At 37.1% G+C, this 72,089-nt stretch overlaps 1 protein-coding gene across 2 annotated transcripts; it reads right to left on the reverse strand.

Annotated features, from left to right (window-relative positions):
* Nucleotides 1–7,573: 7,573 nt before the first annotated feature.
* On the reverse strand, nucleotides 7,574–49,372 carry LOC149570111 (glycerophosphodiester phosphodiesterase GDPD4-like). Of its 2 annotated transcripts, none has more exons than XM_089822768.1 (9): nucleotides 48,957–49,372; nucleotides 47,755–47,841; nucleotides 21,921–22,018; nucleotides 21,680–21,740; nucleotides 20,041–20,121; nucleotides 19,871–19,963; nucleotides 19,632–19,721; nucleotides 18,074–18,201; nucleotides 7,574–8,128 (listed from the first exon to the last, which is right to left on the reverse strand). In XM_089822768.1, the coding sequence occupies exons 1-9, from the start codon at nucleotides 49,131–49,133 to the stop codon at nucleotides 7,963–7,965; spliced, it is 981 nt and encodes a 326-aa protein (XP_089678894.1). In that variant the 5' UTR covers nucleotides 49,134–49,372; the 3' UTR covers nucleotides 7,574–7,962. The 2 variants fall into 2 exon arrangements, with proteins under 2 accessions (XP_089678894.1, XP_089678895.1); XM_089822769.1 differs by having other exon boundaries at nucleotides 7,874–8,123; nucleotides 48,957–49,370.
* Between the last annotated feature and the right edge of the window lie 22,717 nt (nucleotides 49,373–72,089).

A 72,089-nucleotide genomic window follows, 5' to 3' on the forward strand; every position in this document is an offset into this window, starting at 1 on the left:
AGTGGTAGATTGATTGTGCAAGCTAGGATCCACAAGCTTGACACTTTTCTAGCACTAAAAATTATGACAAAGATTGAGGCAATAAAATATGTGACTTTATATTGGAGGGAGTAACACATGATTTGTGGTATCATGGGTTGATCATTCTTTAGCACAATTACGTGAATTCTGACCAAGACTTTGTGGACAAATTGGTTGAGAGGTTTACTTTAGAGACCTGGCAATGAGTTTCAATGGTTTTCAGTTATGGTGCCAGATATATCAGATAGGAGGTTGATAGTTTAATTCATTGAAGGCTTATCTGAACTACTAAGAGGTTGGGTAAATGCTTTTGATCCTATCACCTTGCAGGAGGCTATTAGGAAAGCTAGGAGCATGGAACATGCAGCTCCCATAAATAAATTTCAGCCCAAGGGTGCATCATCTAGCAAAGACAACAAACCATTCTTCAAGAAACCTGAGAGGAATGAAATAAAGGTTGAAAATAAAGATAAATCATCTGCTCCTTTGGATAGAGAGACATTGAATGATTTAAGGAAGAAAAAATATTGTGTTTATTGTAAAGGATTTTGATTTTGAAAATTTGGACTAACAATCTGAAAATGAGGAATCAATTGATGCAAAGGAAGGCATAGATGATGAAAAGTTGAACAAAACAGCTACAAGTGATGAGAATATTGAGGGTAGACTTAAGGAGGCTCGTCTCACTAGTGTACAACAAGAGGGATCATTCAGGATAAGAGGGACATTGGCTGGTGTACGAGTTATAATTGTACTTGATATAGGTGCTACTCATAATATTATTGATTCCAGGTTGATTGAGAGGCGTGGGATATAGATAGAGCACTATGATGGTTTGAGAGTGGGGGTAGTTGATGGCTACATCCTCAAATGTGATAGGAATATTATTGATTTGCCCCTAAACATCAACAACTTTGATTTCAAAGCATATTTTTATGTTGTTAACATGGGTGATACGGATTTAGTTCTTGGCATGACTTGGTTACATTATATTGAAGAGTTCACTCTCAATTTTAAAGATATGGAGATGAAGTTTCAATCAGATGGGAAGACCCATACACTTAAAGCCATTCGTGATAGTGAGTTTAGGATTATGTCTTCTAGATGCATGGAAAGTTGTTGAGACATGACCAAGTTCAGTGGGCAGCATGTTGCACTTTAATGTCATCACAGTGGCAGCAAAAATCAGAATATCACCCAGACATGCAGGAACAAAAAATCAAGTACTATAAGGTTTTGAGTGAAATACCACCATGAAGACCTCTAGATAGAGGTATTGAGCATTAGAGGAGGGTGCTAAACCCATCATGATCACACCCTACAGGCATCTGAAGTGATTGATGGATGAGATTGAGAAAACCATCAAGGAGCTACTTGCTATGGGGCACATTAGACCAAGTCAATATCCTTTCACATCTTTTGTGGTTTTGGTGATGAAGAAGGATGGTACTCTTAGGATGTGCATAGATGACAGGGTCCTGAATAAGAAGACTATCAAAATTAAGTATCCCATCCCACCGATTAATGAGTTATTAGATGAGCTACATGGAGCATGTTTCTTCTCCAAATTTGATTTGAGATTAGGCAATCATCAGATCTGAGTCAAAGAGCAAGATACAGAGAAGATGGCATTCAAGTGTCATTGTGGCCATTCTAAGTTTGTAGTTATGTCATTTGAGCTAACCAATGCTCCAACTACTTTTCAGTCCACAATGAATAGGATCTTTCAGCATCAGTCAAGGAAATTTTGTTTAGTCTTCTTTGATGAAATCTTGGTGTATAGTAGGACATGGGATGAGCATGTGTAGCACTTAGATATTATGTTGAGCATTTTGTGCAAGGGATCCTTGTATTGAAAGGAGTCCAAATGTGCTTTGAATTATTAGAGTTATTATATTTGGGTCATATTATCAATTCTCGGGGAGTACACATGGATCCTAAAAAGATTTCTCCTAATATTGAATGGTCTACTCTATTGAGCCTAACACAATTGAGAGAATTTTTGGGGTTGTGTGGGTTCTACAGGAGGTTTGTTAGTGGATATTCCAAGCATGTAGCACCCTTGAGGAACTTGATGAAAAAGGGGGGTTTCTTATGGACTCTTGAGGCACAGGAGTGTTTTGATAAATTCAAAGAGTTGGTGACTTCTTGTCCAGTGCTAGCATTACCATATTTTAGCAAACCTTTTGAGTTGCATTGTGATGCATCCAGTGAAGGTGTTGGAGCACTGCTTATGCAGGACAAGCACCCAATTGCTTATGAGAGTAGGATGCTTAGGGGGCCTGAGAGGAGCTTCATCATTTATGATAAGGAAATATTCGCCATAATGCATGCTTTGGCCAAATTCAGATAGTATTTAGTGGGTAGCGAATTCAGCATAAAAATGGACCACAATAGCCTAAAACATTTCGTGCAACAACAAGATCTTAATGACAAGTAGCAGAAATGGGTAAGTAAATTACAAGTTTATGACTTTGATATTACCTATTTCAAGGGGACACAAAATGTAGTAGCAAATTGCTTGTCAAGAAGACCCCACTTGAGCTTGATGATAGATATATCGAAGGATTGGAGACATTTGATCCTTGTAGAGTATGTAAAGGATACGTGGGCATCAGGATTCATACATGGATCGATCCAAAATAGTGATTTCACCCTTGTGAATGAGCTCATCATTTACAAAGGGCTCATTTTTTTGGTGCCAGTGTTAGAGGTGAGGAGGATTGTACTGAGAGTTTATCATGACTCACCTATGGCAGGACATCCAAGTTTTTACAAAATCTATTGGAAGATTCATGAGCACTTTTCTTGGAAAGGGCTCAAAGCTTAGGTGTTGCAATATGTTAGAGAGTGCCTTGCTAGCAAAATAAGTAGGAGCACTCTTACCCAATCGACTTACTTCAACCATTTCCAATTCCTTACATGAAGTGAGAGTGTTCTTCCATGGACTTCATCACAAGACTGTCGAGAGCCCAGGATAGAGACTATATATATGTTGTTGTTGATCAGCTTACAAAATTTTCCCATTTCTTCCTGATCACTACTACATACACTGCTATGCAGGTGGCATATTTTTTCTTCAGAGAGGTATTCAGTTTGCATGGCTTACCCCAGAGCATCATCAGCAATAGGGACAACAAGTTTATGAGTCACTTCTAGCAAGAGTTGTTTAGATTGTGTGGGACAGAGCTCACTCCAAGTACTAGCTACCACCCCCAAACAGATGATCAAACAGAGATAGTGAACAAATGGGTGGAGAGATACCTTGGGAATTACATAGCAGGGCAGTAAAAGGCTTTGGTTAAGTGGATATATCTTTGTGAGTATTATTATAATTCCACTTATCACATGTCTACCCAGATGTCACTATTCATGGCATTACATGGATATGAGGCACCTAGTTTCAAGGATTTATTGCTATCAAATAATAGAGTGCCCAGTGTTGGAGACGTATTACAAGAGAGTCAGGACATTGTAAAGGCTATTAAGGAGAATATCACTAAGGCACAGAATTAGCAGAAGTAGTATGTTGATCGAAAGAGGACTAAGTTGGGTTTTGATGTAGGTGACATGGTATATCTGATCTTGCGGCCTTATCGCCAATCCACTCTCAAAAAGAGTGGTATCGAGAAACTCAAGCCAAGTTATTATGGGACTTTTAGGGTGATCAGAGGAGTTGGAGAGGTGGCTTATGAGTTGGATTTTCCAGCAGATAGTAGAGTGCATAATGTCTTTCATGTATCATGTCTTAAGAATGTGTTAGGACATCAGATTGTTCCCTCCACAATGTTTCTTCCCTTGGATGATGAGGGAATGTTGGTGTTAGTACATGAGGCTATCATTGAGTTCAGGGAAAGGAATTTGAGGAGGCACACTATCAAAGAATATTTGGTCAAATGGAAGGGCATGCCAATTGAGGATACTCTTGGTAGAGTGAGGAGATTTTTTAAAGCATCCAGAGTTCAGATTGCTTGAGGACAAGCAATTTCAGGAGGAGGGGATTGTAATGTCCCCTTCTAGCTAGATACTTTAGTTTGGTTTTGGTTTAGCCTATTATTGCACCCTCGTAGGCTAATGAGGATGGTTAGAGGGTCTTCTAATGATTGGTTCATCTCCAACATTCAGGGATTTATGGATTTGGCCTTTGTTCGATATAATTTGGACTCCATTTGCCATACTTGCTATGTATAGCAAGTTAGGAGCAATAGAGATGGACCCTTTCTATTTTTAGAAAGTCTATTTGGTCACATAAGGAATTATAAGGAGAGATTCCTATTTCAAACAGCATGACAATCAGACAAGTATTTCAAGAGATATTAAAGTTCAAGTGACTTTAAGTGGTTTATTTAAATATTTTTATGTTATTATAAAGTTATAAAGTAACTTATAATAATAAAGTCACTTTAATATTATAAAATGTAAATATAAAAATATCTTTTGTCCCACATTGGGGAGAAAAGTAAGTGAGCCCCTACAAGGAAAGAATAAGTAAACTTGAGAGATTCTTTTCTATTTATCTAATTATTGTCAATTCTATTTGATATGAACTTGAGAGAAGAAACTAAGAATTTCTTCAGTTAGCCATTGGAGAGCGTCAATTCTTTAGTGTTTCAACCATTTGAGGCGGTGAAATATCCACTAAATTTGGCATTCAAGAGAGCTTCATTTTGGAGTTCTATTTGTGCTTAAAGTTAAGGAATAACAGAAGGGTTTTGAAGAATATTGAAGGACTATCGAGAGCAGAACTGAAGATTCATCTTTGGCAGCCATTAGTAATCATTTTTTTCTTGCTGCTATAGTACACATGAACAGTGTCCCGCTATAGTATTTGTGCTTGGTTCTGATTGCAACTTTCATCTCCATCCTTGGGCATCACTATTATCAGGTTCCTCTTGCAATTATTAGTAGTTAGCATTGTTATCTTAGGCATATAATTTTGTTGTTGTAAGCAATAACTCATAATCAAATTTGGCCTCCTTGTTGTCATTATTGTAAGCTCATTTGTCTTGGCAAATTCATAGCAACATTGTAAATGGGAATGAATTCAATAAATGGGATATATGTTGCATACCATTTGTTTGACGAAATGTCCATCTAATAGCATTTATTATCAGCATAATAGTTGTATGTCAATTGTTTGTCAAAATGTCAAGTGGGTTTAGGTATGCATTCCATATCTAGTTTTCATGTATATGCATTGAAAATACCAAAAAGAATTGCACTTACATATTAGTTCATTGTACTATCATTTGCGAACATTCTAAATTTCTTAGCATCATTCAAACAATATCAAACAATCAAAAACACAAAAAAATCAAAAAAGAGAAAGGCAAAATACAAGTGTTTGACAATATTCCTTGAGCCAAAATCTGTCAGTTGGGCAAGGGATATTACAACCCCCGACGATCTAGGATAGCCACAATGGCCGGTCTTTACATGCAAAATCTGGATATTGGGGTCACCGATGGGGTTTTCTCCATCAGACCCCTCAAACATCAAATTCCCTACCCGGACACCGCTAATGTGGGGTTGAGTGTGTGCACTTGCGCACACGCATAGGCAATCTGCTCTTCTGTAACTTTCTCATTGTTGGTCTTGCATTTGCAAACATGAAAAAAGATGGAAAAGTGTTCTATCATTTTGGGGCTTGCCAAACTCAAACCCCATGTTAGTGTTTTGTCTTCCACGATTGCAATCTTTACGATGACAAGATATTCAAATAATTAATTTAGCTTAATTTACAATATATTACCTTAAATATGAAACTCTCATGAAATCTCCAATAGGGCTTGATAGAAATTTGTGCAACATGTTATCATCTTCCTTCACCATGGAATGATATCATATACTTGAACTAATCATTGTAGCAATTTTAAGTTCGTGAATACTTGAAAATATGGAAGTAGATTTGTATATGAATGATTTGAATCAATTCCAAGTGTGTACTTGTTTGAACTTGCTAGATTTTGAAAAGGGTGAGGGAGTTGTATTCATATACAATATACACCTTTTTCAAATAACTTATCAAGGCAAGTCAACAAAGCTAGTTAAATTCCCTCAAATTGCAAGGTTGATTTTCGTCCTTCGAAAATTGAGCTTATTTTGCTTGGACAAGGGCACTAAGCATGTTAATTCTACAAAAGAGTGCTTGCAAAAAGACCAAAAATAGGGGAATAAACCATATCTACAAAAACTATGTCAAAACCAAGTACAATCATGCATAAATTATATACATAAACAAAAAAAAGGCTCCAAACATAGGGGAATAAACCATATCTACAAAAACTATGTCAAAACCAAGTACAATCATGCATAAATTATATACATAAACAAAAAAAAGGCTCCAAACCTAATATGTAGTTGTTGAGGTAACAATTTACAACAGTGAAAATATTATATTTGTTTATTATACTTTCACATCTTTTAATTATCACAAAGATTCATGAATATGCATTTTTTTCAAACATATACACATACAATTTTATAAAAATATTTACATTTGTACATACTAAAAACTACATTGTTTATAGATATATTTGAAGGACTTGCAAATATATTTATACAACTAAGCATGCTTGTGAACCTAATAAATATAAGTAGACAATTATACATGTTCATATACAATTTGCATTTACCTAATAAATAATCACATATATATTTACTTTTATTAAATTTTCCATAATTTAAAAGCACTTACTAACAATTCTCATTGTTTCTTTACCATTTACGAATCTCATAAGGTTCAACAAAATATTCAATTCTACCGCATTGCCTATCAAATTGAAGCTTGGCATTTAACACTGTCTTGGGCAATACTTAGCTGGCAAGACTTTAAGAACTGTAGCTGTATCTAATCATCCAAGACATATTACTTAAAATCAAAAAATCCTCTAGAAAGTATAATTCAAATCTTTTCTTAATTATTAAGTCCTTTTATTAGATAAGAGAAGCTTGAGTTATCCGTTATCAAGGCATCTAGATAGTATTAGATTGCTTCGTCCAAAAAATTACCAACCATGACTTATAAAAGATGAGGTAGTTAAGCCATATTAACCAAGCATTATTCGAAAGGATTTGAATCTATGACCACGCTCTAATACCTGGTTGCCGTTGTACGAAACAATTGACATGTTGACGTCCAATACACTCAAAACTAGAGAGAAGAGGAGGTGGTTAAGCCACGTCGTGTATCCCAAAGGAAAACGTTGGCAATCAGTCAAACATATTCAACATTAAAAGCTACATATCAAGAAAAATATGCTCATTAAGAAAGATGTCTTTTAAGTTGTTAGTTCCCATAAGGGCCATAGGCACAACAATATTAAATAAAAAATTAGTACAAAATCATTCAATTCTGATTTTCAATTTTCACAATTAGTGTATCTATATATCACACAATAAAACTACAATAAATAAATTAAGATCTCGAATAGGTAAATTGGCAATCCCAATGCTGATTGAATTTTAAAAATTAACAGGCTAAGATCCATAAAATTGACATTAAAAAAACTAGTGCATGCAATGTGCAATTATGGAACAGAGGACAAATAGATATTAAATCGATGATCTCCTGCCAAGAGAGTTGTATTTTTTATTTGTTCAGCAGCGATAATCAGTTGAAATCACAAACTCAAGAGGAAGACTGACCGACCAAACGGTTGGATATTTGGCATCATTCCAATAAGACTTGAAAATCAGATATTTACACGGGAAAGAAAAATCTTAAAAGAATGGGTTGCTTCTTCATAGTTGCAACAAAGAATCTTTACAAAAAAACTGTATCTCTAGGGCATCACAACCTTCACCTTGTGTCAGTAACAAGAACTTAGAAAAACTGGAAATTATCACTCAGTTTCAATAAAATACACCATTAACTGTTTATTGGATCATTGCCTACAAATACATATAGGGTACACAGCTTGAGATCAATTATTACATTATTCAGTTAAGAAGAAACCCATCATCTATACACTGATTTCTTATGTCTTCCATTACTTGTTGAAGCAGGCGAGGCTGACTTGTTATGATGCTGTCCACTCCTGCAGAGAGCATCTTTTGCATTGAATACATATCATCCACGGTCCAAGCATATACCTTCTTTCCTGCCCTAGAACATCAACAAAATGAATGCATGAGACTTTAGCTTTCATCAAACATCCAAATATCTCCCATTATACCAATAGAAATGTACTAATTAAAATAATAGAAATCCATCCTGATTTCTGATCATATTGAAAATATGCAAAGGGTATCAAGGCTCCGAATACAATGTCACATTCCACCATACCAGGACTTGGAACATAAAAAGTAATTAAAAAAACTAAAAATTGCTTTAGAAACAAGAAAAGGAGGACAAAAGAGACAAATTGCAGTTGAGGGAACAAGGCGAAGGAAGAAAATGGGGCTATGCCATTAATATAGGTATGGTGTCCCAACCTGCAAGCTACCAAAAAAGATCATATGCCAGTTGGAATATTAATCGTCTAAGCAACCTAAGAAAATCCCATGACCTTGTAAATTGCAGATTTAGACTTTGCTTAGAAAGAAAATGTGGGAGAAGACGGATCTTCATTTATCATGCATAGCATTCATACCCTGGGGCCGGCCCAAACTTGCAGGTTGAGGGTAATTTTGGCACCCTGGGACCACAATCTTTCACCCATGACCTCGTTACAGAGGTCACCGCTCCATCAAAAAATATGGGGGAGGGGGTTTGGTGGAGAGAAAAGCTTTGTCTAAGGAGAGAGGATGGTCTAGACAAGAGAGAGGAAGTGCATGGACAAAAAAAAGGGTGACTTCAGGAGCAACTTAAAAGGCAAGGAATGCAGAAAATCACATGGAGCACACAGAGAGTTGGGAAACATGGGCAGCAAATGGAAGAGAGAGAAAAGACAAACAAGAATGGGATGAAGATGGGAGGAGAATGTGCACAGATTGCAAAATATGAACAAAATGGGTTTGGTCAAAAAGGTTTTAAAAACTTTGAAGCGGAGTAAATTAGCAGATAAACAGAAAAAGGCCACAATCATTGCCAGCATCCTACCTGCATGTGCTACAAGGGGAGTCTTCAAACAGACCATGGACGCCAAGCATAAGCCATGGAGTTTTTAAGGAAAATGTGAGAGAAAGGGGCAAAAGGAAAAATATAAGAGGGTTTTTCTGTTACATTTATTATGCATTAACTTGGGCAGATAAGTACTTTTTTTTGTTACATTTTAATTTCAACTCTGAATTAAGTGTTTCATTCAAAATTGTGGCATTTGTATGCATTGCATAGTCTTGAAATAGTTAAACGGTATAAAAAGATAACTGGAGAATACAAGGACTGCTAATGAGTAAAACTAAGAGTTTCTAATAGTTATGATTAGGTCATTTAAACTAGTGATGATGAAATTCATACTTTCGTCTAAGATGAATTACGGAATACATGGCATCCTTATGCTTCCTAATATTAATATATAAATGGATATGTAAACCAAGTTCTATTACGTTAAACATTATAATTGTATAGGTCATTGTTCCTTGAAAATGATGCAGGTATATTAAAAAATTGGCTTCAATAAATCAGATGAAAAGTAGCCTCCTCTTTGTTGTCGCTAAACTAGGGATTAAGAGGGCTCATTCAGTAGAAAAACAGAGCTAAAGAAGACTTTTATTAGATTTTATAAATGAAAAGTGTCACTGCCTCTCACCACCACATTTACAAAGCTCGTGAGTAGGATTTAATGAAGAACCTGTATCTAAACTCCCCTGAATATGTATAAAAGGTTAACTTATTATTTTTCCTCCTGTTTTTGTAACATGAATTTTCAATTATCCAGTGTTGCAGCTGATAATGATTAAATAAGATTTGTGCTTGTGCATGACAGGATGGATAGTTATGAATTAAATATTACTTTCCTTTATCCTAAAATGACATTAGCATACTTTATAAGCAATTGGGAATCCTAATCTAGATGCAACTAATATCTAGAATGGTGCTCGAGTACTTGAAAAGTAAGGAATATGGGAAATCGATAAACCAAGAATTGCTGTAACAAAGGGTTAAATTGTTTGAAATTTTGATTGTCCAACTGATCAGAATGACGAGCAGATATTGAGTTTATAACACCGCTATGTTGAGACTTCAAGACAACGAGGTGGCAAGAAGTCTAGGTTAAATCTCCAGTGGAACGAACAACTTAGGATGTGATCCAAGAAAAAAATACACCTAATATAAGATTGAGATGCAATCACTAAATAATATAGGTATAAGGATTTTATTAATCGAATTAAAACTATAGTTGTACTAGGTTTTAGCCTTATTTTGTCTCGCTAAAGTAACAATATTTTTTGTTTTGTAAAATAATCACCCATGAAAATAATAAAGTTATCATAAGGCCATTGACCCCAATCAACATTTAGTGTAAACGATAGGTGAAATGGATTATACTTTCTTAAGAATGTTGTGAGTCTCATGGTGGTATTTTCAATTTTGTTGGTTTTTGGAGTAAAACAGTTGTCATTTGAATAACATATAAATTAGTATGAGATGTATACTTTCTATAATAATCTTACTATCTACCCTCTGATATTGATGCATCGCCTGTGAGTGAGTTGCAGCTGTAGATTGCCGTGGGTTAATGATAACTCAGAATACATAGGCTTAATTTAAAGCAATGAGGAACCCTATCTCTGTAACATTGTTTATATGGGGTGTTGTTTATTTTGTCGATCAAGCCAAGTACAACTTCAAATACATTTACATCAGAATATACCTTTGTATGTGGCAATTATGACTAGAATAATGTGATTGCATGTTTGTGTTAGCACTATGCCATAGCATGTCTTGGGCTTGCAATAAGTATGGTTTGTATGAACCAATAAAATTAGGAGGTCAACCTAACATGCACGATATTCATGTGAAATTGGTAATTATAATCGTGGTAAAGTTCTAATTGGAGATCTTGACATACATGGGTAGAAGTAACATTGTATAAGGTTACGAAATTGGGAACCTATGTGTAGGTCCTTTGAGAGACCTTGTGAGGAGATCTATGTGTGACCTATCCCATTTGTAGGTAGGTACATAAGCAGTCCTTTGGCAAAGGATGCCCCTGTTACCTCAAATTCGTAGGGGAGGTTTTATGGGGGAATAACTCTAGGGATTGAGGTTGTTCCTAACTTATTTGATCGTATACTTACAAAAGTATAAGTATTCTCCAAACAAGATTATGAGTTGTGATTAATTGTGAAAGTACATAAATGAATACTTATACTTTTATAATTATCCTTAATGTTTGGAGAATAACTTGTATTAATCCATAACAATATTCTTACATCTTTCTCTTCATCTCTATCACCTTAGTGCTAACCACAGTTACATTACGTGTTTATTCTATTCCCTTTCACCGCATAACTTATATTACTCACGGTGCCACCTTAGACCCAATTTGTGGTGATTTAGTTGACATAAATCAATGGTGAGGAAGCCACTTCATATTTAAAAAAATTCTCAAGAACCATGTAATGGGGAAGATATTCTTCCATGTTTTTTTTCCACGTAAGGTGGTGACGGAAAAATAGTGCTGTGTCATGTCATCGGATGGCACAACTAATTTCAAACTTCGGGTGGCATAGTGGGTGCTTGGCAGAAGGAAGATTTAATCAGGTCTGGGAATCAATCTTGGCATTATGTTGGAGATGGCTGTAAGCAAAGAGCTCTGCAGTGGTTTTAAGTTTTAAATTATAAAGAAGGAAGAAAAAATGGGGGGAATAGCTCACAGACATAGCTGAGAACCTGTAATTAGTCCTTTCACTGAATTGGAGTGCAAACTATTCCAGTTCTTCGAACTTGCTCTTTGAGTCTCAAGCAACAAAGGCACGTAGCCTTCTTCATTTTCTTGAAAACTTTATCCTTTCCTCTTTCTTTTGCCGCAAGTTCAAGGAAGCCTCAAGTATTAGAGTGTGGGTGAATCTTTCTTAACTCCCTGTATTTAATATTTTGTACATCTTTGTTAGCAAAACAAAAAAACAGAGTCAAGTAGACAATACAGTTGCAAAACATACGACAGTAAAACTTCCACCTTGAATACCTTGGAAACCTGTAGACCATTTACCTTTGTTCTCCTCATACTCTTAGCAACTTGCTATGAAAAAATAGCACAGAGAAGATTTTCTGGAACTTTTTCTTCCGGAGATATAGTTTAATCATTTCTACAGAATGTTGTTGAAGATTATTACCAGATATATTATCTTGTTGTGATGTTAATGGCTATGTCTATCTCAGGGAAACGTGTTAACTATTTTACACTTGAGTTAACCAGTTTTTTACTTCATCTAGGCTGAGACTTCTGATCATTATGACATAGTACATAGCCTACAATTGAGTGGGATGCATATATGCATTTGTCTTTACTAATTTCTTCACATCATGTAATTCAACCAGTCAGGCTTAAGCCGCTACCAGGTTACCATATATGAGTGTCTACAGCTGCATGTAAGCTAACACACAACAGGTTCACATCGTGAAAAGTTTTAGACAGATGATCTTCCTTTTAATAAAGCTAAGGAGACTATCAAATTATCCTCTGATCTGTGGTCAGACCCCTCGAGGCGGGAGACTCTATTTTTCTCTCATTTAGTCATAAATGTCATCATCTATAGGCCTTATCTTCTGTGATTAACCAGACCCATTTCAAAACAAGATTGGACATAATTTTGTTTCCAAACGAAAGATAAGAGGAATTTAGCTTCTTTAAACTGTTATTTTAAATTTAAAAGGGCTTGGCATCACAGTATCTGTGTGGCCTGAACATCTGGAATAGTATGCAAAAACAGGGATACATATTCTGAAGGTATCTATTAACTTAGTACAGTCTTTATAAACAATATGGTGGAACCTTCATAATACTGTCAAAAGGGCAGAATATGTAAATCTGCCAGCTTCAATCAAAAACAGATCACTCATAAACACAATTAAGGACAAACCTACAAGTTCAGATTGCATAGTCAGAACAATATCTTCACCAAAATAGGCTGGGAAATCTCCATATGGTCTAGACAGCGCAGGAGCTTGAGTTGTGGAAAAAGGTTTTAACCATGAAGTTCTTTTTTGTTGTAGCCACTGAAACCTAGGGGCAAGTAGGATAGGGCAGGAGGCTGATATCACAGAAACAAAAACCTTGGCCAGGGTACACTAGTTGGTGTTGGTCAGCTCTAAGGATTCCAGATGCACCTACAAACAGGCATCAATACCAAACAACAGGAGTTTGAGGGTATGACTGATTATGATGTAGAAATCCTTATGCCATTTCCTATAAAACTTGTTCCCAATAAACCTCATTCCTTGCGAAGGGGATGGCCCACTTTAGAAGGAAACGTGCAAGAGAGGGTCAGCAGTGATCTATGGTTGGGTGGATCCGATAAACGTCCCAATGATACTTTACCCCATCCAAGTTAAAGACAAGACATTCAAGGCAGCCCCCTTCTCTCTGCTTCTTAGTGCTCTGTAAGTTCTCTTTCTATGCATCATTTGTATCAATATATTTGTTTATGTAGTTATGTAAGTTTCCAAAATAACTAAATTGTCTTTCTAATTTAGATATCTTGTAAAGTTACTCTTTCTTTGTGTTTGTTTCCCTACGTTATTGTAAACATATACATATGCAAATACATTTGTGGCATATAGTTTAGTTTCTTTCTGAATCTAGTTTACTACAACTTATTCCTTGTTGATTAAAAAACCTAGCCGTTGTTTTCTTGAACAAACTATTAGACTATTACATCCAGTTCACAAAGATGAAAGATTGCTAATGGCTAACCATGTTTTGATATGGTAATAATTGCATAGGTAGTTACCTTACTATGTGGGTAATGGTAATTAGAGCTAAACCTTGTATCAAGAAGGTTCACTAATAACCAACGAAAGTCGATGTTGAATGCTACTCACAATTTTGAAGAAGATAGTTGACAATATCACTAAGGTCATTAGGTGGTATGTGTCAAAAGCTACTTCTTCCTATGTGGATGGACTTGTCGCTAGTGGCCTATAGCCAATTAAGTTGGAATCCATCGAGCTAGTTTGGTTCACTACATGTAGAAATCCTTGGAATTGAGAAGGGACCCACAATGTAGTATAGGATGCACTGAATCCTCTTCCTAATTGTCAAATGGTATAATTGACCTTTTTGGGTTGACGACGAACCCCTTGTGTAGTATAAAATGCATTGAATCCTCTTCCCAATTAACCGCTAGTGCAGAACACCAGGGACAGGGATAGGACCCATAGTGTAGTGCATAATGAATTGCTGCACTATGGACAATTAATAGTTAGCCATTGTGGTTGAGCTAATTACTATGTGTTTGTGATGCCTATATAACCTAGTTATTATGTCTTGTGATGCCTATATGACCCAATCAATATTGTCTCTGTGATCTATGTTGGAGCTACTTATTGTGCATGTGAACCAATATTGTATATGTTGGAGCTACTCATTATGTACGTGATGTGTGTTGTAGCTATTCATTGTGTATTTGACATATCTTGGAGCTAACCAACATGTATACCTTGTGTATGTGATGTGTATAAGTGGCATATGCTCGATATTGTCATTTCTTGTGGCCTGTGATATGATCCTTGGGTATATGTGCAAGTTTTTACACTAATGCTTGTTAATGTTGGGCATAAAACCCACCTCTAATGGCAATGGTTATCTTTTTATTGTTATGGGACTAAGTTAATAGATTCACTCAATAAATAGTCAGGGCTTAAAGAAAGATCAAAGATCTCATCAACAAGAGAGAGAACTCCCTTTGAGTGTGAACTACGAAACCTCTCATTTCCCACAAGAGGATAGGATCATCAAGAATTAACCCCAGAAGCTTATGTGTCATCAAGAATTTCCCACTTTCTGTAGTATTATCACAATATCACTTTTCCACCTTAAGTGGAACCCTCACCTTTGGTAGGCTTAACACTTCCATCATTTTTCCACCTTAGAGGGTGATCCACCTTCAGTGGCCGTATTGCACAATCACCTTTCCACTTTGAAGTGTGATCTGCTTTTAGAGGACATGTGATACTTTCACTTTTCCACCTTTGGAGGACATGTCACACTATCACTCTTCCACATTAGGCGGAAGATAAGTTATCTCTTTATATCTCATGTAATAAGATTACGACACCTGTCATAATCTTATGACTTCCTAAATCTTACATGGCCTATTTAACCATGGAGTCTCTATTTGTAATTCAATTCAGTAAATTCAATCTCTGATATTGCATTCTTGGTGAGAATATAGTTTATTCTTGTCATATTGATTCATTCTCTCTCTTTATTGTGATTTTCAGTAGGCCTCTAGATCTTGGGTGGTTATCTCCATAGCCAAATCTTGCAGATGTAAATAACAGTATCTGCACTACAGCCTGGTCCAAAGAGCATAAAGTTTATCCTACAGAGATAGATGATTGTTGAAGGTATGTAGAGCTGTATTTAGCAACTTAAGTATATGCTGCCAAGGCGAATAGTATCTCACTCAACTAAGGTATATGTTTTAAAGCAAATGAATGAAAATAATAGAATTGTTTAAGGCTGAATTAAACAGAATTTTAAATTTGTTTTGATGTTACTAATATCCAGTACAGGTATGGTATCTGATGCAGATGCCACGGATACAAAAGCCTCAAAGAAGATACGATGTGTGTGATAATAGTGAGAAGAGTCGAACTACTATTAAATAAAATTTTAAATATAACCAAACTTTGTGAACAAAAATATTTAAATAGAAATGGAGAAATTCTCTTTTCTTAGTCTATTTGGTGCTTAAAAAATTGTAGCCTATCCATGACTGACCGAGTATTGTCTCAGAATGCAGCCCCCTATATGCAGGTTCGAGTCTTGGAGAGTGTATACAGTATATTAGTTACAGCTTATTTGAATAATTGCATGACTGGGATTAACTAATCTATAATCTCCTCTAGTATATGACTTAAAAATTAATATTGGCCATATCTCTAATTTTCACTAATGCTGTGATGTTGATTTATGTATCTTATATAATGAAAGTCATTTTACTTGTGCACGCATGCATGTGGTTGGATGAATTGAGCCCCAGAAATAACAGGCTCCTAACCTAAAATGAATATGCTTTTAGAATCTTCCGTAAGGATTTCAGATGAAAAGTGTATGATACTTCATGATAAATATTAAAGACCATCTTGTTCCGACTCCACAGATTGAATAAGTAGATAGAATTGAACCTAATCAGTACTAAACAACCATTATGCAGATTGAAAACAATATATGACATTATGCAGCATGTTTTCACCGACAAGAGACAGAAGTGCAGTATATCCCCAAACATCAATGCAAGGAGGATATGGCCCAAAGGTGTAAAATGGTTAGTAATTCAAATTTCCACAATGAAAAGTCAAGTGAAACGTCACTGGCTACATGGTGACAAAGACATTGAATTCTCAACGGATTTGTGTATTCTGTATGGAAACAATACCTAAGTTCATAAAAGTGATGTCTCAAAGAACCAACCATGAGAAATATCTTTTCTACCAATATCCTTGGCCTCAGGAACAGTCATTCAACAATCTTAGATTTTGTGGTGTCATAAACCCTTAAAGTGCTCCCGAGGAATAGTGAGATTTAAAAATCTTTTAAGTGGTCTTCAAAGAATGATCTAATGACAATCATGAGAGTGGAAATCCCAGTGCATCCTGTACTAACCTTTAATGATTGGTGTGCAATACCTACATTTCATGATACATTTTGATTGGCTGATTTGATGGTGCATCCACAAAGGTTGAGAAATATCAAATAAGGCAACCCCATCAGAAGAGCCATCAGTTGTAATTAGTTCTTCCATTGAGTTTCATGGTTTAGAAGTGGAGTTATAATGGAGACCCTTTGAGATAATGTCTCCTGCACAAGAATTAAGAAATGAATGATAATCTCAAACTTTCTATTGCTCGAATAGTTAATTTGCATATACACTAGAAGTTTTCATGTGGTTTATGTCTTATGATTCCAAAACTCTAGAAGCAAACCTTCAACAAAGCCTGCATTTTCCATAATAAAAGTAACACAGGCATCTCTTGCTTGAGTGGCTCATTTACCCATTCAAAACACAGAATGTTCAGGTGGTTTGTGACTTTAGATTTGAGTGCATGAGCAAACCTTCAAGACAATGCACATTTGCTAAGAAGTAATAAAATTGTCTCCCGTATAAGAATTAGATAATTGATTGATAATCTGACATTTTAAATTGCTTGAGTACCTTATTTACCTACTTAAACTCTAAAAGTGTTAAGGGGATTTATGTCTTATAATTCCATGAGCGTAGAAGAAAACCTTCAACAAAACACACATTTCTAAAGAAAAAGGAAAAGAAATTATATATTTCTTAAAATTGATACAAAATATAGAATAGGGTAGAGGGTTGCCTCAAAGTTGACATATCATGTCTTATAAGTGTTTCTAAATCATTTTCCTTCTCAGTCTTCATGTCACTGGGTGATTATGTTTTGGTAAATAAAATTTGAAAGTTTATATGCAACTTCAAGGTTCACAAGGGCATGCCTAGGGTCCATTTTTAACTTCTCAACAGTCCTCTGATATTTTAAAGGCTAAAGTCAATTTAATGCAACATGCCAATGTTAATTCATAGATATTTTGAGCTAAGATAGTTTAATCAAAGATTCAAAATGCAAAAGATGCCAACTAGATTCAACTAGTTGCAACTAGATAAATGCCAGAGGCAAAAAGGAACGTGGGTTCAAGCAGCACATGACTTTAACACAAGCAAAATACAAATTATAAGAGGTTGCAAGGAAGGTTGGGTTCTCCAACAATTTAGAGAGCTTAAGAATCTGCAACTTTTCTTAAGAGACTTTCACTGGCTAAAGTATGAAAATCTAAAACACTTTCAAGGATCCTAAATCCAAAGGACAAAAGTGTGTTTCTATCAAAACAACAATGGCATTTGAAGAATAAAAAGATTCAAAGATGTTCAACAGATGCTACTAGCTCATGCAAAACTTTTTGGATGCGACCTCAACTACCTGTGTGCCTTTGCAACAAGATTCTCATTCACTAAAACATGATAAACTCCAATGACCTCTGCTCTTTCCATGCGAAGCAAATTGCTTTGAATTCCAGTTATAGGATCTTTCATTACAATATATCCCACCTGTGCAATACACAAAACAACAAAATTACTATCATATTAACATTACAGAATAGCAATAATGAATAAAGGAATCCAAAGACCTACACTTTTACAAAATCTCTCGACTCCCATAGATAGAAAATGCAAACCAGTGGATTTGAAATTTCCTTGCAAACTAGACACCACTTACTCAACATGTACATTATTAGTTTTTCATCAGGTCAATTCATCCTTTGTAAGAATTGTGACAAGAGGGTGAGTTGTAGACCATTGCAATATTTTACCATCTTTATTAAGGCTGGTTTTATCCCAATTTTTTCCAAAAAATCTTATATGTTTCACTTACCTATTTTTCCCACAAATGATTTTTGCTACATGGCCAAATACTATCTTCACAACAGAATTGGTACTACAAAAACATCCTTAATATTAAGAATATTTAAATAGCAACGATATCATAAAGTAGAGGTCATCTAGCCACTAAAGGAGAACAGTAGAGTGGATGTTATTAATAAAGACCCAAGCATTTTGAAATGTTACAGCCACTTTCTAACATAGTATGGCAACCAATAAATAGCTATTTTGCAATAATATGAACTGTACCTTCAAATGACTTAGTAAAGCAGCCAAATAAATCAATGAATATCACAGCAAGATGTATGGCAGCTCAATATCAATTAATACAACAGAAAACGGTATGGCTAGGCTAAGATAGCAATGACACAGCCTCTATAACAATGGTATGGAAGCCTAAAAACAATGATTTCAGAGATAAATGGTCTGCATAGAAAATATATGATATTAAATTTAAAATCCCATAAACCTTTATAATCTGGAATTTCCAAACAAAACTGAAACCAAAATCTTTCAGTAAACATGTGATCCCTAGTTGGAATCACCTAAGGTGGATAATAAGGTTTTCATCCTCCAATCCAAAATGAAAACCAAGATATTTTTCATCCTCTAGATTCCATACACCAAATGATTTTCCATTCTCAGGCATGGAGATGAATAAAAATGCTCAAGCTCTATAAAAAGGCTTTGAAAACATAAAAAAAAATGGGTAACCTCTTTTGTGTCAAACTCTTTCCTTCATAATTCATCTTTTTAATTTGAGTTTCCCTTTTACTGGCTAGCATTCCCTCCAAAGATGTTTAAAAGCACTTTTTAATAAAGTATTCCATTAGCCCACGTAAGTAAAATAGTAATAATACATAAGTCCTCCTTTTACAATATTATATAAGCTACTAGAAAACTTTAATCTATTTCCCTAACTTTATCCCTCAGCCTACGCAAAATAAAGTATCAGTCATGCATCTCCCAAATATTTCAACTCTGAAAAGTGGACATGACAAGCAACAGACAATTCTGAGCCCATACTTTAAAAAAAAAATACATGTGCTTTAAAATAATAGATTAAGCACATAAGGAAAAAACATTCTGAATCTAACCACAACATCACGTGACAGCTTTTTCAATTCTCTCACTAAACTGTCTGTCTTGGCCCAAATAATGCAGTTTTTGCATTGAATCTTGTTGACCTGGAAATATGGCAACAAATAGTATAAGCATCAGTCATTGAAAGAGAAAATAGGAAGCAAAGAAGAAAAAACAAGAGAAACATAAAACAGAACAAAATTAAACTGATAGTTAAATATTAAATGAGTCTGTTGCAATAAAAGGAACTTACCATTAAAAGTAAGTCTGCTGCTAGACCCTCTTCAAAACGAGGGGGACCAACTTTTGCATCTACAATGACTTGCTTGACTGCATCTGACACAAACTGCAATAAAAATATGTTATAGAATTCAAATTCATTATCTACATGCTAAGAGCGTAGAAACAAAGGCATTAGAATACCTTTAAGGCATCATCAAGAGTAGGCACTTCTTGATGCTGGTATTCTTTTGAAAATCCGAAGCCTGCATTCAATCGTTTAATCTGCAAGCACGTGTGCGCTCAGTTTTAGAAAATAACAACATTATTCATGCAGTGCAGATAGCAGATAACAATTAAAAAATAAATCATTTTATAAGCCAAACTCAGTTATTTGTATTTCACTTATTAATTTTCATATTTAAGTTATAAAAGTAGCCAAATTCCAAACTTACTCATTGCAATCAAATCTACCAAAAAACTACTAGAGTAAACAAAATCTTCTATTGTAAAGAAAAGGAAGAACAGCACGCATATACCCAAACAAAATTGTGAAGTTTGATTGAAATAAGTGATTGCTAGCTGCTACAACTCGAATTTTGAACTGCCACAGGTCAAATAATACGTTGATCTTTATATTCAGAACTGGAATATAATCCAAGGATTAGAACATCAAACATACTCATTTAGCAAAGCCAATTGGGGACAAAATTGCTTCTGAAGCTCTTAGCACAAATTTAGACATCTAAAGTTGTATCAGTATTGCAGATGACCCCATTTACCTCTCACATATAAGTACCCTAGTCACATTGCTCGAGATTGCAGATGAGCAGTCATATCTATTCTATTTAGCTTCAAGCAATATTCAAAAATCTTGTCATCCGGAATCAGCACATTGCAAATTATGTATATTGCAGCTGCAAAATAATACATACCTCTGCTACTACAACATTTGTTATGTGATCAAGCCTATATGGATTAGCTGTTTATTCAGGGTTCCAAAGGCATAATATTTTCTCTCACTTCCATCAATAACCAAATGCACTTCTTCTCTATGAGAATTTCTCAAAGAAGCATTTTAACGAACATGCTCATCTACTATGTAGATAGAAAAAAAGGGCACAACAATCTTTCAATGATTTTATTGTCATCTTAGACATAATCAGTAGGCACTCTCATGCAATATTGCACAAAAAATTGACATCATTTAACTCTTCAAACTAATAGCCAACCAGCTGACAATCTAGACATCAGGAAGAGCCCATGACAAGTTAGGCAACTCAAGATCTTACAAATTCACGACTCAAAGCATAATAAAAGCCACAGACTGGTTGGATCTTGAAAATCTAGAAAGCATCTGCACAGTAGTGGTAGATAAGCAGTCACCCATCCTCACAAAGTGATGCACTCTATTGCCTAAAGAGAATCATTCATAGCAAAAGCATACCCATGGGCCATCACCATTCTTGAAAACTAAAACGGACCTCTCAAGTGCATAACATAAATTAGCTCACAAAGTTGAAAATGTTATTAAGACTATCATCTATATTTGCTATATTTTCTTTAGCATACATAGCTTAATTTTAATAAGAGAAACCCAAATACTCAAAACCATTAGTAGGTTATTGTGGCCAGTTCACACTTGAGTTCTTGCAAACCATTAGTTCTATTTCTGCCATTATTCTCAGAAGTACCCTTATCTCTAAAATGTTCAACCAAAAGAAAGAAAGCAATGTGCTGGATGATGGCTTTCTTATTTTCAATATTAAGAACCTATAACATCTTGAGAATTAATGCACAAAAATGAATATCAACTAATATCTAAGGTAAAATCATTTCTCACCTGACTCAGATTTAGATTTCCCACCTTTGCAGTGCTGTCACCAGACATATTCTGCAAGTCCCTGCCCTGTAAAATGTGAGAATCAAATCACCAGGAAAGTATCAACTAAAGTTAACAATAATAGCACATGAAAGAAATTGTAGGCGCTGTCATGTAGCAAAGAGCATTTCGGCTATTTAAGGGGAGAAGTTAATGAATCTCACTGGAAAGAAATAAATCATTAATCAGCATATCAAACTACCTGTCATGTAGTGCCATCAACACACCATCGCGAGAACGAGATGCATCAATTTCCATACAGTTAACTTGAGACTGAACAGCTGAACGATATGCAGCCATCTGTTGTACAACAAAATACATTAAGATGACATTGGTTTACTTTTTAAAGTTACAAGAATAAGATGAAGAAAATGAGAAATTCTTCGACAAATCCCACACAATCAAAAGATAAGTCCGAGATTGCACCTGCTAAGAACACACTCAACAATTTCATCCTTTGTTTTCTATTGGAGAAACTAGGGGCAAAATATTTATTTTTTTCTAATTTAAAATCACGGATAACCAACTTTTTAAGAGGAGACAGCTCCCAAAGCAGCAAACTTTTTCAGTGTTTATTGTCATTCCCTTCATTTAGAAGTTTCAGAATTGGAATAATTCAAAGGACTTTGACATCTACCCAAGTAAACAAAAGATAATGAATCTGAATTTAAAGCATTAGATATGTACCAATTAATGTAATGACAAAAATTGAAAGAAAAAAATAAATGCAAAAATTATTTACACCCAAGTACTTTGATGCCTTAATTGATACAAGGAAAAAAGAAAAAACTCTTCAGCAGTACAAAATCAACATTACGAGAGGAAATCTCCATTACTGGTATCATACAGCGCCCATTGGTCATCCAAAATAGAATTATAGGTTTGACGTGTTAGACATATACATCATCAAAAATGTCCCATAAATTTATATTATTTCTGCACAGTAAAACAGATAGTTAAATATATATTTCACATTTGTTCTTTACTACAGTTAAGTTTACAGATTGAAGTATTTAGCAGCTATTGTCAATCAACATAGAATACGAAATTCCTTGCTCACCACTAATTTATTTGAACATATTACATTTGTTACGTTTGACCTATCTTATGAGAATTGGAAACAAGTTGAAAATGGCAATGCCAAATGAACGTTTCCCTTTTTTTAGCTGACCTGAAATTGCCCATGAATTCAATGATTTATTCTCATTTCTCAAGAAAACACTGAGTTACTTTCTCTCCAAGACTCATATATACATATGCATATGTGTGTGCATGTGTATGTATGTATGTATGTATGTGTTGGACTAACCACCAAGATTCTCCTTGAAGATTCGTGACATGGCTTAATCGCCTCTTGTATTCTATAAGTCTAGTGGTCGTTTTGGGCATTGACTGGTCGATCTTTTGGTACAATGACAACCCTAGCTTGTAACAGCTAGTATCAGAGCTAGGGCACAGGTTCAAATCTCCTCGAGTAACATTGAGGGGGGATTGCTAGACTAACCGCCAACAATCTTCTTCGAGATTCGTGACATGGCTTAACCGCTAATGTTCCTCTTCGAGATTCGTGACATGGCTTAACCGCCTCCTGTGTTCTGTAAGTCTAGTGGTTGTATCAAACATTGATAGGTCAATCTTATGGTGCAACAGCAACCCTAGCTTGTAACAGTATGTATGTATGTATGTATGTATATGTACACACACACGTGTGTGTGTTTGTTATCTAAGGGCTTCTTGAGAAATGAGAAGCCACCAAATTTGTCAGCAATATGAAGACGGCTAGAAAAGGAAAATATTCATTTGGTGCTGCTGTTTTCAACTTGTTTCCAATATACATATATAGAGACACGCACACACAAACATATGTATAATATTGCATCATTTTACAAAATTTAGTAAGACCTCTTTTGTTACTTGATTAAAATATGTTTTAAGCGCTACTTTTATTGGTTGTAGTTTTGAGTCCCATTCAACTGGTTTGATGAATATTGCACATTAATGTAATTTTTTTCATCTGTTAAAAAGTCTCATGTCCATCACAAAACATTTGTATGAGCTACCATGTTACTATTGGTCTTCTTATGACAATACATTGGGTGGCAGATTTATATGTTATGAATTCTGTTTTTAGGCAAAGTTTGTGCATTATTATTCAATTGATGAATACAAGGTTATGCTTAAACAGAAAGATTATGAGTAAGCATTTGCTTGCATTGCCAAGTTGCTAACAATCAGAATGACGTTGACCATTGCTTCACAGCTTAGTTAAGAAGTCTATTAAATGGTGAGATTTTAAACCAGGCAAAGGTGAGGATGAGACAGCTAGAAACTCCATTGCCAAAGGCAAAGAAAAATTGGTTGTATGTTGATCAAAGTTTTATATTGATTTAAGCAATCCCTCCAAGAATAGTATAAAAAGATTGAGAGCTAGCATAGGTCCATTTGACTTCAAAGGAGGCAAAATTTCATCCAAACCCATCAATTAAAACATAAAAAGGTGACAATGTCACAATAAGTTTTAATGTTGATTATTTCAGGTAGCCAGATACCATTGATATAAGAACGTAAAAAAGGGTGAAAACATTTGAAGGCTTACAACACTACTGCTTGGGTATCAGAATGTAACAGAAAAAAGTCTCACAAGTAATATATGCTTCAAAGATGGTGGAAAAAAACAGGGAACATCCTTGCAAAAGTCCTATGAAGAACAGGAGAACATCCCTGCAAAACTCCTATGAAGGTAGAACTTGAGCTATCTAAGGAAAACCACTAGTATGAAGTTGAACATCTAGTCCCATCATCAAGAATTCTGAATCATTTTGAGTTAGTATGTTAAAATATAGCTAAGAGAGCTCTTCAGTATGGTAGATTGAATTTTAAAATTTTGTTTGAAAAGAAGGAAAATGTTAACTTAGACTTCCACAGGGATCTGTCCCCATGGGTGCGCATGGCAATCTCAAAACTTGTGACATGGAGTGGACAGCCCTTTTTCAGGACTGGACAGCCTGCTTCATTTGGTGCATATTAATAGAAAAGGTAACTTTTAAAAGGAAACAAAAAACCTAAAAACTATTGTAAAAAATCATGATTCAGAAAAGCTAGCAGGCCTAAATTTGAATTGGATTTGGCAACTCAGCAAAACTTGAGAGCTCCAAATTTGAGTGTCAGTGACTCGGCAAAAAGATGCCAAAACTCAGAAAATATTGTATTAAATAACATATATATGTACCTAAGGTGCCAGTACAGGTACGGATACAGTTATAAGGACAGGTACATGGGTTGGCCCTTGGGCATGTGGATTTAGGTACGTGTGTGTGTGTGTGTTGACAAGAAATTTAAAGAAATATACAAATTTGTAAAACTAAATACAATTGAGAGTATGATATTTCATCATTGATCAATGTCCAATGCCAAAAGTGGTAGTAATATTAAATGCCAATTGATAGTTAAATACTTAATAATTATTTTTATCAATTGGCATTCCATAATAATTTTAGTTGTCTAAGTTCTTGATTCTGATGTCCGCTTCCAGAACCCTCGTTGTAATGAAATTTCTAAATAGACGAGATCCCACTAACTAGTAAGGGATTGGGAGTGGAGACCCTAATGGGTTTAGGGGCAATAATGATAAACGGCACAAGAAATGATCTTTATATTGGGTGAATATGTCTTCAAAGGTATTTAAGGGTTTTGGGATGCAAAATAAAAAGTCAAAAATATGTTTGTATTTGTTATTTTTTGGCACTCAACACCTTTGGGTACTCTTAGGTATGCCTGGGCGTGCATGGAAACATACCTAGGCATACCCAAGCACCTGGCTATGTACCCCAAGGTGTACATAGGTTTCAAACAAACCTACACCTATACATACCTAGTACAGGTGTGGGATGCCTCAAGGGCATACCCAATTACATAGATATTTAGTATTTACAAACTGAACTTAGAGACGTACATGAAAATGAATTTAGACAATGGATGATAAGTTCTTCATTCAAGAATAGAAAAAAAACTAACACATCATAATGTAATATAATCAAAATTTACAAATCCATATTAATATTTTATTAAAAAACATACTTAAACTTTTAAGCGACTCTGTAATGCCCATGAAATGAATGGAATTGACTCTGCTTGAAAAATATTTAATTTCTCTTCCTGGCATCTTACCATTCTTTGCCCTAGAATAATAATTCCAACTTAAGTCAAAGAATGCAAGTTGTTTACAAATTTAATATAATATTATCAAATGCAATATACAGTATATAAGATAATGCTGGTTTACGTCATACAATAATATGAACTAATAATCTAAGAAGTAAGAATATATTATAAGTTATAATCTCTAAATTTACAAGGTATTAACATTAAATATAAATAAATTGTGATAACATATAAATCCATACGGGCATCAATCCTATTTGAATCAAAGTACATTAATAGAATTGATAATAATTCCAAGGTGTGTTCCTACAATAACCATATTAAGAATTTGTTGGAAATGTTTCCAAACTGCAATTGCAAAAGCATGGGTGAATTCCCTGTCCAACCATCTTGGGGTGGCATACTTGAAAAGAAACTCAAGCCTAGAAGCTCTCATTCACCACCACACTCACAAACGTGGTGGGGTCATCATTCCACTTCATCCCTCAGTCTATCTTGGAGGTTGGTGGTCATCCTTGATCAAGCCCAAGAGCACTCACAGTCATGGCACTGATCAGATCATAATAAATATAATAACAGTATTCACTATAATAACATAAATAAATAAATGGATTTAGAAAATTAACAAAATTAATAAGAGTTCTCAAATTTCTAACATCTAGGCCACCAACCATAGGATGGGTTATCAGTAACATGTAGTTGCCTTGCCTCCACCATGGTTATGATCTCACCCAACTAAGAGAAATATAAATGAGTGAGTCAAATGGTATGTTGCTTGAAATGGCATCACAGTTTCCCTTGATCAAAACTCTCTTAATCAGCTAGTTTAGAGCCTTAACAATTCATTAAGCCCAACAATCTTCCAATAGACATGCTAGATTAAGAGGGATGTCATTAAGAGAATCGAAGGTAGTAATGGCAACGGTCACAAAATACAAGATGCCACTTTCAAAGGAGGATGTGGATATGGAGTGAGGCAACCCTCCAAGACCAATTAAGGAGTACATATCGCCGAGTGGTACTCAAAGGAGGGCAGGAGAGAAAGACAATTGAATCATCTAGGATATCAAGCACATAGATGGTCAATTCAGAAATTCCTATCTATTGCAGGAAACACATCTCTTGTTCAATGGTGGTATGCATACTAAGCATAATGAAGATATTATCTAACATATAATTTCTTGTATAGATTTAAATCAAGGGAAAATGCTAGGGTAAGTCCTGAAGGGGTCATTACAAATGGAGTCAGAGCAACGTTCTTGTAAATCTCCTTGTTTACAATGTTTCCATATTTAATGGTCACTTATCATAGATATTTTGTCTTTCTATTTTTTTGCATGTTTCTTTGTAGATAAATCTCTCATGTAATTTCTATAAGAACATTTTTTTCTCTGTTAATATTCATCCAATATTTTACCAAATTACTTCCATAATATTGCATCAGAGTTATATTAAAAAAATTCAAAAAATTTATTTCAGAAATATTAGTTTTTAAAATTTTCAGAATTTCTTCTTGGAGTCAATATTTTTAAATCTGCAAATCGTGATAATCCTTCCTTAGCGATTCAGGTTTGCTTGCAGATTTCTGTGACTCAATATTTGCAGATTTCTGTGACTCGTTTTTAGATCTAGAGGCCTGTTTTTAGATCTGGAGGCTTGTTGTTTGCAGATTTTTATGGGCCACTTAAAAATTTGTCTTGGCAGTGCCAGGTAATCTATTTTTCCATCTCTAAATCTATGCATGTTATCTGCATCAGTCTTAGTCAAAATGTGATTTACACGTGTTGCACACATTCTAACTCAATATTCGTGTTGCCATTTGGTAAACAACCTTTGAGCTCAGTCTTCTGCAATGGGATCTCTAATTGAATATTCTACTTGAGAGCAGTCAGAAATTCAATGGCAAAAACTAGAATGCTTGGAAGCAAAGCATGATGACAATCTTTGAATACAAATGTGCAGACCAAATTGTTTTAGGCAAGACTACTCATCATACAAGTGAAGGTAACGAGCAATTTAAATTTGATGAAAAATAATCAAGAAGTTGTCATGCTCATCAAACTCTCAGTCACAAATGATCAACTACCTCAGGTTCCTCTAGCAAAATCACCGCAAAAATTTGGAGCCATCTAAAAGCTTTGCATGAAACCTCGAATAAGAGTTGGGTATTGGTGCAGGAGCACCTTGGGGAAGGGCAAATACCCAAATCAATTTTGGCTTGTAAATGGTCTAGCCAACCATTTGATGAATAAGGACTAATGATGAAGTCCCTAAGGTATGTTTAGAAGGTGTGAATAATTAGGAACTAGGTTTGCATCATGATTTTGGTAATTGGGTCCTGATAAGCCAAGAAATGCAAAAATTGCTCCAAAAGGGCAAAATATGGCAAAATGCCTGAAGGGGAGCAAGAAGTGTTTAGGAAGGGTCCTTAGGTGTTCTAGAATCATTTTAGAAGGGTTGAAGCCAAACCGGACAAGTTTGGAGGGCTCAAATGCCAAATTGTCAAAAATTGTCAGAGTTGCTCATTGACAACTTTGCATTTTTGCAAAGTTGCAATGACAACTTTTTGCACTTTGGTGAAAAAGGCATGAGGTGAACCTAGCATTCAACCTAAGGGTCAGGGTAGTTAGAGAAGGTTATTTAAGCACAAGACAACTCCTTGGAAGGGGTTGGTTATGCCATTGTACGGACGGTTGGTGAAAGGAGTAGTTGCTGACAGAAAGCGTGGTTTTTGAAGGATTGATTGAAGATCTTGATTGATTTGCTTATTGTTTTTGATGGATTAGATGCTTGTGGTCATGTAATAACTCTGTACAATCTTGATTTGGTCATTAGGATTCACTTTATCAGGTTTTCAAAATTATTTAGTTTCATTGTTCCTGCTGGTTGGATTTGGGCAAGGTCACGCAAAAATGACTAGATCTTGAATTCCCACAGTTGAAACCCTGTGGCCTTTGGGAATCAAGTAACAGCCTGTGTATGTTATATAAATATGAATTTTGGAGGTAGGGGAAAACTGTTTGCTGTTTTTGCAAGCAAGCCCTAGGCAAGCTAGTAGAAGCTTGGCAAGGCATAGATATGCTTGCAGGAGAGAAATGAAAGGAGGAATGGATTGGTGTGTGCCAATCAAAGTTGGGTAATGATAGAGGAGAGTGTCTAGTGTCCTTGAACCGGAGGGGGAAGTCTAGAGTGAAGTTTTATTTGTCTTATTGGTGAAGAAGTTGTCATTGCCATAGAAACCCTCAAAAATAGTGTTTACTGGAATAACATTGTACGGACACTTCGAAGACCTAAGACCCAGAAAATCCTTAAGTCCTAGTCAATGTGAAACAATGTCTAATAGACATCCATAGGTCTTGTTGAGAGCTTTTACAAGTTATTGAAGAGTCCTTGTTTCTAGGAGGGTTAATAGGGGCTCATAGGGCTACAAGGACAAACAGAGCAAGAAAGTGTTTTGGGTGTGTGAAACCTAACAAGATGGTGCAGAATGACTTGAAATGTGTCAAGAACCTCAAGAGGAAGGCCTAAGCTTGGTTTTTCCCTACTGGTCACATTTGGTGGAGTTTTGGCTTGATAAGTCGAAAGGTGCATAGTTGGGGTTTTAGAGTTGGTGGAGTGAAATTTGAATTGATAGGAGAGTTTCTTGGTGGAAGGGGATTAGAAGAGAATCCTCTAGGTTAGGATTAGAGAAAAGACCCTAAGAAGACTAGGAAATAGCCTTGGTAGAGCAAAACGGCTCAAAGAATAAGAAGCTCCCCATCAAAGTGGTATCAAAGCTATAAGATTGAGGCTTGTGGTGGTATGTTGTATCCTACTAAATCAAGTGGGTCTACAAAGATGGTGATCAATGCAGAATTGGCTAAAGAGGTCATGTAATAACTCTGTACAATCTTGATTTGGTCATTAGCATTCATTTTATTAGGTTTTCAAAATTATTTAGTTTCATTGTTCCTGCTGGTTGGATTTGAAAAGGTCACACACAAATGGCTAGAGCTTGAGTTCCCACGACTGAAACCCTATGGCCTTCGGGAATCAAGTAACAGCCTATGTATATTATGTAAATATGAATTTTGGAGGTTGGGGAAGACTGTTTGCTGTTTTTGCAAGCAAGCCCTAGGCAAGCTAGTAGAAGCTTGGCAAGGCACAAATATGCTTGCAGGAGAGAAATGAATGGAGAAATGGATTGGTGTATGCCAATCAAGGTTGGGTAATGATAGAGGCGAGTGTCTAGTGTCATTGAACCAAAGGGGGAAGTCTAGAGTGAAGTTTTATTTGTCTTATTAGTGAAGTTTTTGTCATTGCCCTAGAAACCTTCAAAAATAGGGTTTTCTGAAATAACACTATATGGACACTTTGAAGACCTAAGACCTAGAAAATCCTTAAGTCCTAGTCAATGTGAAACAATGTCTAATAGACATCCATAGGTCTTGTTAAGAGCTTTTACAAGTTATTGAAGAGTCCTTGTTTCTAGGAGGGCTAATAGGGTCTCATATGGCTACAAGGACAAACAGAGCAAGAAAGGGTTTTGGGTGTGTGAAACCTAACAAGATGGTGCAAAATGACTTGAAATGTGTCAAGAACCTCAAGAGGAAGGCCTAAGCTTGGTTTTGCCCTACTGGTCACATTTGGTGGAGTTTTGGCTCGATAAGTCAAAAGGTGCATAGTTGGGGTTTTGGACTTAGTGGAGTGAAATTTGAATTGATAGGAGAGTTTCTTGGTGGAAGGGGATTAGAAGAGAATCCTCTAGGTTAGGGTTAGAGAAAAGACCCTAAGAAGGCTAGGAAATAGCCTTGGTAGAACAAAAAGGCTCAAAGAATAAGAAGCTCCCCATCAAAGTGGTATCAAAGCTATAAGATTGAGGCTTGTGGTGGTATGTTGTATCCTACTAAATCAAGTGGGTCTACAAAGATGGTGATCAATGCAGAATTGGCTAAAGAGGTCATGTAATAACTCTATACAATCTTGATTTGGTCATTAGCATTCATTTTATTAGGTTTTCAAAATTATTTAGTTCCATTGTTCCTTCTAATTGGATTTGGCAAGGTCACACAAAAATGGCTAGAACTTGAGTTCCCACGATTGAAACCCTATGGCCTTCGGGAATCAAGTAATAGCCTGTGTATATTATGTAAATATGAATTTGGAGGTTGGGGAAGCCTGTCTGCTGTTTTTGCAAGCAAGCCCTAGGCAAGCTAGTAGAAGCTTGGCAAGGCACAGATATGCTTGCAGGAGAGAAATGAAAGGAGAAAAGGATTGGAGTATGCCAATCAAGGTTGGGTAATGATAAAGGAGAGTGTCTAGTGTCATTGAACCAAAGGGGGAAGTCTGCAGTGAAGTTTTATTTGTCTTATTAGTGAAGTTTTTGTCATTGCCCTAGAAAACCTCAAAAATCGAGGTTTTTTGGAATAACACTGTACAGACACTTTGAAGACCTAAGATCTAGAAAATCCTTAAGTCCAAGTCAATGTGAAACAATGTCTAATAGACATCCATAGGTCTTGTTAAGAACTTTTACAAGTTATTGAAGTGTCCTTGTTTCTAGGAGGGCTAATAGGGGCTCATAGGGCTACAAGGACAAACAGAGCAAGAAAGGGTTTTGGGTGTGTGAAACCTAACAAGATGGTGTAGAATGACTTGAAATGTGTCAAGAACCTCAAGAGGAAGGCCTAAACTTGGTTTTGCCCTACTAATCACATTTGGTGGATTTTTGGCTTGATAAGTCAAAAGGTGCATAGTTGGGGTTTTGGAGTTAGTGGAGTGAAATTTGAATTGATAGGAGAGTTTCTTGGTGGAAGGGGATTAGAAGAGAATCCTCTAGGTTAGGGTTAGAGAAAAGACCCTAAGAAGGCTAGGAAATAAACTTGGTAGAGAAAAAAGGCTCAAAGAAGAAGAAGCTCCCCATCAAAGTGGTATCAAAGCTATAAGATTGAGGCTTGTGGTGGTATGTTGTATCCTACTAAATCAAGTGGGTCTACAAAGATGGTGATGAATGCAAAATTGGCTAAAGAGGTCATGTAATAACTCTGTACAATCTTGATTTGGTCATTAGCATTCATTTTATCGAGTTTTCAAAATTACTTAGTTTCATTGTTCCTTCTGATTGGATTTGACAAGGTCACACAAAAATGGCTAGAACTTGAGTTCCCACGATTGAAACCCTATGGCCTTCAGGAATCAAGTAACAGCCTGTGTATATTATGTAAATATGTATTTTGGAGGTTGGGGAAGACTGTTTGCTATTTTTGCAAGCAAGCCCTAGGCAAGCTAGTAGAAGCTTGGCAAGGCACAGATATGCTTGCAGGAGAGAAATGAAAGGAGAAATGGATTGGTGTATGCCAATCAAGGTTGGGTAATGATAGAGGAGAGTATCTAGTGTCCTTGAACCAAAGGGGGAAGTCTGGAGTGAAGTTTTATTTGTCTTATTAGTGAAGTTTTTGTCATTGCCCTAGAAACCCTCAAAAATAGGGTTTTCTAGAATAACACTGTACGGACACTTTGAAGACCTAAGACCTAGAAAATCCTTAAGTCCAGGTCAATGTGAAACAATGTCTAATAGACATCCATAGGTCTTGTTAAGAGCTTTTACAAGTTATTGAAGAGTCCTTGTTTCTAGGAGGGCTAATAGGGGCTCATAGGGCTACAAGGACAAACAGAGCAAGAATGGGTTTTGGGTGTGTGAAACCTAACAAAATGGTGCAGAATGACTCGAAATGTGTCAAGAACCTCAAGAGGAAGGCCTAAGCTTGGTTTTTCCCTACTGGTCACATTTGGTGGAGTTTTGGCTTGATAAGTCAAAAGGTGCATAGTTGGGGTTTTGGAGTATCCATGTCTCAGATAGGTTTGTCACCTATCTTCTGTGACAATCAAGGGGTGCTCAAACTTGCCAAATATCCAATCTTCCATGAGCAAACCAAACATATTGACATTCATTATCACTTCATCAGATTATTGGTTGAAGATGGATACGTGGATTTGCAATTTGTTCGTACAATGGACCAATTATTCTCACCAAGTCCTTACTTCCAGAGAAGTTTGACAAATTCAAGGGCCACCTTGGTGCCATTGATAAGTTGACCATTAAGAGAGAGTATCAGAATAGTATCTCCTTAGTTATATTATTTCTATATTGAAAGGTCACTTATCACAGATATTTTGTATAACAGATTCTTTCTATTTTTTGCATGTTTCTTTTTTAGAAACATCTCGTGTAATTTCTATAAGAACATTTTGTTCTTTGTTAATATTCATCCAATATTTTACCAAATTACTTTTGTAATACTGCCAGCCTAAGGGGCAAATGATAGTTGACACAACTAAAAAATATCTTTCATATTTATATAAGAATTTATACCAAATGTAAAAAGAGTTGTGAGTAAGTCCAAAAGGACTTCATAAGCAAATCTTAAGATCACAAGTCTACTTCAGGGTACTGCTTCTCTCTTGGTTTAAGTCAAATTTGCTAAATTAGTGACTCCTTTATGCATTTATGTGAATTATTAACATTAATTGTAACTGGTGTAATGAAAAACATTCCATCTGCTCCAATATGCTTTAAAATAAATTTAAAATGCTCTTCATATATCTTTATTCTAGGATTGTTCTAGATCTGCTCTAATATACTTCAAAGATATGCTTATTATCTTTTTGAGAATATACAAACGTAAATCTTTTTGTACAAAATGTGAAATCAAAAGTCATTGGAAGTTTCTCTGAAAATTTCTCTAGAGTTTTCCCTTTGCATAAGTCTCTCTCCATTGGTCATCATTGACGCCTTGATTATTTTCTAATACTAGGCACCCTTCTACTTCCATTAACATTATTCCAATTGTACTTCTAAAACAATGATTTGGACTTGAATAATACATTCCCATCGAACTTGACTAGCATGAGTTGATCTTTATTTTCTTTCTCTTGATAATGCATTTTACTTGTGTTACTGTAAGAAGCCAAAATAGCAACTTCGGTTTTTTTGCATGCATGCTCAAAAGAGCTCATGTAGTAAGGTACATTGATCAAAGATTAACATTCATGTAAAAGAAGGCATCACCGCTAAATTTTCATCTTCACATTTTGACAATTTTTGCATTGGAGTAAAAAACTATTTTACCTCTTCTTCGCCTTTTTTATTTCCTTCATCACAACACATTCCATTGAGTTTCATTTCCTCTTTAGTATGGGATATTTCATTTATGTAATTGCTTGATTCTTATGAATGATATAACATAAGGCATTCTCCTTGCACAACTTTAACTACCTTGGGAATGAATTACTCCTTGGATGTATGTATCTCCACTAAGGATGAGAAGAACAAGGTCACCGTTTGAGCAAGCTCCCACGTCTCTTCATTGCTACAGCTTCCAATCCACAACCCTTTTGAGAAGCTTATGGTGTGCCCGAGTGGTATGCTACCATGTAAGAGGATTTTAGTTCCTTAAAGAGGAACCATACATGGGATTTACTCCCTCCTCCTAAGGGAAGAAAACTTATTTGGTGTAAGTGGGATCTATCAAACAAAAATTGTTGCAAATAGGTTGATTGATAAGCATAAGGCCTGCTTGGTTGCTAAAGGAGTTTTCTAGGTTCCTAGATTGACTACTATGAGACTTTTTCCCTAATTACTAAGATGAATTCCATCTGACCTATTCTTGCTACTGCTGCAACCCATTGTTCGGAAGTTTATCACATGGATGTGAAGAGTGCATTTCTTCACAATGAGCTTCAAAAGGAGATATAAATGGAGCAGCCACAAGTGACTTGTTTGTGAAAGTCTCTCTATGGACTTAAAAAAACCCCTCGAGCCTAACATGCCAAGATGGACACCTTCCTTCTATTAATTGGGTTCACTCAATGTCATTCTAATGCGAATGTCTACAATTTGCAACAAGATGATACTCTCACTTCCCTTGTTCTCTATGTTGATAACTTGTTGATCGCGGAGAGTCACTCATCCCACATCATAACTGTCAAAATTACACTTCATGATGGGTTCTTGATGTCTGACTTAGGCCTTCTCCACTACGTCTTAGGGATTGAGATCACTGAGTTATCTTCTTGTATCACTATTGGACAAACTAAGTATGCTCTCGATATACTCTCTAGTTTTTACATGGCTGACTATAAGTCTGACACCTGACCTAACACCATTTTTGTCAAGAGTCAAACTTGAAGCTTCTTGTTCTTCACCCTTGGTCGATGCTACTTTGTATTGTCAATTAGTTGGTAGCCTGATATATTTGATTCACACGAGGCCTGATATTTCATATGTTGTGGGCATAGTCTCTAGGTTCATATGGGACCCACATGAGCTGCTTTGGAAAGCAACTAAGAGGATTCTTCGTTAGATCTAGGGTACTCAAAGTTATGGGATTCATTATGCAACATGTGTGAATATTGACTTGGTGAGATATAACGATTTAGATTGGGCATATGATTCTCAAGATCACAAGTCTACTTCAGGGTATTGCTTCTCTCTTGGTTCAAGTCCAGTTTCTTGGTCAAGCAAGAAGCAATCTGCTATTGCTTTTTCATCCACTAAGGTCAACTTTGAGGAGCAGTTAATGCTGCTACTGAGGCCATTTGGCTTCAAAACATCCTCACTAAGTTTGGAATTCCTTTTTGAAAGCTAGCAGACATATTTTTGTGACAAGCAAAGTGCCATTTAGATTTCTCACAATTTGTTCCATCGCCAGCAGACCAAGGCCATTGAAATTCAAATGCACTACATTCGGGAGTTGATTCATAAGCAAGTTCTTGACCTTTAGTACTGTCAGCATTAGATCAGATTGCAAACATCTTTCACCAAACCCTTCACTGCGAGCATGTTCATTAACTTGTGTGCTTTACTTGGGGTGCAAAAGGTGTTTCCTTCTACTGGAGCTGTTTAGTTCTTATTTTCTCTCTTTTACAAAGGAGTTTTCTCCCACTAGGTTTTATCCTTTTCTCCAGTTATGAAAGGTTGCATTATTGTTGGACATGGGTACCTAACACGACTTTGTTAGCAAGACCCATATGCTATGCACTACATCAATTTACACTTAAGGGGAGGTGTTAGAGTAAATGGTTCTTTTCCATCTCACTCTTGACTTAAATTTTACTTAGGTGAACTCATCTATTAGGAGGATATTATTAATTTGGATATTATTTTAGGAGGATATTGTTGAGTCCTACTTTGATTCTAACTCCTCCTATGATATAATTGAGTCCTACTTAACTCCTCCTATGATATGATTGTGTCCAATTTGGACTCTAACTCTTCTAGAGGATGATGTTCAGTTCTATCAGAACTCTATTTCCTCCAGGTTGAGACACTTGTCTCAACCTTCCCATCAAGCTCTTCTCTATATTAATAGGCTAGCTTTGCTTGTATTTGATATATTGGAAATATTGAGATATTGCATCTATTGGAAAATCCTTTTGATGCTATTATGTTTTTGAGCATTCACATCAAGCTTCTCTAAGTAATGTTATTCTGTCCATTTTATTTCTAATTGATATATCTAATGATTTCATTAGATTCTAGCTGAGATTTGTTTTCTCGGATTCTAACAAATACCGGAAGGACTACCAAACTAAAGCTGTTTCCTCTTCCGTCATAGAAAGCATGAACCAGCAGTAACTACAAATGTCATTACATGATCTTTCGAAGCCACAACGTCGTTAGTCACCATCATCAATGATGCAATCCAACGCATATATAAAAGATTCCATAATACAACAGTCACAATAAATCCCAAAAGCCAGATGCTGCAGAAAAACTCTTCATTGTAAAGACCACACAACAACAGTTACCAAAAATCATTTTCTCTTCAAATGATCAACAGTTATGCACTTGAAAGGCTTTTTGCTTACTGACGCTAAAAACTTTTCAAGTCTTCAAAAACATATGGCCTTTCATATGCCGCTGATGTGGTGACAAAGATGGCAGTGACTCTCTCAATGATAGCAACAAAGACTCTTCATAGTCTTTGAAGGCTGACATCAATACACTTCACAGTCTAAGTCACATCAATGTGTAAAGATGTTGCATATACAATCTGCATATTGATGAAACCATTGCAGGCAAGAGAGAAAAAATGTCTCCCTGCAGCTACAAACACTGAGGTAAATAAGAGACTATGTCAAAACCATTTAAGAAGGGATTCCAGGGAATACCATATCTACAAGGCAGAATTAAGCAAACCTTAGCACAGATCAAGAAACATTTATGAGCAGAAATTTGTGAATACTATGAATGGATTATTTCAGATTTCATGAGCACTTATGATCAGATAAATTTCAGATACCTTAAGGACAAATATTTGCAGACCTATGAGCAGAGGTTATTTAAGGTCATCGGCAGCAGATCAAAGAAGAAGCATTCCAATAAAGGATGCAAAGAAACTTAAGATTGAACTTATATACATCTATCAGCAACTACATCTAGTAATACCCACAATGATTAATATTCAGATCAGGGTGGAAAGCAGCAGTCTGATACTCTTTACAGATAAGTTCTTCTCAGCATTCTATAATCTTACAACTGTTTAGTGGTATATAGTGAGCTTATGCATTTTTGACAATACTTATCTCCTGTGTACGTGCATTCATATAATGACATGTAAAGTACATATGCCTGACAATGAAACTGTTTGAAATTCATCTTGTATGAGGGATTGCTGGGAAAAGGGGTGTAAAAGATAGTTATCTAAGTAGGCCACCCTAGGGATGACCATGTCAGAACCCCGATGGTTCTATCCCCATTTCACTGTCTCCAATAGATATTGTTTTTTTGCAATTTAATAGTTTTCTTGTCTTTTTCCATACTTAATCCTTTTTTGAGTTTTTTGACAATATTGAAATAACAATGATTGGAACTCAACTAATTCACAACCACGCATAGGAAAACTTTTATTTACTAATCACCGAATTGAAATGTTTACAATGATGAGCTACATGCATTAAGAAATTATTAATTGCTAAATGCAAAAACCTGAATTGATCGCAGATATTAATGATCTTCGAATAATGTGACACTGTTAATCTGAAACTTGTATTCCCTGCCGTCAAAGCTGAAACACCAATGTAGAAACATTGAACTGTCAAAAACGTGCCCCACTGAACTCTAACGTTACCTCTTCTTGGCCTATCGTGGCCCATTTGAACCCTGTGGCTGCCTTTTAGCTTCACACGCTGGTTTCAGTATGGGCTGCAATCTGCATTAATGAAACCCTTAGACTTCTGCAGACAATGCTAGTAAAACATGTAGCATCTAGAGACCAAATTCTGCAATCAATTAAGTCAATTTTGGCTTCTGAATGAGACCAACACCTGTGCACAATCTCACTGGGTTTTTCACCAACTCAAAGTGCTGAAAGCCTGCAGAACTCTCAATTGCCAAGCCAAGTCTGAAACCCTTGGAGCTTTCCAGAGACTTCACCAAATAACAAGCAAAATGCAATCTTAACAATACAGTTTCATTTCTTCTACTTTCCTTTATATTTCCTCATAAAAGTTTGAATCAAATAGCTTCTTTATCAAGACATATTAATGAATTAATATTTGTTTTTGTTGTCACCTTATTTTACATAGCCATTTCCTAGGTCCTGGGCGCCATAATTTAAATGAGCATTTAATAACACTTAATGATGTCTTGGCCACACTTTTTAAATTAGACTTTACATTAGCTCTTTTATTATTATTATTAATAAAGTATACTTTATTAATAAATAATGCCTTAATCTGGGCAAGAGCCTACAACACAACGGTAAATTGTGAGCCTCTTAATTGGGAGATCTTGGGTTTGAATCTACTCAAGCTTAACTACTAATTGGAATAATTAATCACAACAGATAATAATAATTAACCTTGGCTTTGGCCTCTTACCGATCAAAAAATGATAATTAATGCCTTAATCTTGAGCCAATAGATTTATTCCAATTGATCAATTAACAAACTCTGCTAACAACCAAGGCCAGGTGCGATGCCCAAAATAGCAACATGGCATAACTGACTTGCTATAAATAGTAAGCCTTTGAATGAAGGCTCTGCCAACGTTACCATAACTCCACACTGCTACCAGTCTGTTCAAGTGCCCTGATCTGACTTAGCTTACGAGGGTCACTGATAGGCTAATTCTCATTGCAACCCAAGGCGAGCTAAAATAGGGGCATTATAGACCATGTTACTTGCCCCTAGGGCCAAGAGCACTCTGATAGCAATCTGCTCTTGGGCTTAGATAGAACAATCAAGAAACCGTGATATCCCCTCTTGAAATGGAATTTAATAGTAAATAAAGACAATAAAATCAATGATGAAATAAATTATAATATAATTTATTATTAATTAATTAAATTATTCTAATATAATTATTATTACGGAAATACTAATTAACTCATTAATTATTGTCTTTAAAAGTAAGAACAAGTTTATGTTGAAATATTGACTGTATTAATGATACAAAGTTCAAACTCTATCAAGAAGATACCATCATTAATGATCTCATCAAAGTAACTTATAACAATGAAATATGGAACATATATATATGCCGTATACAGTGCTTATAAATTTGATAGAAATCATATGTATTAAGAAAGAAACTCTGATGGCCTATACTCCAGCCGGCAATCAATATATGTCAATGAGGATATCAAAGACTGCAGATTTATTAAACAAATAAATCTGACAGAAATCACTCCAATGTGGCAGGGCATGTGACATAGCTTCATAAATATAAAGGCTTTACTGATTAGTGATTTATTAAGCGAAAGTAAAGGAAGGAATAATCATTGAGTCGGGTCTTTAGCACAATAGGCTCAAACAGTAGCTACTACACACGATAATAATGTATTTTGTTTCTTTGGAGGGACTGAACCCAATGCGTCAAACTACTCCCTGAAACACACTAGGATCATTCCCTAATGTCTTATGTATTTAACTGCTATACGAAATAAGTTGAAATACTAGTGACGGGCATAATAAGTCGTTAAATGAGAGCAAATGCACCATCAACCTATTACAATAATAGATAAGACGTCTATTATTAGTTAATGGTTATCTATTGTAAATATTTAGTTAACTTTAGTTAGCTTTCGTTTTTTTAGTTTTATTTGTTAGAATAGAATATTTCTATTCTTTCCGCTTTATTCTTTTGTATAAATTGACCTCTCGGTCTCTGTTAATAATAAGCAAGTATTTACCAATTACCTTGTAATATGGTATCAAAGCTATTACTTAAATTTTTTCGAAAAAAATTATAATTTCTTCGTGAAATTATTTGTTTAAATTTTTTCAAAATTATTTCCGTTGAATTTCTCTAAAACCCGCTTAGGGTTTTCGGCCTAGAGAAATTCCCGAACTCGGGTCTGCAACTCACGTGGTATTACTAGTCTTTTTTTTGAGACGAACTTCTCTGCAAAACACGGCCTGAACTAAACTCCATTTTTTTCAGGGTTTGGCATCCATTTTTTCAGAGTTTGGCGTCCGGTCTGCTCAGTTCAAGAAGACTGCACGATTTTTCCTGCAAATCACAATTTTGGCTGCCGGATTTGTGACTGGTCTTGGCCCGCGTTTTTAACCCACATTTTTGGCGCTGATTGAAGCTTGACCGGAGTTCGATTTATCATACCTCCTCATTCTCTCCGCTGTCAAAGCCCTAACGCCTGAATCCTGATCAAAATTGGCCATTTTTTGCTGTTTTTGACCTCTTTGGCCGCCGACTAATATTTTGCTCGAAACCCTAATTTTTGGGGTCGAAAAAATATTTTGTTTGCAGATTCTTGGTGGGTTTTTCGAGAGCTCAATTGGGTTGTCGTCCGCTTTTTTTGGGTGCCTCGATTTTTGTGCCTCAATTTTCGAGCCAGCGGATCCAGAAAACGATAGCAGATTCCTTCTGAGTTTTTCGAGCTCTCTTCTGGGTCATTCTCTAATTCTTCTGGGTCTTCCGTATTTTTGCCTCGAAGAACGTGCCTTCACAATTTTTCATTGAAAAACATGCCATGGCATCTCTAACAAATATTCTGCTCGAGCATAATTCGAAATTCAATGGTCGCAATTATGGAACCTGGAAGCAGCGCATCATCGCAATCTTCGAATATCGAAACACCGATCAACTTGTTCTCGGTGTTGGGCAGCGTCCGACTTCTCCGGGTACTGATCAAGATACATGGGATCTGAATAATCGAGAGGCAGTAATGCTTCTCAAACTATCCGTAGTTGATGACCAGCTTTCTCAGATTCCATCCGGCAAGACAACTGCCGAAATCTGGACACATCTAAAAGGTCTTCATGAGACTTCCGACAAGAGTAGAGCCTTCTTTCTGAAAAACACTCTGTTTTCTATTGTCATGGATGAGCGCACCTTGCTCCAGGCACACCTGAATTGGATTCAAGAAATCCGTGATCAGTTACTTGCCATCGGTCACAAGATGGAGGAAGAGGATATTGTGGTAATCACTCTTCGGAGTTTACCAAAATCCTATGAGCATTTTATCGAGATTCTCAACATCACATCTACTGGTGTTGATCTAAAGTTCACTGATCTCTGCACCCTGCTGCTTCAGCAAGATCGGTGGAAACAACAGTTCGGTAGCAGCTCCAGTTCCACCTCCACTGAGCAAGCCTTTGCTGCGAAATCCTTTCAGAAGGATAAGGGCAAGTTTCAGCAACCATCCCAGCAGAAGTCTTCTGCTCCAGCATCCGATGGTACCAAAAAGGAAGAACATTCAATGCAACTACTGTCACAAGTTTGGTCATATGAAGGTTGAATGTCGGAAACGCTTAGCTGCCCAGTCTAAGCAAACAGGTTCGCAACCCAAAGCGAACAATGCAGAGCAACTAAGCAGGCGGAATCTGCCTTTTACGCCTTCATGGCTAAAAGAGCCGCAAATCATGTGAAGTCATCTGCCTGGCACATTGATTCAGGTGCCTCTCGCCATTTCACTCACCGCAGAGACTGGTTTACTGACTACCAGCCTTATTCAAATTCTGTTATTTTTGGTGGTGGAGAAGAGTACACGGTTGTTGGTAAAGGCAACATTCAAATTCAGTCTGTTGGGAGGAATCTCATATTCCTTGATGTGTACTACATTCCAGGGATGGAACTAAATCTACTCTCAGTCAGTCAGTTGTTGCGACATTCTCCACACTTGGCAGTCACCTTCAGTTCACATCAGTGCACCATCACTGATCGGGCGACTAAGTCTACTGTTGCAGTTGGTCTTGAGGATCATGGTTTTTTCAGACTTACTGATTCTAGTGATTCTCAGGACTTAGTTATGGCTGCTCGGCGATCTTCCATCAGCACACTTTGGCATCAGCGATATGGGCACTTAAATGTGCATTATCTCTCACAACTTGCTCCGGATGAGCTTGTTCTTGGTTTGCCAGAGATTCAAACTCAACACCTTGGAGTTTGTGACGCATGTCAGGCTGGGAAGCAACATCGCACACCTTTCCCCAGTGGCGATTCTTGGCGAGCTTCTCAAGTACTTCAGCTTGTTCATGCTGATATCTGCGGCCCTATGGCCACTCCTTCTGCTCTTGGGTACAGGTATTTTCTGTTGTTTGTAGATGATTTCAGTAGAAAAATGTGAGTGTATTTCCTTAAAAAGAAATCCGATGCATTTACTGTATATCAAAAGTTTAAACCCTTAGTTGAAAAAGAGTCTGGGAAATCTATTATTACTCTTAGATCAGACAATGGTGGGGAATTTTGTTCTAATGTTTTCTCCAGCTTCTTGGATACACATGGCATCCAATGCCAGTTCACCACACCCCACACGCCACAACAGAACAGTGTAGTTGAACGTCAGAACAGGACAATCACCGAGATGGCTCGTTCCATGCTCGAACACAGACATGTTCCGAAGCAGTTTTGGGCAGACGCAGTTAACACTGCAGTTTATCTGTTGAACCGGTCACCCACAGTGGCAGTCAAAGGTAAAACTCCGGAAGAGGCCTGGTCAGGTCGCAAGCCCAAAATCAGTCACTTGAAGGTTTTTGGCTCTCTTGTTTTTGTTTGGATCCCTGATGCTTCACGCACCAAGTTGGATGCCAAGAGTCAGAAACTGATGCTTGCTGGATATAGCAGTCTTCACAAAGCCTACCGCCTTATTGATGTTGAGACATCTCGTCTCATATACAGCCGCGATGTAGTCTTTGATGAGCAACGAGGACCATTCATGCCTGTTTCTCCTGTTCCTGATCTAGCAGACCAGCCTATGCAGGCTCATGATTTGGGAGTTCGGCTTCCATTAGGTCCGCCTGATGGGAGGGCTCCAATAGCTCCTGCAGCTCCAGTCATGCCAGTGATACCTGTACAGACACCTCCGGCTTCTCCTGCAGGATCACCTCGTTTTGAAGATGCTTCACCTAAGTTTGATCCAGATTCTTCTGATGAGGATCCTGCTGATCAAGCATCTCCTAGTAATACTGTTGGTCATTCTCCTCTCCGGCCTAAGTGGCGGGCTAAGACACTTGCTGATCTTCATGATGATGAGCTCATTGATGGGAGAACTGCTCGGAAAAAGAGCAAAACTACAGATTCTGTTAACTTTGCTCTTATGGCCAACATTCACAGTGTGTTTGAACCTCAAACATATTCCGAGGCTAAAGGAATTCCAAAGTGGGAACAGGCCATGACATCTGAACACCAAAGCCTGCTGAAGAACAACACTTGGGTCCTTTCTGATCTTCCCCCAGGGAAGAAACCCATTGGCTGCAAATGGGTCTACAAAATCAAATACAAATCAGATGGTACTTTGGATAAGTACAAAGCTCGTTTAGTGGCAAAGGGCTTTTCTCAGCGTCAGGGCATTGATTATGAGAAGACCTTTGCTCCTACTGCAAAGATGAGCACCATCAGATTAGTCCTAGCCATGGCAGCACAGTTTGGCTGGAAGGTCCATCAGATGGACGTAAAGAGTGCTTTCCTGAATAGTGATCTCCATGAAGAGGTCTACATGACGCAGCCTCCTGGTTTCAAGGTTGCTGGTAAAGACCATCAGGTTCTCAGATTGGTAAAAGCTCTATATGGTTTGAAGCAGGCCCCTCGGGCATGGTACATCAAGATTGATACATACCTCAGTGAGCAAGGCTTCAAGAGGAGTTCTTCAGACTCAAATCTGTACATCAAGACTACTGACAGTGACATCATCCTTCTGGTTATCTATGTGGATGATCTGATCATCACTGGCAGTTCGGCATCTTTGATTCGGGGAATCAAACAACACTTATGCCAGTCTTTTGATATGACTGACCTTGGGCTCATGCATTATTGCTTAGGTGTTGAAGTTTGGCAACAGTCTTCTGGTATATTCATCTCTCAGTCCAAATATGCCAGGGCCCTGTTAGACAAATTCCGAATGCAGGATTGCAAACCTGCATCTACACCTATGGAGAAAGGTCTCAGCCAAGTCTGATTCTCCTTCCATTGATGATACTACGTATAGGCAACTAGTAGGCAGCCTCATCTACCTATCTGCTACTAAGCCTGATATCAGCTTCGCAGTCAGCTATATTTCACGCTTTATGACAGCTCCTAAGGCTGATCATTGGATGGCAGCAAAGCGTGTGCTTCGTTATGTGAAGGGCACTTCTGATTATGGACTTCTGTATTCTCGGAGTTCTAATCCTCAACTCAGTGCGTTCACAGATTCAGATTGGGCAGGCTCTGTTGATGATAAAAAGTCAACATCTGGATATGTGTTCAGTTTGGGATCCGGTGCAGTCACATGGACCAGCAAGAAGCAGCAAGCAGTTTCTCTCTCTTCTACAGAGGCTGAATACAGAGGGACTTTTAAGGCAGGATGTGAAGCTGTCTGGCTTCGTCGGATGCTTGGGGATATGCAGATGTCACCAGCAAGACCGACTACTCTGTTTGTTGATAACGAAGGCGTTATCAAGTTAGCACGGAATCCAGTCTTCCATGAACGAACCAAGCATGTGGATGTTCATTGTCATTACATACGACAGCTGGTTGAAGACGGGACTATAGATTTGCAATATGTTCCTACCACCGATCAAACTGCAGACATTCTCACCAAGCCTCTTGGTCCTGATAAGTTTGTCAACTTCAGAGGACAGCTTGGTGTGTTAGATAGATTAACCATTAAGGGAGGGTATTACAATAATAGATAAGACATCCATTATTAGTTAATGGTTATCTATTGTAAATATTTAGTTAACTTTAGTTAGCTTTCGTTTTTTTAGTTTTATTTGTTAGAATAGAATATTTCTATTCTTTCCGCTTTAATCTTTTGTATAAATTGACCTCTCGGTCTCTGTTAATAATAAGCAAGTATTTACCAATTACCTTGTAATAATTGTTAAGAATCTTAAGATATTGAGCCTTACAGATTAAAGAATTAAATATATTACGCAGCCAACATAATAAAAAACTAAGTGGTCTGCTATGAAAGGACCACTTGAGAGAGTAATGTCCTCTCGTCCATGAAGAGGTGTGAAACTTTCTATTCCAAGGTATAAGATGAAGTTCAAATACATTTTATAAGTCAATGAAGGAAAATTATTATTTATATTGGGTATTCAAAAAGGAATACGAAGAAATACATATCAATTATGTGTATTCATGAGAATTCATTTTTATATTAAGTGGCTGGTATAATAGCATAGTGATATGTTATAGCCATAGTTCTGAGACTCTCTGCAAGTCGGGCAAGTATCCCGGGTCAGCGAGTGAGGTCAGCCCTGCTGGGTCCGGTACAGCAAGCCTGGTCAGCCCTGCTGGTTTCAATATATGATAGCCAAAGGTTGAATGCAAGGGTAAATCTTCATAAAATTTTCAAGGGTTTTGTCGCTTTGCCAAGTCACTGCCTAGTCATGGCCGAGTTCGAGTCAGTTCACAAGTCGAGTTACCCTTGCCGAGTCAAGTCCGGGTTCGAGTCTGGGAACTTTGGTTGTAACTTATCTATAAATCAATTGATGAATTGCAGAATATTATATCTGCATTCTTTTCGGATCAAAGATCCTTATTTATTCTAATATATATCTATTAGTAAGAATAATATGACAAGCAGATATATTATATTATACAGATGCATATATATTCCAGACCTATTACTATTTGAATCTGAGAAGGGAAGACCATTATGTTTCCAAGGAGAGGCCTTTCTAAATCTATGCAAATAGGTTATATTCCCAAAATAGAGTGTAGATTAGCGACCCCAAGCGCCTTACGGGCATCATCCCAAGAAAGACTTAAGGACTTGGATCTGTAAACTTTGAGGGGAGCCTATTGTGATTGGTATCTAAGCAACTTGGTTACATCCTAAGCTTCTTCTTCTTCTTGGACTAAAATGGTAACAAGGTAGTATGAACGATAATAAAGAATAAGATGAATGACTAATCCTATCAAGGGACATCACAACACAAAGCCCAGTTGAGAAATCTAGGATAAACTAAGTAAAGTCCCAACAGGGGCATAACAGAAACCCCCCTTTCACAATCTCCCCTCTGACTCTACAGATGGCTCTGTATTTAGGGAGATGGTGTGGATAGAAAAAGCAGATACACGCAACTCACTAAGTAGGTCACTCTGGTGGATGTCCGTGTTGACTGCCTACCAAGGCCAAGAGGACTCTAGTACCCATCTGATCTTGAGCATAGTGTGAATATTGCTTCAGGCAGATCTATGATGTTTCTTCCTCCAAACCTAATATGTTTGTAAAATATTATAGATATTATGTAAATGTTGTGTTCTTGTCTAACCTTAATAATTGGAAGTATGTATGTATGTATGTATGTATGTGATTGCAAGATTCAAACCAAGGACCACATTGTTTAAGGAATATTTTACTTGGCAACAATGTAGCCCTAACTCTAATTTGTTGCAATTGTGATTCCAGGACAAATTTGAAAGGAGATGTTACAGTATAATCCTCCTGCTATCCTTAAAATTTGCTGCCTCTGAAACCTTGTTCCTCTCTTTAGAAACTAGGACAAACACCTGCTAAATAGTAAATTCCCAGTGGGGGTGAGTGTACAACAGACCAAACAATCAATGGGGGGTTTTCTTCCCCATTCTTTTTCTCCCAATGCCTGCATTTGAACGGGGTCAAAATAATTGTAATTATTTTTAAATAAATATAAAAGCCTTTAAGCCGCTTGCCGATAAAAAAAAGCAGACCAAACAATTAATACAATGTGAATAACCATCTAGTTTCTCTCTAATCAAGTATCATTATTTTAAACAATATTCCCGAGTTGAGGCCTACTTCTAGTATTTTCATTCTTCCAAAATTAGGCAAAAATCTAGCTATTTTCTTCATGCCTAAATGCAACTTTTCTCAAATCAAATAAGTTTTGCATTGAATCTTAGTAAACAACTAATCTAAAATAAAATAGATTACTATATTTATTTGCTGCTAAACAAAGAAGACAAACTCAGTTGAAGTCCCACATGTGATACCCTCTGGCACTAAATGCCATGGGGCATCCATCTTCAAATCTGATCTGATGATTATCTTCCTATAGCCTAGACCTATTAGTCTGGATTACAGGCTGAATAGTTTGTGTGCAAGTGCTGCCAAAGTCAATGAACGGTAGTGTTGTATTCTGTCTTCTTTGCAGATATTGCATGAATAAATTCGTAATATCTGGTCTCTTGTTTGCATCAAAGGAAAATTTGCCTGCTAAAAACTAATTATTACTAGGAAATATGCAGTATAATATATTTCGCATCCTTGGGATAATGGTGAATTAAGTTTCATATGACAAACCAAAACAAAAATCCCACATCAATGGCAACTGATAATAGTTTAGTTAATTTTGAAATTTGAGTATACCCTTACTTTTGCTTGAAAATTGTTCACAAACATAAGCTTAAAATGAATCAAACAGACCAAAAATACAGCAGTAAATTGTTCTCAAAATTTGTGTACCGTATTTGCAGGTGCCCTGTTTGAATCGCCTCCATGGGCACACACGAGAGGAGGATTCTGTAACCAGCCACATTTTTGTCTTTGTATCTGCATATGAAGGATAAAACAAAACTGTAAACATGATGGAAATATTTTGTCAGAACTCAAAGCCTAATAACTACGGTAATCATATGCTAGGTAAGAAATTAATTCATTTTGATATTTTATGTATGTGGGATTTCCAGCTACGTGTATTGTAGTAATCACCGCAAAATTATTTTCAAAGAGTGGTCATTTTTATACCCTTTTAACTCATGTAAATTGGGGAATCATCACTCCAAGCCAAGGAGATGCTGACAAGTACTTCTAGCTTAAGGATTTGATATTATGCGGGATGGGATTTCTAAGATAATCTTTTGAGCCACTCTCAGTGGTCATTATAACGACAGGACATTTTAGTTAATAGAAGCTCCTTGTATTGACAACTTTGGCCATTTATATGATGCAACAAACCAATCATAAGCATTGAGGAATGTAATTAGCCACCGTATGTAATGACTATTTGTAATGCATTCTAGCCTCAATTTTCTAAAGGAAGTAGAATGCTCTTATTTTCTTAATGATAGACCTTCAGGCTTTGTCAATCTCTAAACCATAATTTCTACTGAAATCCCTTTTCTGCCTAATTCATTGTCTTGTGCGTTTCCTCAAGTAGTATAATCTATGAGTATGAACTTTGCATCCTGAGTTTTAATGCTGTGCTCAGTTGAACAATAGTGTTCGGCAAATACAGAATTGCTCGCTTCTCTCATAGCATGTCTTTCTTGTACCATTTCTTCCCCAATATAAGACTTGCCACTTCAGCGTCCATTTGTTTTTGGCTGATCTTAGCATATTCCTTAAGATGTTCTTGGATGAAAATAGATTTCGATGTTTCGACACTAAGATTCAAAGATAAAATTATCGACTGACGTACACACCCAAGGATTCTGTGAAATTTTCATTAAAACTGAGTTAAAAATCAATGTGAAAAAGCATATCAGAAAAATAAGCATCATATTTTACGAAATTGCACATGAACTGACCAGTTAAAACATATATTTAATTTCGATCAAATAATGCTAGTTTTATGTTTCTAAGATCCGGTGGTGTTTTAGATTTCAAGAGTTTACAGATATAAATTTTAAAATATTAAGCTTAAAATTTCGGAATTTAATATTTACCTGAGCATGTCGCTTCAATCTAAGATGTAAAAATATGGGCGGCACAAACGCTAAGATGGCCAGGAAAGAAAGTAATAACAAAAATGAACGGAATGAGAAGCTAAAGGTTTTTCTAGAGATCTTTAAAAATGACAAGGCCGAGGGTTTAGCCATTAAACCCCTTCGTCTCCTCTCCATCTCGGCACCTCCTCCCTGTTCAATGTCAAGCTATGAATTATCTTCTGAATTCAAACACGCTGCCTTCTTTTTCAAATGAAACTTTTAATTGCTCGATGATACTTTAGGTAAATAGGTGAAGTAGAAATGCATTATTCAATTCAACTAGGTATGCCATCCGAGGCCAGTCCATTCGGGAATTGTGAATGGAGGTGTCAAGATGCTCCATCGAAGACTTGCTTTAAATTGTGTATGCAGGTGTCAAAATGTTCCATAGAAGACTCGTTTTAAATTGTGACTGGAGGTGTCAAAATGCTCCATAGAAGACTTGTTTTAAATTGTGTATGGAGGTGTGAAAAGGCTCCAACACTCGTTCTTTATTTAATAATTATTTTTATGTTTAATAATTATTAGTTCTTGCCTACGACAAAGAACTATTGGAATCGTTTGATACCACCAACAATTAATTTGAATCAATCACTTCTAAGATTTTTTAAGGACTATTGGATTTGGTAAAGTTTGGTAATTTTCAGTGAATTAAAATATTGTTGGTTAACAGTTTGTCCTTCTATTAGATTTTATAACCTGACTTTTTGATACCCAATGTTTTGGAGAGACAAAAAGGATGTTTACCAACAAATGGGTCAGTGTATGTATTCTATCATTGCCCTCTAAATTACTAGGTATAGCTCCCTTGTGATTTGCAATGATATGCAATGAATATGTTTTTATGAGATTAGAAGTTTTGACATTATAAGCTCTTAACTCGAGAGCAATAAAGGATATCCAAATTATTAGTAGACAAAAATAATTCAGGCAAAATATATTTGAATAACCTATCACAGCCAATGGAATGACTTTAGTAGATTATCTTGAGATTTATGACTCTTACTTCTATTCTAAATGCAAGTTAACCATCTAAATGTAGAAGAGGAATGGAAGAAGAAATGCATATAAAGACAAGTGGAATTGTTTTTAACTGTCAGCCTTGAATGAAATGGAATCCAATAAGTAACTAATAGATTCATACACATTTATCTTTTACTTCCCAATGAAACTATCTAACATGTTATGAAAGCAACAAGAGAGGGAACAAAACCATATATGAAGAAAGTAAAGAGAATCACCTTTACTGTAATTACCAAAATGAAATGGAATCCATATGATTATCACATAATCACATATGATTGTCTTTCAACTCTTAATGCAGAACTAATCTATGCATGGACAACAAAACATGACAAACAAATAGGGTAAATGGAATTACATAACCAATTCTGGTCCATCAAGTTTGTCGACCTTTATATTGTCAAATGAGATTTCATCTATTGTTTTCTGTCATCCCTCAGTTCAATAGAGCAACATTCACAAAATAAAAAAGAGAATAAAATATGAAATTATCTAATGATATGAACATGTGGCATCTTTTCTATCAATGATTCTAGATCCATGGTACTTTTGAAAACATAAGATGATCGTTTGTCTTCCTACAACTTTAAAAAATCCTATATAAATCTTCAATTCTTCATATTTCGTTGTTTGGTACCAAGTTTGTATAATTCATATTGTAACGGTCACTAGAGCTTTGAATTTCCATCGTTGATCTCAAATCAACAATCAAGATTAAATTATTATAACCTCCTTTATTTCTCTCTTTGCACTTTCCTCTATGGGTCCCTTTATGTACATGTGTCGAATTATCGTTATGTCGCTTCGGTTATCTTTCTTGCATCTTTTGAAAGTGACATAATGACAATCATAGATCTTTTAAGATCTGACAGTAGCAATAGAAGATCTTAAAATCTTTGTTTGTTTCACAGTGCAGGTCCACTTTCCAACTATGCACATCATGGCAGACAGGTGGCACTATTTCATTGTTGGAGAATCTGACATTAGACTGCTTTGCTTTGTGGTACTTTGTGGAATATAATGGGCCCATTAGGACACAGTGTCGTTATGATTAACAATCGAGAAACTTTCCATGGTGACATAACGACAACCCTTGATCTCAAGTTTGATCTACAGTGATGATTCTTCTAGTGATCTTACCCACAATTGGATCCCGCAGATATATGTCAACTCGTCACTATGTCACCATGATTATTCTTCACACAACTCTTCATAGTGATATAACGACAAACATGGATTTTTTTATGATTTGATGGATGAGGAGATTCATTATTGAATACTTATAATTCCATCTTTAAAACATCTTTTGTCAATTTGGTCTTCATTTGACGATCTAGATTTAGTCTCAGAGTCATTTGACTTGTCAACTTTGCAACGTAAATGTGTAGATTAAATATAAGTTGTCGATTTCATTGTAACAAGAGTCATACCACCTTTGACTGGGTTATTTCATCATTTCTGATGATTTATTTGCTTCTCTTGCATTTGATCTTGATCATTTGCAATATCTTCCATGAAAAACTATTACATAGCATGAATCCTTATCTTCAACATGATTAGGAACAAAAAAAGATGAATGAACAGAATATCCATACCTTCTTCTTATCAGGGAAATGCATAACAAACCCTCTAAAATCTAATCACCTAGCCATTGGACTAGCACATTGCTCGTATGATTTCCTGTATCATGTTAGCTCGAAGGAATGATGAGAAGAAAGGTCATCCTATGGGCAATCTAGACTCAAACTCAAGACATTAACACTTGACTTGACTAAAAACCCTAGAGCAAAAAGATATAAACTAAAACTTGGGCAACAACTGGCTCTGTCTAGGGATTTAAGCACGATAATGCTTGAAAGAACTCTAGCAATTTCTGGCTCCACACAAAAGGTGACAGCTTGGAAACAAAAAGAAAAGACTAAACTAGGAAAGCAACAACAAACTACCTAGGAAAGCAAGCAATAAGCTAAAGAAAACTACATGAAAGGAAAACCTACGTATCTAACTACTATGCAAGGGTTACCTGCTTTCAATTTTGCATTTGATACAACTTCAAATCATGCCCATTATAAGAACATGGTAGGGTTTCTCCAGTGGGATATGCTAACTTCAAAGAATTATTCTGATTCACTTGTATGATCTGAAATGGCACTTTCCACAAAGATTGAAATTTGGAATGCATGCCTCTTAGCTCATGTCTCTTATCCCATAGCAACACCAAATTGTCTTCCGTGAATTTTCTAGGCCTTGCTCTTCAATCAAATAACTTCTTTACCCTTCCTTAATGTTTAGTAATTTTATCAACCATCTCTTCTCTTTCTTCTTGCAATTTGGTAAGATATAAGATCCTCTTCTCTAATCCATCTTTGAAAACATATTCTTCAATCATTGTCTTTAATGTACATGTAACAAGCTCCAAAGGCAATGACAAATTAGCTTCCACTCCATAGACTAATTCAAAATGTGAGATACCAATGGTCCTTTTAGGTGTGGTTTTGTCAACCCGTAAAGCATCATGGATCTTCTTATGTCAACTTTTCTGATTATATGAGACCAATTTCTTCAAAATGTTAACTAGATTCTTATTACTAGATTCAACCTATCCATTTCCTTGAGGAAAATAATTAGAGGAATGACCAACTTGAATAACATTATCATAGAAAAACTTAATGATTTATGAGGAAGAAAAATAAGATGCATTATCCATTATCAATTTCACAGGAACTCCAAACCTGATCAATATATGCTCTTTGAGAAATTCACATACTACTTCTGATGAAGTCTTCTTCATTGGCTTTGCTTCAACCCATCTACTGAAATAGTCAATGGCAGTCCGTATATAAGAGTGTCCTTGACTAGAAGGAGGATTAATTGGGCCTATAAAATCTAAACCCCATTGATGAAAAGGAGCTTCAATTATCACTTGCCTAAGAGGTAGGGCATCAAGTTGAGGTTTACCAGTAAACATCTCACATTTATCACAATTATCCACCCACTTATATGTATCTTTAAACATGCCAGACCAATAATAGCATTGCCTCAAATTTTTAAATGCTCCACATGCCTCATTATGAAAAGATGTCAACAACTTTACCTGCTACTCCTTATCCACACATCTTTAAAATGTTCCATCAATTGCTCTCTTGTACAAGACATCATCATGAATCACATACTTCAAGGCTTTTGTTTTTAGATCCCTTCTTTTCTTAGTAGTCAATCCATCAGGGTATTCACCATATGTCAGAAAATAAGCAATGTTTGAAAACCAAGGATATTGAAGACTTACCATAAGAACTTTTGGAGTATCTTCTTCTTTGGATTGTTGATCTTATGCTAAGGCTTTACAGAGTGCATTACCTCTTACGAGTTTGGTTGGCTTAATTTCTATATCATATTCTTGGACTTTTCCTATCCAAACTCCTCTATTATTACAACCAACCTCTTGTTGTGTCAAAATACTTTTTACTACAGGATCCGGCACATATATCATTGAATGAGCATGTAGCACATAAAACCTAAAATTTTTAAGGGCTCTCACCACTGCATATGCATGTTTTTCCATCTTTGAGTATCTTAGTTCTTGATTCTTCAATGGTATACTCATGAAAGCAATTGGAGCTTGTATTCTTTCTTTACTCTCTTGCATCAATATAGCTGACGTAGTATGTTTTGAGGCATAACAATATATTATGAATTATTTAGTGTAGTCTGGATGGACAAGCACATGAGCTTTGGCAATAGCACCCTTGATATCTTAAAAGGGTATGTGTAGGATCATGGTGTGCCAAAAAATGGAGATGTGAAAAAAATAGAGTTTGAAAACGTCTAAAAGCATTTCAAAATTCGTTGACTTTTTTCCACCCATCCTGATACCAAAGCTAAAAAGTTAGGACCAAGCCATATCGGATACCCGATACCTATACTATGATTTAAAAAAAAAAAACTCGAGTGTTGTTTGTTTCACATTGCGTTTTTTGGGTTAAGCTCTGGTATCCAATCAGCGAACAGATACATGATATAAGTTAGTGTTTTTTTGTTTTTTTTTAATGTTTTCAATGAATTTTATTATAAATTTGTTAGTTTTAATTGAATTTGTTAAAAATTAGGTTTTTTAATAGAAATTGTTGAAATTTAGGTTATTTTTAATACAAATTATGTTTTTCAAATTAATAGGTATGGTTGACCGAAATGATGATAATGAGGCAAGAAATATTGTTCCTCGTAACCCCCCACCAAATGATCCAGTGCCCCCTCAAAATCGTCCACCAAATGATCCCCTACCCCCTCAAAACCTTCCTCAAATCAAAGATTTGATATTTGAAAATCTTGCCGAATTAAGGGCTTTGCGAACCACATATAATATTGTACCCGCATTGGCTCCTATTTTATCCACGTTAAACACCATAGTGGATAATATCGAAACACTTACTAATGAACAAAATGTCGCTCTTCATTGACATGATGAGATGTGTGATGTGTTTGATGATGGGTTGGACTATGATGAGGTTGTGGCCCTCAATATAAGTAAAGATGATTTGGTTTCCCTTTTTGCCAACCCAAAAACCGGTTTACAAGTCAACCGCAAAAAGCCCAAACTATCGATTATATGGTGCACAAATGACACTATACATGCAAACTTTTGGGATCGTTGGTGGATGGTTTTTGATATCCCTCCACATAGCAATTTAGAGGTGCCATTTTATTTCCTTAGAAAATTGTATGCAAAATTTGTGTTGGGCCTCAAGGGGAACTATTGGAGCATGAAGCTCAACATGGGTGTGGGAGGAGGAGCTCCTCAGGATAGACCCTCTTCCTAAGGGAAGAAAGCTAGCACTTTTGTCCCCCCCACTGATGTCTCCCCCTTCCTCAAGTGCAACATCCTGATATCATTGTAGAGGCTAGCTCTCAGACTATTAGAGTCATCCATAGATTGAGTAACCTATTGATATCCTAGGCTAGGTCAGTATTGCCTCCTCGTGTTGATGATGCTGGTGCGAGTTCATCCTCGGCGAGCTCATCACATGTTTGTGTGCCTCATACTTGCATAACATGTAAGAATATTTGTCTGGGTCCTATATGTGATCTTTTTGAGTATCAATTTTCATTTGATGAGGATACACCAGACATGCATATAGAGGCTATAGACCCTGATATGAGAGAGGAGGGGCATGCAGAGGCATGGACTCCTTCTATGTCGGTATGTGTATACATTTTTTTGTTACGACATATGCAATTTAAAGTTAATCTTTATAATAGAGTAATTTTAATTTTTAAGCCATACTGACTTATACATGTATGTGATCTTCATTCATGTTTAGTTGATGACTAAGGAGGAGCTCAAACAGGTTGATGATGTTATGCTCTTGGCTATTTCATTTGGCCTTGAGACATCTACAGTACATTATGTTATATTCTCATTGTTTTTTCTATTTGATATTGTAGCATATATGGTTTTTAATCTTTTTTTTTTTCTTGCAGGTATCACCTATCCCTGGGGGACAAAGTGCAAGGGATGAGGTAGGACCCATTGAGAAGGGAAAGGTAATTAGGTGATTTCTATTTGATTAAATATCGATGCATTCTTGTAAAATGTTTGTGGTAATGAAATTTAATTACATTCTTTATTGTATAGGGCATGGCTATTGGCAATAAGCCCATGCAGATTCCACGTCATAGACGCTCTGGCATTTCCATTCGCATTGAGAGCCCCATTGTATGTATAAGTATAATTTATTTTTTATTTTCCTTATTTTCATAAATAAATTCAAACTAATTTTCATGATATTAACAACTAGTATTTTGTATCTCATCGAAAACACCTGGTGCACACGAGGTTGGAGACAGAGTTATGTATCTTTGTTGATGCAGCCATTATATCCTGAGGAGGAGTACACACAAGTAAGTTGTAGTTTGTATTCTTGATTATATGTTATAAATTTAGCATTCTATGAATTATAATGTTATATTTAAAGTTGTAGATTCATCTTACAAACATATTCGAACATACACAAACCACAATTAGCGAGGTACAAGCATTGTCGAGGACATATGAGAGGACTCTTGACTAGCGGAGGAGGTAGACAAGAGAGGTATTTATGATGAAATTTTACTACTATAAATCTTCACTAAAAAAATATCATTATGCATTTATTAGATACAAAGAATCATATAAATTTAATAGTCTAACTTTGGGTTTTCCTTTTTTGTTTATGTAGGAGGCATCTGATCCACCTAGTGCAATGAAGAGGCTGCATTTTAATCATCCACCAGCAGCCTAGGATAGTATAGTTGTCATAGGATGCATCATGAGACATTTCGAGATGGCATATGCCACACTGTTTACAAAAATATTGATATTATACACATTTCAATGGCATGATCAGCCACATTTTGTATATGGATCTATGTATTTTGATATATATTTGTGTAATTTGTTTATGGATACATGAACTTTTATATATATTTATGTAATTTGTCTATGGATACATGTATTTTGATATATATTTTTGTCATTTATGTGCACAATGATATACATATTAATTTAGTATAGTATTGTTCAATTTATCGTGGATCATGTGTATTGTTCATGTTTATGGAATATCATTCATTTTGATCATGTTTGTTATATTCGATTAAAATGCAATTTGTAAATAACATTTTAACAACCTTTATTATCAAATTTTGATGCAATGTTTAATTTGAAATGCTATCATATATTTTTAATTTGAAATAATCTCTGCAATCCACCTCCTTCACCCCAGTACATCAACTTTACAAAGAAAAATGAGAACAAGTGTTATTATGAGACTTTACTACACATTTGTCTTACCAAGCCCACATGAAATTTTGGCAATGCAAGAAAGATTTAAGGCTTCCATTAGCATCATGACATTGATATCTATGAGTTTGGATCAATCAACAACTCTAAACAAACTAAAAATCAATATCTCAAACAAATTTCAACTAGATGTTAGCACATTAAAATCACAGTCATAGCAAGGTCATTTCACACCTTATATAGGTGTTTCCAACCTTGTATGTTCATTCTCAAACCCCTAACTAACTCTTTGCACTCATTTTTACTTTGCAAGAAAAAGTTGTAAAATTGCAATTTTGCAACTTTTGTAACTTTTGAGCAATTTGTGCTATAACTTAAAAATTTTAATTAGACGAGTTCACCAAACTTGGTAAGGGGTTATTTTAGGCCTCGGCATGAATGTCCTGTAGCATTCTACGTTTCATCAATAGCCCTTACGAGCTCCAAATTATGACCCTCGAAAGATTGACCTCGATATGTACTTAAAGCACCTTGGAGACTCTTCAGTACGGGGTGGCCATGGACGATGAAGGCTCTCCGCGATTGAATCAAGGGTGTCACTAGGGTTCACCCACCCATCTAGAGCTAATGGCGCTGATGATTCAATGTCAAGATCAGCGGTTTCAAAGTTACATTGTGATGCACCTATGAATTGAGGCACACTACAAGTTTTGGCATCGAGCAAGATCGTTGTGCCAAATCCAAATGGAATGTGATCTCTCAAACATGAGATAGGTTATTTTAGGCCTTGACATGACCATCCTTTAGTATTTAACATTTCATTGATAGCCCTCATGAACTTTGAGTTACAACCCTCGGAAGATTGACCTTGATACACACTTAGAGCACCTTGGAGACTCTTCGGTACAGGGTGGCCGCGAATTATGGAGGCTCTTTGCAACCAGAAAAAGGGTGTCACTAGGGTTCATCCGCCCATCCAGAGCTAATGGAGTTGATGATTTGATGCCAAGATCAACGGTTTCAAAGTTACACTGTGGTGCACCTATGAATTGAGGCACATTGCGAGTTTTGGCATCGAGCAAGATCATTGTGCCGAATCCAAACAGAATGTGATCTCTTGAAAATAAGATAGGTTATTTTAGGCCTCAACATGATCATCTTGTAGTATTCATTTTTTCATCGATATCCCTCACGAGCTTTGAGTTATGACCCTTGAAAGATCGACCTTGATATGCACTTAGAGCACCTTGGAGACTCTTTGGTATGGGGTGGCCGCAGATGATGGAGGCTCTTCATGGCTAGAAAAAGGGTGTCACTAGGGTTCACCTACCCATCCAAAGCTAATGGCACTAACAATTTGATGCCAAGATTAGTGGTTTCAAAGTTACACTGTGGTGCACCTATGAACTGAGTCACATTGTGAATTTTGGCATTGAGCGAGATCACTATGTCGAATCCAAACGAAATGTGATCTCTCAAATGAGATATGTTATTTTAGGCCTCAGCATGACCATCTTGTAGCATTCAACATTTCATCGATAACTCTCACGAGCTTCGAGTTACGATCCTCAAAAGATCGACCTCAATACGCACTTAGAGCACCTTGGAGACTCTTCAGTATGAGGTGGCCTCGAATGATGGAGGCTCATTGCGGCTGGAACAAGGATGTCACTAGGGTTGACCCACCTATCCAGAGCTAATGGCATTGATGATTCGATGCCAAGATCAGCAGTTTCAAAGTTACGTTGTGGTGCACCTATGAATTGAGGCACACTGTGAGTTTTAACATCGAGCGAGATCGTTGTTCCAAATCCAAATAGAATGTGATCTCTCAAAAATGAGATAGGTTATTTTAGGCCTTGGCATGATCATCCTTTAGCATTCAACATTTCATTGATAGCCCTCACGAGCTTTGAGTTACGACCCTCAGAAGATCAACCTCGATATGCACTTAGAGCACCTTGGAGACTCTTTGGTACGGGGTGGCCACAGACGATGGAAGTTCTCTACAGCTGGAACAAGGGTGTCACTATGGTTCACCTACCCATCTAAAGCTAATGGCATTGATGATTCGATGCCAAGATTAGTGGTTTCAAAGTTATGTTGTGGTGCACCTATGAACTGAGGCACACTGTGAGTTTTGGCATCAAGCGAGATCGTTGTGCTGAATCCAAATGGAATGTGATCTCTTGAAAATGAGATAGGTTATTTTAGGCCTCCACATGACCATCCTATAGCATTTGACATTTCATCAATAGCCCTCACGAGCTTCGATTTATGACCCTTAGAAGATCAACCTTGATACACACTTAGAGCACCTTGGAGACTCTTCGGTACGGGGTGGTCGTAGACAATGGAAGCTCTTAATGGATGGAACAAGGGTGTCACTAGGGTTCACTGGCCCATCTAGAGCTAATGGTGCTGACGATTCAATGCCAAGATCAACAGTTCCAAAGTTACATTGTGGTGCACCCATGAACTGAGGCACACTGCGAGATTTGGCATCAAGCAAGATCGTTGTGCCGAATCCAAACAGAATGCGATCTCTCAAAAATGAGATAGGTTATTTTAGGCCTCAGTATGACTGTCACAAAGAATTCAACATTTCATCGATAGCCCTCATGAGCTCTAAGTTACGACCCTTAGAAGATCAACCTTGATACGCACTTAGAGCACCTTGGAGACTCTTCGGTACAAGGTGGCTGCGGATGATGGAGGCTCTCCACGGCCAGAAAAAGGGTGTCACTAAGGTTCATCCACCCACCTAGAGGTAATGGCACTGATGATTCGATGCCAATATCAGCGATTTCAAAGTTACGCTATGGTGCACCTATGAATTGAGGCACACTACAAGTTTTAGCATCAAGCGAGATCGTTGTGTTGAATCCAAATAGAATGTGATCTCTTAAAAATGAGATAGGTTATTTTAGGCCTCAACATGAGCATCTTGTAGCATTCAATGTTTCATTGATAGCCCCTACGAGCTCCGAGTTATGACCCTCGGAAGATCAACCTCGATACACACTTATAGCAACTTGGAGACTCTTCGGTACAGGGTGGCCACGGACAATGGAGGCTCTCTGTGGCCATAACAAGGGTTTCACTAGGGTTCACCAGCCCATCTAGAGCTAATGGTATTGATGATTTGATGCCAATATCAACAATTTCAAAGTTACACTATGGTGCACCTATGAACTGAGGCACATTGCGAGTTTTGGCATCAAGAAAAATCGTTGTGCCAAATCCAAACAGAATGTGATCTCTCAAAAATGAGATAGGTTATTTTAGGCCTTGACATGACCATCCTATAACATTCAATGTTTCATCAATAGCCCCCACGAGCTCCAAGTTATGACCCTTGGAAGATCAACCTTGACACACACTTAGAGCACCTTGGAGACTCCTAGGTACGAGGTGGTAGTGGACGATGGAGGCTCTCTGTGGTTGGACCAAGGGTATCACTAGGGTAAGTACTAAGAAAAACAAATTATTTTTTACCTCTCTCAAGTTTTTGGCATTGGGCACAGTGCAAGTTTGGTGTTAGTATGTATTAAAATCATCATTTTTTAGGTCCCTCCACATAAATTTCATTAAGTAAAATCATCTTTGTTTCTTACATTAAATCAACAAGTTTAAATTTACAATATCTAAAGTGTTTCATCATCATTACATCAATACACAACTACTAGAAATCTTAGTGTCAAAAATAGTAGTGTTAAAAATCGTAGTGTCAATAAAAATATTGTCAAAAATCGTAGTGTCAAAAACAGAATAGATTTTTCTTCATTTTGCTCCTTATTTAGTTTTTTATCTTCATGAATGGCTACTCTTCATGATGTATCTGCATTCCAATATCATAAAAAATATTAGTAACTTATTGTATTAAACAAAATAATCATTGGTTCACTAAATCATTATGAACAAAATAACATAAGAAGTAAATATACCTAGTTGAGTGTTCTAGTAGGATCCTCTCTCTATTTTAGGGTCTCCAACAAGGCTTTATGATCATCATTAGTAATAGTAAAAAGTTCTTTTACTTTTGGTCTTCCTTGATGCTTCAACAACATTACATTTTTTGCTATAATAAGATGTGAATATATAAGAATTATTTTGCGCTTCTGATAGTCTTCGAATGTAGGAATTCCATTCCTTCTAAACATGTATGTCTGCAGCCATGTTCCAATGACAACCATTGAACCAATAGGATATGTGGATTCATCATCATCTGTGATTGGTTGCACAAGCTTTTGTTTACCTCTTGCACAACGTGCTAACCAATAATCTAATTTCTCATCATTCCCCTCTGCTGCAACTAATGCAAAGACATGTCCTGGCTAAAGAAGATCTGATAGATGGTTATGCTCAAGTGAACTTTCCATGTCATCATTTTTGATAGAGGGTATGATAGAAAATGGAGTAAGATAATGTGGATCCCATGTGTCTACCCACTCATTCGACTTACAGTGATCCCAATCACATTGAAAACAACTAGGACAAAAGCAAACTAGCTGTCGTGTCCAAATGGTCCATGTACTAGAATCAAAGCCCCGGAATGAATGAATTTTTGATGAGTCTCTCACTGTAGCATAATTTGATCTATCACCTGTGGACCCTTCCTCAACCAACCAAAAGAACCTACATACTACTGAATCAAGAGTTCCCCTTGTGATAATGTTGAATCACACCAATCAACAATGCTATGAGCATCAAGAAGCTCTACTCCTAAAATCTTCAATTGCTCCTTAACTAGAGCTCTCTTCACACATGCCCTTGCTCTATCATGTTCCCCTTTCCCATGGTCGGACTCAAAAAAACTCCAAATATGAGGCACCTCCCTCTCTATGTGCATCCTACACAACCAATAAAACATGCGAGCATTCTTGAATTGACCTATGCAATTATCTGACCAAATGATATGTCTATCCATAGCAATTACATGCTCTTGTAAGAAATCAAGATAATTTTCGAAACAATGTTGCACAAACTTGTGAGAGTGAGATCTATGATCACTCATATAAAAATTATACTCTCTAATAATCTTCCAATTATCTTCCACACTATCAGGGGCATGTCTATATGTTATGTGGACGAAAATAGCAATCTAAATAGAGTTGTAATACTAAGATTGTGTTTCATTTTGAGACTACAATGTGTAGTTCTCAGCAAAGTCAACAACTGATATAATAGTGCCAATGAGAAAAGTCTCTTTACACATTCTAAATAGTCGATCCAACCACTGAGACCTGTGACTATGTCTTGCATACTTGTAGAAAAGATTTGTCTTGAAATTTGAAATAAAACTTACCACACTGATTTCTTTTGCAACCAATTCACATCTAGAGCCCTCACCCACACTCTTCAATGTGTATTTCACCATTTCATATACCCTTTTTTATACTATTGTCTTCCCAAGATCTTGTTTGCATCCCTCATGGAAACATGTGTCAAACTTGGATAAGCCACCACATTCTGAACACTTTTTATTTAAGCAAGCATTTCTATAAAAGAAACAACCATCAACTCTATGACATAAAAATTGATCTAGCAAGTCTCTTGATGATTTTGGAAGACCACTAGCACCACAATTCTACAACTATGCAAAGTAGAATGGATGGAGCGTAATAGTTCATGGTACATAGAAAACTCAACATGATATTTGCAACAATATGTATTTCAAATTTTAAGTGGCACACAATAAAATGGCTTCAAAGATTCAAAAGCCCTTTGTGATATATGAAGACTTGGATGACTCTCTCTAAATTGTTTGAACAACATAGTTTGACTTACCTTCAAATAATGTTTAGGATGTGGCATGCGGTCTCTGATGCCAATTCTCAACTTTAACATGTCTTTAGCATTGGGTGATACTCTTGAGCTAGAGTGCCAAAATTGTGTGATTTTTTCCTTCACATCATTAGATAGCTTCTTATCAAAATGTAGAAGTCTCCCACCAAAAGCCCATGTTTCATTTTGAAGAGGATCATCAATTCTCTCTCGTCTACTAAGTGCTCTTCTCAAAGTAGTATGATTTAGGTTCAAGTCAATACAAGTTTGTTTCATATATCTACCCTTTCTTAAATGATGACTTACCAAAGAGGTTGTAATAACCCTTCGAGCAGCTCTCTTCTCCTTCTCCCTGCTATTTTTCCCAATGCTATTGAGAGCACTGAGAAGATTCTTCATAATAATGGCATTTCTTTCCATTTTTTTATCGACACAAATTTTCAATTTGGAAAGCTTAGGTCTCATCTTTTGCATCTGTAATAAGTGCATAAAAAGTTGACATTGCTCCAATACTCTCTTATTTCTGAAAAACATCTTATATAGTCTTGAAGCCCCTAACTGAATGGTTCTTTCTGATTTTTTCCCTTCCAAATTGGTAATAATCATTTCACCAATTTCAATTATCCATTTTGGTGTTCTAGAACCTTCATGTCGATTATAATTAGGAGATATGTAAGGTTCCTATGCATTGTCAGGTTTGACATGGTCAATCATGCAATTTACATTATGACCTGGTAGCAATTCATTATCCAAATTTTCATTCTCTAAATTTTCAATCTCGACATTGTCATTATTAGTTGGTACATTTTCATTCCCCAACTGCACATATTCATTATCTAACACTCTATGATTTCACTTTCAACCAATACATCGTCAACTTGACTCACATTTAACATACCTTGTCTCTTCCTTCAGTGATTTAACTTGTCCATTTCCCTATATGTTGCAATGTCTTCATTTGATATATTCCTTTTGTGTTTAGCCTTTCGACGACTACTACTTCCCATTCAGATGACAATATCGGACACCTACTGATATATTATCGAACCTTTTTCAATTGTATGGGCCCCAAAAAGTCAATTTTTCCAAAACCTATGAAAATGGCCCACAAAAAGTGATATTGTCGGGTCTATAGTGATAGGGAATATGTTGGGAAAATCATGCCAGTATTATTAGGTATCTGATCTCATATTGGATACTTGATATTGACTCCAAATTTTGCAGAGAATTATGGGCAATGTAAACAAATTTCATTACTATATATATATATATATATATATATATATATATATATATATATATATATATATATATATATATATATATATATATGATTATTATTATATATGACCTATAAATATTATATATATATATATATATATATATATATATATATATATATATATATATATATATATATATATATATGATTATTATATTATATTATTATGATTTTTACTATTATTATTAAATATAATACAATAATATATGATTACTAAATGTAATATAGTAATATATGTTATTATTATTATTATAACCTATAAATAATATATATATATATATATGATTTCTATATTATATTATTATTATTTTTACAATTATTATTAAATATATTAACATAATATATGTTATTATTGTTATTATTATTATTATGGCATATCAATATATATATATATATATATATATATATATGATTATTATATAATATTATTATGACAAAGAATGTCCTTAGGGGCCCTAGGACCCCTAGGGATGGATTTGGTTGGTTCTAATGCGTCGAGAGGGGTCATAGGTTAACCTATGACCCCTCTCGACACATTTCATGACAATGTATGTACCTAGGGGCCCTAGGACCCCTAGGGACTGATTTGGTTGGTTTGAATGCGTCTAGAGGGGTCATAGGTTAACCTATGACCCCTCTCAATTCATTTCATGACAACATATGTCCCTAGGGGCCCTAGGACCCCTAAGGACGCATTTGGTTGGTTCAAATGTATTGAGATGGGTCATAGGTTAACCTATGACCCCTCTCGACCCATTTCATGACAATGTATGTCCCTAGGGGCCCTAGGAATGCTAGGGACGCATTTGGTTGGTTCGAATGTGTCGAGAGGGGTCATAGGTTAACCTGTAACGCCTCTCAATGCATTTCACAACAACGAATGTCGCTAGGGGCCCTAGGGTCCCTTTTGGTTGGTTCAAATGCATCGGGAGAAGTCATAGGTTAACCTACAACCCCTCTTGATGCATTTCATGACAATGTATGTCCCTAGGGGCCCTAGGACCCCTAGAGACCGATTTGGTTGGTTCGAATGCGTCGATAGGGGTCATAGGTTAATCTATGACCCCTCTCAATGCATTTAATGACAATGAATTTTGGTTAGTTCAAATGCATCAAGAGGGGTTGCATTTCATGACAACGTATGTCCCTACGGGCCCTAAGAACCCTATCAATTGATTTGGTTCATACAAATGCATCGAGAGGGGTCATAGGTTAACCTATGATCCCTCTCGATGCATTTCATGACAATGAATGTCCCTAGGGGCCCTAAGGACCCATTTGGTTGGTTCAAATGCATCGAGAGGGTTCATAGGTTAACCTCTGACCCCTCTCGACACATTTCATGACAATGAATGTCCCTAAGGGCCCTACACCCCTAGGAACCCATTTGGTTGGTTTGAATGCATCGACAGCAGTCATAGGTTAACCTATGACCCCTCTCGATGCATTTAATGAAAACATGTCCCTAAGGGCCCTAGGACCCCTAGGGACACATTTGGTTCATTCAAATGCATTGATGCATTTCATGACAATAAATGTCCCAAGGGGCCCTACAACTCCTAGGGACCCATTTGGTTGGTTCAAATGCGTCGAGAGGGGTCATAGGTCCCGATGCATTTCATCACAACATGCATTTGGTTGGTTTCATTGTGTCGAGAGGAGTCATAGGTTAATCTATGACCCCTCTCGATGCATTTCATGACAACGAATGTCCCTATGGGCCCTAGGGTCCCTAGGGACCCATTTGGTTGGTTCAAATGCATTGGGAGGGGTCATAGGTTAACCTATGACCCCTCTCGACACATTCATGAAAACGTATGTCCCTAGGGGCCCTAGGACCCCTAAGGACAAATTTGGTTGGTTCAAATGTGTCAAGAGGGATCATAGGTTAACCTATTTCATGACAATGAATGTCCCTAGGGGCCTTGGTTCTAATGCATTGAGAGGGGTCACAGGTTAACTTATGACCCCTCTCGATGATTTGATTCATTCAAATGCATCAAGAGGGGTCATAGGTTAACCTATGACCCCCTCTCGACACATTTCATGACAACATATGTCCCTAGGGCCCTTAGGGACACATTTGGTTGGTTCCAATGCGTCGAGTGGGGTCATAGGTTAATCTATGACCCCACTCGACACATTTTATGACAACATATGTTCCTAGGGGCCCTAGGACCCAGAGGGACATATTTGGTTGGTTCTAATGCGTCGAGACTTATGACCCCTCTCAACACATTTCATGACAACGAATGTCCCTAAGGGCCCTATGACCCCTAAGGACACATTTGGTTGGTTCAAATGCGTCGAGATGGGTCATAGGTTAACCTATGACCCCTCTTGATGTATTTTCTGACAACAAATGTCCTTAAGGGCCTTATGGCCCCTAGGGACACATTTGGTTGGTTGAAATGCATCAAGAGAACACATTTCATGACAATGTATGTCCCTAGGGGCCCTAGGACCCTTAGGGACACATTTGATTGGTTCTAATACATTGAACCTATGACCCCTCTCGACGCATTTCATGACAACGTATGTCCGTAGGGGCCCTAGGACCCCGAGGGATGCATTTGGATGGTTTGAATGCATTGAAATGACACATTTCATGACAATGAATGTCCCTAGGGGCCCTAGGGCCTGTAGGGACCCATTTGGTTGGTTCAAATGTGTTAGGAGGGGTCATAGGTTAACCTATGAACCCTCTCGATGCATTTCATGACAACGTATGTCCCTAGGGCCTTAGGACCCCTAGGGACTGATTTGGTTGGTTCGAATGCATCGAGAGGGGTCATAGACCTATGACCCACTCTCGACAAATTTCATGACAACATATGCCCCTAACGACCCTAGGGCCCCTAGGGATGCATTTGGTTGGTTTCAATATGTTGAGAGGAGTCATAGGTTAATCTATGACCCCTTTCAATGCATTTCATGACAACATATGTCCCTAGGAGCCTTAGGACCCCTAGGGATGCATTTGGTTGGTTCTAATGAGAGGGGTCATAGGTTAACCTATGACCCCTCTCAATGCATTTCATGACAATTTATGTCCCTAGGGGCCCTAGGACCCCGAGGGACTGATTTGGTTGGTTCAAACGCGTCGAGAGGGGTCATAGGTTAACCTATGACCCCTCTCGACGCATTTCATGACAACATATGTCCCTAAGGGCCTTAGGACCCATAGGTATGTGTCAACCTATGACCCCTCTCGATGCATTTCATGACAACAAATTTCTCTAGGGGCCCATTTACTTCGTTCGAATGCATCAAGAGGGGTCATAGATTATCCTATGAACCCTCTTGACGCATTTAATGACAACAAATGTCCCTAGGGTCCCTACGGCCCCTGGGGACCCATTTGGTTGGTTCGAATGCGTCATGAGGGGTCATAGGTTAATGACCCCTCTTGACACATTTCATGACAACGTATATCCCTAGGGGCGCATTTGGTTGGTTCTAATGCGTCGAGAGGGGTCATAGGTTAACTTATAACCCCTCTCGACACATTTCATAATAACATATGTCCCTAGGGGCCCTAGGACCCCTAGGGCCCGATTTGGTTGGTTTGAATGCATTGAGAGGGATCATAGGTTAACCTATGACCCCTCTTGACGCATTTCATGACAACATATGTCCCTAGGGGTCCTAGGACCCCTAGGGACACATTTGGTTGGTTCTAATATGTCGAGAGGGGTCATAGGTTAACCTATGACCCCTCTTGATGCATTTCATGACAATGTATGTCCTTAAGGGCCCTAGGAACCCCAGAGACGCATTTGGTTGGTTTGAATGCATTGAGAGGGGTCATTGGTTAGCCTATGACCCCTCTCAATGCATTTAAACTAACCAAATCAGTCCCTAGGGGCCCTAGGGCCCCTCAAGACCAATTTGGTTGGTTCCAATCGACGCATTTCATGAAAACATATATCCCTAAGGGCCCTAGGGCCCTTAGGGATGCATTTGGTTGGTTCAAATGCATTGAGAGGGGTCATAGGTTCTCTCGATGCATTTCATGACAACATATTTCCCCAGGGGCCCTAGGATTGCTAGGGACACATTTGGTTGGTTCAAATGCGTTGAGAGGGGTCATAGTTTAACCTATGACCCCTCTTGACGCATTTCATGACAACATGGGACACATTGGTTTGGTTCTAATGTGTCCATAGGGGTCATAGGCTAACCTATGACCCCTCTCAATGCATTTCATGACAACATATGTCCCTAGGGGCCCTAGGACCCTAGGGATGCATTTGGTTGGTTCGACTATGTTGAGAGGGGTCATAGGTCAACACATTAGGGACCCATTTGGTTGGTTCAAATGCATCGGAAGGGGTCATAGGTTAACCTATGACCCCTCTCGATGCATTCGAACCAACCAAATCGATCCCTAGGGACCAATTTGTTTGGTTCGAATGCATGGAGAGGGGTCATAGGGACCGATTTGGTTGGTTCGAATGTGTCGAGAGGGGTCATAGGTTAACCTATGATCCCCTCTCAATGCATTTCATGACAACATATGTCACTAGGAGCCTTAGGGCCCCTAGGGACGCATTTGGTTGGTTTTAATGCATTGAGAGGGATCATATTTTAATCTATGACCCCTCTCGACATATTTCATGACAACATATTGGTTGGTTCTAATGCATCGAGAGGGGTCATAGGTTAACCTATGACCCCTATCAACGCATTTCAAGGCAACGTATGTCCTTAGGGGCCTTAGGGCCCCTAAGGATTGATTTGGTTGGTTCGAATGCATCGAGAGGGGTCATAAGTTAACCTATGACCCCTCTTGATGCATTTCATGACAACATATGTCCCTAGGGGCCCTAAGACCCCTAGGGACACATTTGGTTGGTTCTAATGCATCGAGAGGAGTCATAGGTTAACCTATGACCCATCTCGACACATTTCATGATAACGTATGTCCTTACGGGCCCTAGGACCCACAAGGACGCATTTGGTTGGTTCGAATGCATCGAGAGGGGTCATAGGTTAGCCTATGACCCCTCTCAATGCATTTCATGACAACAAATGTCCCTAAGGGTTGTAGGGTCCCTAGGGACCCATTTGGTTGGTTTGAATGCATCAGGAGGGGTCATAGGTTAACCTATGACCTCTCTCGACGCATTCATTTCATGACAACGTATGTCCCTAGGGTCCCTAGGACCCCTAGGGACTAATTTGGTTGGTTTAAATGCATTGAGAGGAGTCAAAGGTTAACCTATGACCCCTCTCAATGCATTGGAACCAACCAAATGCGTCCCTAGGGGTCCTAGGGCCCATAGGGACATATGTTGTCATGAAATGCGTCGAGAGGGGTCATAGGGGTCATAAGTTAACCTATGACCCCTCTCAATGTATTTCATGACAACATATGTCCCTAGGGGCCCTAGGTATGCATTTGGTTGGTTTTAATACATAAAGAGGGGTCATAGATTAACCTATGACCCCTCTCGATGCATTTCATGACAACGTATGAGGGGTCATAGGTTAACTTGTGACCCCTCTCGACACATTTCATGAAAATATATGTCCCTAGGTGCCCCAGGCATTTCATGACAACATATGTCCCTAGGGGCCCTAGGACCCCTAGGGACACATTTGGTTGGTTCTAATGTGTTGAGAGCCTATGACCCCTCTCGACGCATTTCATGACAATGTGTGTCCCTAGGGACCCTAGGACCCCGAGGGACGCATTTGGTTGGTTTGAATGCGTCGAGAAGGGTCATAGGTTAACCTATGACCCTTCTCAACATATTTCATGACAATGAATGTCCTTAGGCCCCTAGGGACCCATTTGGTTGGTTCAGATGCGTCGAGAGGGGTCATAGGTTAACCTATGACCCCTCTTGACACATTTCATGACCAAGAATGTCCCTAGGGTTCCTAGGACCCCTATGGACCCATTTGGTTGGTTCAAATCAACACATTTCATGACAACATATGTCCCTGGGCCCCCTAGGGATGCATTTGGTTGGTTCAAATGCATTGAGAGGGGTCATAGGTTTTTTCGATGCATTTCATGACAACATATGTCCCTAGGGGCCCTAGGTGTTGGAAAATGAAGATGGGGTAACTGAGAGGGGAGGGGTGAATCAGTTACCACAAAAACAAATTCAACAGTCCCAAAGATGCCTTAAACTTAGTTGCTGCTGCTACTCGGTAAACACATAAATTACTGCTTAAAACTTGATAGATGTTTAGTTAATTTATTAAGCATTTACTGAAATAAGCGACCATGCAAAAGAAAGTAATCATGAACACAGTAGACACCAGATTTACGTGGAAACCCAATATGGAAAAAACCACCAGCAACTAGTCACCAATTTTCACTCTTCTGAAGTGAGCCCTGTTAGGAGCCAACCCTGTTAAAGGTTACAAAACACACTATTAGGTGTGACCCTGTTAGAGGATTTAATCACCCTGTTAGGAGTGGCCTTGTAAGAGGTCTTTAGAACAATTCAACTGAATTGCCACCCTGTTAAAGGATTTATGGAATGGCTGTTAAACCAACTCTGTTAGGAGATTTTGGAATCACTGTTACAATGGTTAGAGAGCAACAATGAATGATCTGAAAATATATGTTTTCCCTCTGCTCAACTCTGCTTAGGCACACACAAGTCTCTTCCTTGCACTTCCTTGCACTATCCGTATACATTCTCTATTCCACACTTTTTCGCATCTTGAGCACCTCTTTATATACTATACATAATACCAGGTCGGCCCAACCAACTTGACAAAACATATTCCAAAGTCAGCTTGAACTAACAATCAAAACAAAATTCTTCACTGGCCGACGCTGCTCGGTCAATACAGAACAAAAAAAAATTGCTTCCTGTGTTAACCGGCAGAACTCGGTAAAAACTACAATTACCGAAGAATTCGGTAAACCTGCCACTTCCTTTGGAAACCGACTAGACTCGGTAAAAGCTGTCTTCGACTACCGAGTGAGCTCGGTGAAAACTAAGCTTTCCTTAGCTTACCGTGCGAACTCGGTTAACACTAACCGTCTGCTACAAAATCCTTTGATACTCGAGTGATCTCGGTAAGAACTAAACTTTCCTTAGCTTACCGTGCGAACTCGGTTAACACTAACTCACCGTGTGACATACAGGAACGCTCGGTATATACTGCAAAAGGCTTTACTGATCGACTGAGCTCGGTAGACTCTGTCTGATAACTGATATGGCATTTGTGTAACATCAAAGACAATACACAATTACTTAATTGTATCCAACAATCTCCCTCTTTGGCATTGATGGCAACACAACATGTCATAGCAGAAATGAAATTTGAAAGCAAGTCTACAGCAACACAATACAATTAACAATTCTCCCTCTAAGATAGAGAACTCTCCCTCTTACAGTAATCTCCCTCTGTGAAGGAATTACATAATCAAATTTCGGAAAGATATGACAGTAAAACTCTCCCTCTTTGACAACACATGCCAAAGACAATCCAATTTCAATGAATTTCATTGTACCTTTAGTACTGATTCATATGCAATATTTCCTTGATTTGCTGCATCAACTGATGATTGTTCAATTTTGTAAGAGCTGATGCATCACTAAAACTTATTTTTAGTGAACTTCAGATAGGGGAATGACCCCTAACTTACCTCTGAGATACAAAAATGCATCTTTAGGTAAAGGCTTTGTGAATATGTCAGCAATCTGTTCCTTTGTATGGACATATTCCAATCTGATTTCCTTGTCCTGCACCAATTCTCTGACAAAGTGATACTTGATTGCAATGTGCTTAGTCTTAGAATGCATTACTGGATTCTTAGATATGTTGATTGCACTTGTATTATCACAAAACATGACAACTGGTTCCTTGATTTCCATCTTCATGCCTTGTAGCAATTGCTTGAACCAAACAATATTAGAACAGTTTACTGCTGCAGCAACATACTATGCCTCTGCTGTTGATTGAGATGTACAATTTTGCTTTTTGCTTGTCCAAGAAACCAACCTCTTTCCAAGAAAGAATGCACCTCCACTTGTGCTTTTTCTGTCGTCAAGGTTTCCTACCCAATCAGCATCAGTAAACACTTTTAAGTCTAGGTTTCCTCCAATTTTATACCATAATCCATAATCTTTAGTTCCTTTCAGATATCTCATTATCCTCTTGATTGTCATCATGTGATTTTCTCTTGGTTTGGCTGAAAATCTTGCCACAATTCCAACTGCAAGAGCAATATCTGGCCTAGTATGAA

Source organism: Cupressus sempervirens, chromosome 3 (genome assembly GCF_028749045.1).
Source record: "Cupressus sempervirens isolate cs-2001-9-10 chromosome 3, ASM2874904v1, whole genome shotgun sequence".
Taxonomy (NCBI): domain Eukaryota; kingdom Viridiplantae; phylum Streptophyta; class Pinopsida; order Cupressales; family Cupressaceae; genus Cupressus; species Cupressus sempervirens.

What these genes read in the sequence shown, in the direction of transcription:
- LOC149570111 (XM_089822768.1), bottom strand. Translation starts at nt 49,133, where the DNA reads ATGGAGAGGAGACGAAGGGGTTTAATGGCTAAACCCTCGGCCTTGTCA. An exon ending in GATTGAAGCGACATGCTCAG is followed by an intron (nt 47,842 to 48,956) that starts GTAAATATTAAA and finishes CTTCATATGCAG; the next exon opens with ATACAAAGACAAAAATGTGG. An exon ending in ACAGGGCACCTGCAAATACG is followed by an intron (nt 22,019 to 47,754) that starts GTACACAAATTT and finishes GTTGTACAACAG; the next exon opens with ATGGCTGCATATCGTTCAGC.